Source organism: Petromyzon marinus, chromosome 77 (assembly GCF_048934315.1).
Source record: "Petromyzon marinus isolate PM22_M1 ecotype Great Lakes invasive population chromosome 77, UKy_Petmar_22M1.pri1.0, whole genome shotgun sequence".
Lineage (NCBI taxonomy): Eukaryota > Metazoa > Chordata > Hyperoartia > Petromyzontiformes > Petromyzontidae > Petromyzon > Petromyzon marinus.
This window is the reverse complement of record NC_133743.1, coordinates 4,833,732-4,905,820: the sequence shown is the minus strand read 5'-3', so window position 1 is coordinate 4,905,820 and position 72,089 is coordinate 4,833,732. Positions and strand designations below refer to the sequence as shown.

The 72,089-nt window shown below is 49.2% G+C and overlaps 1 protein-coding gene across 2 annotated transcripts; it reads left to right on the top strand.

Annotated features, from left to right (window-relative positions):
- Nucleotides 1–20,469: 20,469 nt before the first annotated feature.
- On the top strand, nt 20,470–35,708 carry LOC116957589 (E3 ubiquitin-protein ligase TRIM11-like). 2 transcript variants are annotated; one of them, XM_032979829.2, is made up of 6 exons: nt 20,470–21,085; nt 21,628–21,723; nt 23,599–23,832; nt 23,954–23,976; nt 24,316–24,416; nt 29,870–35,708. In XM_032979829.2, the coding sequence occupies exons 1-6, from the start codon at nt 20,528–20,530 to the stop codon at nt 30,418–30,420; spliced, it is 1,563 nt and encodes a 520-aa protein (XP_032835720.2). In that variant the 5' UTR covers nt 20,470–20,527; the 3' UTR covers nt 30,421–35,708. The 2 variants fall into 2 exon arrangements, with proteins under 2 accessions (XP_032835720.2, XP_032835719.2); XM_032979828.2 differs by having other exon boundaries at nt 20,471–21,085; nt 24,313–24,416.
- Nucleotides 35,709–72,089: the final 36,381 nt, after the last annotated feature.

The following is a 72,089-nucleotide window of genomic DNA, read 5'->3' as shown; positions in this document are numbered from 1 at the left end:
GAATGTCTCCCAAGCCGTAGTGGGGTTGGGGATATCACAGACCTTGTCAATATCCAAGTGAAGCACATCATTTGTAAATGCCTGAGTACTGAAGTGTCTCATAGAGTGCTTCTCAACCAATTTAGGAGGGGCTTTGGGTCTGGCTCATGATCTCACCCCAAAAATGAACGAGTGATCACTAAGGTTATTACCCAGAACACCAGTCAGTGTGAAATTGTGAGGGGCATTTGTCAATAGGACGTCAAGCAGAGATGACTGTCCCGGATTTTTTTAGGTTGGATCTTGTGGGGACATTTATTAACTGAAACAGATTAAATTCATCTGCAAAATTTGTGGCCACGGACGGCGGGTTTAGCCAATTTCAATTTAGATCACCCACTAAAACTATTTCACCTTTAGGGAGGCCCCCAAAAAGCCCTCTCAGTGCAGCTGCAGCTTCAACATCCTTCCCACTTGGGTGGTCGATAGCAGCACACTACCAATATTTGTTGATTATTTGGGAGAGTTATTCTGAGAGCGAGACCTTCAAAGCAACATTTTTTAAACAAGGAGTGAGCTAGTGAACATGCAATAGTAAAGTTAGCCCCAAAATAAAGATAAAATCCCATAGCCGAAAATGGCTCAACCTGGGGTGCATCACGCAGCCCCTGTGGGTGCAAGATGCCCGTTCTGGGGTTGCAAGACATGGGCAGATTATAAGTTACGTGAATTTACTAATTTAAATAAAATAAGATAAAAAGTCATTTTTAAAATAATTTAACTAAAGTAATTTTTTATGAATAATAAATTAATACAAAAAATAAGAATTTAAATAAACTTAATAATATACAAATATAAAATAATATGTATAAAATATGTAAAAAATAAAATAAAATGAAAAATGAACGAATAAAACATGAATAATGAAATTAATAACAAGCAGATAAAATAAATAATAAATGAACAGCTTCCCCCCTTGTGAAATGGTGGATGTTAGGGGCAGGCGAGTGTGAGTAGATTCGTCTTGTACAGAGCACGGAGTTGAGAGGCACTCGGCGCGTTTTAGACGTCCTGTGGGCAGGGCGTGCTCGAGACGGCTCGACCCGCCAGCGTGGGGTGAACAATCCCGGTGCGGTTTGGATGAACTTATTCACTCACACGAATTCCACCCACCCATTGTACATCACTTAAAGTACGGGGGAAATCACTGCTGCTGAGAATATATTTAATTTCAAATCATAGAAACCACGCGTGACAGAACACTCCGAGTGTAGGCACACGAGCTACAACATCAAAGTGAAGGAGTGTGCGTGCGTCAATGAGAATGGACGTGCGGGGTCGTGAGTGGCAACGCTGCCGAGTGGAGGAGGAGAGGCGAGATTTGTGGCGAGGCTTTTGCCTGGAAGCGAGAGGTCGTTGAGGAAGACGAAACAAAAACATCTCCTGACTGCTGTGGGTGGCCATGGGGGGGCGAGTGAGGCGCTGATCACGCGGCGGGGATTCCCCTCGGCGTGTCCCTGGCGCCTGTGGACGACTCCGTGTGGGGGGAACGGTGGCCACAGCGGTGAGCGCTGCGCTGGGCTACGAACCCAGGGGGCCAGCGGTGGGTCAGATAGCCTCCCCTAGGTCCCAGCCGGAGGACTCTGGAATAGGGTAGCGGTAGACGTGCAAGTCCCGCCAAGCTAGGAGGCTGTACCTCCTTAGGTATCGAGGAGATCTGTGTTTAGGTTACGCTGAGTCCGGAGGCTGTACGTCCTTAGGGTATCGGGTGAGGGGACCGGATACCCCTCTGTGTGTTAAGGACTGTATAAGAAAGGAATTACAATAAACAGAGTGTGCCTCCAAAGAAGTGTTTTCGTCTTCATAAACACTACAGTATTATAAAGGGTAGGTATGATTAGTATAACATTAATTATTGTTTTGATAATAATAGGAAATTTTGCATGTTGAAAGTACATATACGTAATTTCGAGAGTCACGCAATGGAGCCAAGGAGAACTAGGCAGGAGTGCTACCCGAAACTTTTATTTCATCATTTATAAATAACCGCCACCCCTCTGTGTCCTCGAAAACGGTCACGGCCAGGAAAGATCGAGGCACAGTGGGCACGGGTCACACGTGCCTGTCTCTCTCTCTCTCTCTTCCTGTGGTCGTGTGGATTTTTTACGGGTCTCTGCGTATCTCAATGTGCTCCTGTGTATCTCTAAGTGTCCCCAAATATGTCTCTATATGTCACTCTGGGTCTAATATCTCTATGTGTCTCTATATATCTACATGAGTCTCTATGTATATTGGCTGTTGCTATACATTTCCACACGGTGACTTCTTTGAGCTATTATTTGTGGTATCCAGGTCGTTTCAGTGGGGCCTAACATGGTAAAAAAAATGTTGTTCTGTACAGTTTGTGTCTTTGGCACGGCTGGGTAGCTGTTTGTGATATTAAAAGCTGTTGTTTAAAGGTGCAACTTTCACACCTCCATCACTTGACACTACACCACTCCAGTCGTCTTACGAAACCTGAAGATAAACACTGCAGGTGTGGTCCAGATGTATTGTGACCCCCCCTCTCCCCCATTTAATTCTTTAAAATTGTATATATATATTTAAGGTAATGTTTATTTAAAACAGAAAGTAAAATCCAAAGGAAAAAAATGTTCGGGGTCAATTAATTGGGGCGGGGGGGGGGGTGTCACCAGACATCTGGACCACTTCTGTGCAAAGCACGCTATGGAATGGCCCCCGCAATGTTGACAGCAGTGGCTCTTCACCTTTGTTGGCCACTGCTGTGCCCCCCTTGTTGAATTTAGTTTCAACCGAATACCGCCCTTGACTGACCCAACAAGGCTCTGAGAAATAAATGCATGAAGAATGAACGTCAATATTTGAACCAATTGTCCATTTTGTGAGGTATCCTAACTCGCCAGTATTAGTTTTGTTATTGTCTGGAATAGCCATTGCTAAATGGTCCACCTCGGAGGAAGGTTTTGGGGAGTCCTTTCGGAACGACATTGGAAGAAGAAGAAACTAAGATAACAAATAAATATATAAAGGACACAGCGTTGTTTGTTTTTAAAAACGCAGAAGTTTCGTCATGCGAGTGTCAAAATTAAACTCAAAACAAGAAGCTGAAATATTTTCTTCTGCTATATACTGTATTAGGAAATAGACAGGAAATAGACAGAGCCTGCAGGGTAGACGGGCAGGGATTGGCAGGGGAGGGGTAAAGGGTGATTTAGCCACTCAGCCACTCACTCACCTAATCACTCACCCACCCATTTACAAACTTACCTAGGCACACACCCACCTACCCAGTCACTCACCCACCTAATTACTCACTCACCAACTTACTCACCCACTCACTCACCCACTCAATCAGCGACTCACCCATCCACACACTTACCCACTCACCCACCTCACTCACCAACCAACCTCACTTACAAACTCATTCCCGCACTCACTCACCAACAGGGTAAACAGGGTAAGGGCCAAATTTTGATTTAAAGCTTTCGTGACTGCAGTAATTCATATTCTTATTTTTTTTTTCGGTAAAGTCACGTTGAAGAGAAACAACAAAATAACAAAATATATATAAAACAATAAAAAATTCTCACGACGTTTCGACCATTTCGAGTTATGGTCGAAACGTCGTGAGAATTTTTTTATTGTTTTATATATATTTTGTTATTTTGTTGTTTCTCTTCAACGTGACTTTACCGAAAAAAAAAATAAGAATATAGGGTAAGGGCCAGTTTAAAGAAGTGAGTTTTCAAAACGGAAAAAACCCAGCTCTAACGATTCAGATTGTCTGATACGTAAAGACAAAGCGTTGTTTCAGTCTTTGGAGCTGCACAGTGCAGGCAACAGCCCATTCACCCATTCACCCACTCATCCACCCATTCACCCACCCACTCAACCAATCACTCACAAACTCCCCCACCAACTCATTCACCCACTCAGGCACCCACTCACCCAGCCACGCACCCACTCACCTGCTCACTCACGCACCCACCCACCCACCCAATCACTCACCCACCCAATCACTCACACAACCACCCACTCACTCACCCACCCACCCACCGACTCACCCACCCACTCACACAACAACCCACTCACTCACCCACCCACCCACTCACGCACGCACCGACTCACTCACCCACTCACTCACTCACCCACCCACTCACACACCCACCTATTCTCTCACCCACTCACCCACCCACCTATTCTCTCACCCACTCACCCACCCACGCACCCACTCACCCACCTACTCACTCACCCACGCACCCACTCACCCACCTACCCACTTAACCACCCAGCCACTTACCCATCTCCACTCACCCACCCACTCACTCACCAACCTACGCACCCACCCACGCACCCACCTCTAATCACTTACCCAGGCACCCACTCACTTACTCACTCACCCACCCGATCACCCCACGAACAGAGCCTTGACCTCGGACTCCTTAGAAGGAGGCGACCCGTAGGCCTCAGGGGTCTCGTTGGTTTATGAGCGGAGATCGGTCCCTGTAGACAGTGGTTCTAAACCTGGCGTGCACGCACACCCTGGGGTGCGAAATGCCCATTCTGTATGGTGTGAGACGTGGCCAGACTTTTTTAGAAGGTAAATCATCGATACACAATTAAGCACGGGCACGTAAGTACAACTCCTTTGTATATAAAACCCCCAGGTATTTATTAACATCAATAAAAAATTACGATTGAGAACCAAAGGGGTGCAAGGCTGCAGTCAACGTTAAGAACCACTGCTGTCAAAATTGCGGGGACCATCCCATTGCGTGCCTTGTACAAGTCTGGTGCAGACCCGTGTTGAATATATTGTCATTTTAAAAGTATATTTAAAAGATATTGATAAAATAATATATTTCAAAAACAAAAATTACGTTAAATATGTTAATGCATGTAATTCATTGTGATTAACAAAAAAATATGTGTTAAGTGTAATTAAGAATCTCTGTGTTAAAAATTGTTAAGATTAATGTGTATGTGATTGTGTTGTCTAGGGGCAAGTGTGGTGCCGCAGCACCGAAGCAACTCTGCCGGCGCTGCTATCCCCTCGCAACCCCCCACACGAATACACACACGTACCCCCACGTAGGGCCTCGTGGGGGGGGGGGTCACCTGACACTCTCGGTTTTTACTCGAGGGCCCCCCTCGTGGGGATGTCCCACGGTTTCCCAGTGCCAAGAGATTGTCCGACCCCGCCCAGGCCGATTTGCATTGCGGACAGCTACGTTCAGACGGACGAGTCCATCCATGGTTGGAGCGGAGGAGGAAGGAGGGGAGAAACAGCTGCGAGGCGCTGTTATACTCCATGTTGTAAACCATACCATTAACCGTGGTGTGAGAGGTATTAAGAGTCAGTGCCAGCGAAAGCGCTGCGGTCTGAAGCTGGTTGGGAGAAGTGAGGCACCTTGACAAAGGGGTTTACATATCAAATAGCTGAGGGATTAGCTTGTGACTGGTCACGGAAATGGCTATGTTAAAGTCAAAACCTACACATCCACAGAAGCAACTAGTAATTTAGCATTGTAATAGCTAAAGGATTAGCTTGTCACTGGTCACAGAAAAATATGTTAAAGTCAAAGCCTACACATCCACAGAGGCACCTCGTACATGGACGCCAAAGGGGGAGGGAAGTTCATAAATAAAAAGGGACATGCGTAGTCGGAGGGTGCGGAGCAGCAGCTTCGTGCAATAGTGAGAGTGGAGATTTCATGTCTGCATGGTGCGTGTGCGTGAGGGTGGCTTGCAGATCCCTTACATCACCCCCCCCCCCCCCTTCCTTGAGACCAAGCCGTCCTCGGCTCAACAAATGTATGCCTTGGCCGTTCAAAGCCAATTGCGGCCGGGCGCATGTAATTTAAACGACAACAAAAAAAGTGCAATAAAGCAAAAGTAACACTGTCTCCTTGTTTACAAGAGCACCGCCTCTGTCGCCGACTTTCCCCACGATCCAATCCCTCGACCGAACACAACAGGGTTGCAGGGATGTTCATGTACACAGCTGTGACAAGGCAGGCATTAGCGGGTTAAGGCGCCCCGTCTTGTGGCCAAGTCCTCTGCTGCGGCTGCGTCTTCAGCCACGGACGGCGACGGGTCTGGTGCTGGCGTTCCGGTCACCTGTAGTCCTGCAGGATGGACAGTGGCTGCATTGTCAGTCGGTCGGGTAGTAGGCCCTGAGTGTGAAAACCTCTTCCCACCCGGCCGAACTTACGATAAAGGTGGTGAAGGTCACGATGCTCATAGGGGCAGCTCGGCTGCGACATAACGTTTTAGCCTCGAAGGGTGAACGTACCACCTACGCTTTCCCATCTGAATGTGAACACACTGAGGTCGCAATACCTGCAGCACTGTGACCGGGCCCTGCCAAGGTCAGTACAGCTTCGCTGACGTCTGCGGACAGTGCAGCCAAGCCAGGTCACCCACTGCAAAGGGATCCGCGACCGGCGACTTAGCCCACAAACGCTCGTTCGTAACTTGCGCAGACGCGGATGCTGCTGAGGCTGCCTTGAGAGCCTCGCACAAATACTTGAGCGAGTGGCGGAACGCGGCTGGCCAATTTCCCGCACGTGACGGGACAGGGCGCAACTGTGCCTCAATTGGAGGGCTCGGCTCACGTCCATATATCAAGAAAATTGGTGAATATCCCGTTGACGCATGCGGCGCCGAGCGATAAGCCGTCAAAACCCCAGAGATGTGCAAATCCCAGTCTGTCTGCTGGTCATTGACCAAGTGACAGCATCCCCAAGATGGTGACACTCAGCATATCACACACCTCCTGCAACAGTTTGGAGAAATTTCTGCCCTGGTCTGTCAGCAGCCGCTCCGGAGCCCCCTTGTCAGCGACATAGCCATTTACAAAGGCGTCCGCTTTGGACCCCGCCGTCCACTATGGACGCATTAACGACATGCCTCAGGTATTTAATGGAGGAGCGAACCAGATGGCATTTGGAGGGTTTTAAATTGAGCTTGGCGTCACGGATTTTCAAAAACACCTGTCGCAACTGGGTTAAGTGCTTCTCGAATGTGCGAGTGAACACGATCACATCGTCGAGATAGATGAGAAACGACTCCCACTGCAATCCAGTGAGCACCAGCTCCATCAATCCCTGGAACGTGGTGGGAGCCGTCTGTAAACCCATCAGCAAACAGTTGAAATGAAAGAGACCTTGGGGCGTTCTGAAAGCCGTTTTAGGTCTGGTTTCAGCATATAGTGGTAGCTGCCAGAATCCCACCAAAAGATCTAGTGTGGAGAAAATGTTTGCTCCTGCGAGGGCATCCAATGAGTCGTCTATGCGCGGGAGCGGGTAGGCATCCGCCAAGGTAACTTTGTTCAGCCGCCTGAAGTCTACGCAAAAACGAAAGGATCCATCCGAATTATTAACCAATACAACCAGCGCCCCCCACGGACTCGTCGATGGTGATATTATGTCTGACTCCATCATCTCCTGCACTGCTCGCTGCACATGCTCCTTCTCCCTCGGACCCATCCTATAGGAGTTCTGCTGAATGGGTGGCGAATCGCCCATTTCGATGTGGTGCTCCATCAGCGTCGTGCGACCAACATCGTAGGGACCCTGACTTAACACGTCTGCAAAGTCACTCAACAAAGTCCTGTGCTCCCCCGATTGCCTTGCCGACAGATTGGTGTTCTGTGCCAAGAGCGCGTCTATCCATGCCGTGTCCTCTGCGCCGACTGACGGGCCGTCCAATTGCACATTGTTGACAGTGTGCACCTCAGGGTTCGAATGCATGGGACTGACATTTGCGAACAAGGTCCCTTCCTGAATTGTTATGGGGATGTCGGCCATGTTGAGGACCTGCATGAACAGAGGCTGATTCCTGTGCACGAGTGTGTCAGCTGCTGCTAAGCAATGGCGACCCACCACTGACAATACTGCGAAGACAATGAGCGGAGCAGCACCAAGTCCTGCACACCAGGCGGGATCGAGACCGTAGTCCTGACCAGTGCCTGAACTCGTGGAAGCTGCTTTGGTTACCGTCTGGACGTAAGAGATACAAGCGACCCCCCTACGGGGTCTCGACGCAGGCTTCATCCGTCAGAATGCGCAGGGGCATGAGACCCAGAAGGTCCGTGCCCAGCAAGCAGGGAACCGTGAGCACACTGGAGACCAATAACAGAGCATGTACCTTCAGGTCCCCAATGCGGACCGGCACTACCACTTGGCCCACTATCCTCATACTTCCCCCATTTGTGGCTATGTACCTGGCCTGCACCGGCGCGAGACGAAGCTGTCCCTCCGGTAACAATTCAAAGATACGCAGGGATATGATGCTGGCCGTCGCACCCGTGTCGAACAACACGCAGACGCTAACCCCTGCCACCGAGCCTACCAACACGGACGTCCCCCCAGTGGCCGCCACCACCCTTCTGGCCAACCGACGCCACTTATTAACTGTGTCTGGCCACGGGTCCGGACCATCAGCGGGAATCCTAGCCGCTGCCTCCGAGCAATGAGATGCGTGATGGGGTGAAAATGGCATGTATGGTTCTGGCCGGGTGTCCGAGGTGTCAGCACTCGCCTGAGTCGGAACGGCCGCGGACCAAGGTTGACGATCCCGGCTGGTCACCCCCGGTGCACTCGTCCTTCTGTGGCATCTGCGGGTGATGCGTCTCTCCTGACCGCAGCGATAGCAGATGACGTCGTCTGTGAACCAAGGATGATCTCCTGCCTCGCGAGGTGCCCAGTGCCGGGGTCGGCGCTCCACTTCCCGCGGGATCCTCGGGTACTGCCGCAGGGCCGCCACCATCTCTCCCTCATCCTCCTCCTCCGCCGGCGGCGGCACGTGTCACCGCAATCCCACGTGACGTGTGCCACACCTCGCGCGGGTCCCGCCATCTCTTCGTAAGTGCAGAGATGGCGTGCGACCCATAGTGAGGTGCGGACTTCCTCCTCCACCACCGGCAGCATCACTCCCTCCTTCTGTACCATGGTAAGGAGCCGCTCCACCACTCTACACTTAGCAACACAGATCCTTTGCCTCTGCAAGCCCAAAGCTCCTCCTCCTATCATGCCCCTTGCATTGATCTGGTCAGCCTGGCTTTGTCTGACTGCCTGGACATCCTGACACCTGATGTCATAACCCCTATAAAACTCCCCTCCCTCCCTCAAGAGGTCACCCCAAGATTGTGAGTCCAGATGTTCTTAATTGCCCCCGGAGTGGTGTGTGTCTGTAGCCTTGTTTATTGTGAAACGGCCTTCCCCCTCTTCAGGTTCGACGCATGCTTAATATTAATTCCTGCTGCAGCATGCAATGACAGTCACTGGGAAGACAAAGGCGGTTGGGCAGGCTCTGGTTATACCCCTGGAATACATGTTATTTTGGTCATGGAGAATTGAAAAAATTCGTATTTTGCCTTTTTTATATATATGTAGTGGAGTAGACAATACACATGGGTAAGTTGGCCATATACAGTACATACAAACAGTGTGGGTCATGTAAGTTCGATCAGGTGATGAAGTCACGGGTGGCATAAACAAGCCAAAGTAATTAAGGGAGTCAAGGGATGAGGGCTGTGATTGGTCGAGAGGCTGTCAGCGTTAAGTGGCGGCGTCACGGAGTCTGGGCCGATGGACAGGTGCGGAGCTGGCGGGAAAATGCCAGCTAGGCACGTGGCAATTAATTAAGGCTGATTGGAAAGGGGATAAAACGCTAGGTGATTTGGACAAAGGAGAGTTGGCGAGAAGTGGAGACAGCAGCGGGTAGAGAGAGATGCGAAGAGTGGAAGCCCGGCAAGTGTTAGTGGGAAATAGATTAAGAGCCGAAACCAGAGAACAATAAATAGCGATAGCGAGAGTTAGCATTAGCAGAGTGGAGATTACGGTATAGGTAGGTACAGGGAGAGTTAGTGATAGACAAGTCACTGTGTGTGAAGAGATAGACAAGTCACTGTGTGTGAAGAGATAGACAAGTCACTGTGTGTGAGGAGATAGACAGGTCACTGTGTGTGAAGAGATAGACAGAGTCACTGCGTGTGAAGAGATAGACGAGTCACTGTGTGTGAGGAAATAGAGATAGAACCACTGTGTGTGCGGTGAGAGAAGAAAAGACTGTGTGTGGAGACAAGGAGTATGAGCAGACAGTGCTGAGGGGAATTCGAGTGTTCAAGTTGGCGGAGAGGAGAAATTATAAAGTGTGTGTGTGTGTGTGCGGAACGATGGAAATTAAAGTGACGTTGGAAGAAAGGCAATTGTCGTCCGAGTGAATCCAAGGCACTACATTTGGTGTCAGAAAAAGTACGGAACACGCCGCGATGTCAAAAAAGCGGCAAAGAAAACAAATGTGCAAGTGGATTCGGGTGGCAACAGCAACAACGACGATGTACAGCCCGGCCAGATGGCCGGCAGTACTCCTGACTGGGACAGCGGTTCGGGTGGTGCTGAGGGCCCCGGATCGCCAAAGGATTGGCGAGTCCTCATGATCCAGTGGGAGGCCAGGATGGAGAAGTTGTCGGAGGAGTTCCGGAAGTTTTTGATGGAGAACCGCATTCAACAACCAGTACCGGGTCTACCGCCGGAGGTTGCCGCTCAGCCGGAGCGGGTGGAGGACTCTGACGACGAAGACGACCGGTCGGCGGGACCGCCACGACGGCTACACGTACAACGATTTGAGGCCAAAGTGGGAGATTGGACGGCGTTCATACGAAGATTCCGTGCGGCTTACGAGTCCCTGAAATGGACGGAGAGTGCCGCGTTATGAGCACTGCCGACGGCATTGGATGATGACTCCTTGGCGACTTTTAACAGACTCCCTGCCGCTGTCAGAAAAACATTGGACGGTGCTAGAAAAGTCTACGAGCCGCGGTCGGTCGCCAAACGTCGATTTCAACAGAGGAACCGGGAGGCCACGGAGTCCCCCCTGGCATTCCGCAGCGCCTTGCTGGCCCTCGCCCAGGTTGCGTACCCGGCGATGGACGAGGAGGGCTGGGACTTCCTGCTGCAGGAGAAAATGCTACAGCTGGCGAAGGAGCTGAAAGTCGTCTTGTCACTCCCGGACAAGGACGATGACGACGACGTGTCGTCATTGCTGATCGCCAGGAACATCCAAGTCAACCTTGACATACGAGACGAACCAGCGGCGGCGGTGGCGCAGCCGTCGCTGACGACCCCTGCCGGGGCCGGGAGCACGGTGGTGGTGGTGGTGGTGGACGAGACGCCGCCGATGGCAGCGGCGGCCGGGGTGTCGACCGGAGAACGACGGTGTCATCCCGGGGTGTATGGAGATGGCGTGCATCGGACATGCTACGAGTGCGGGCGGAGGGGTCATCTCGCCCACGACTGCTGGAGATGGAGAGGTGGTCCTCCAAGGGCGCCGATCAACTACAGCGGGCGGTTCCCCCAAGACCAAGGATCCCGGGTGAGTCGAGATGCATTCAATACAGGGCCGCCCTATCCACATCACTCATCCGCGTCATCTCACCCGTATTCATCGAGTTCGGATAGTACGCATGGCCGGGATACGTGGGGCGCGTTGGTACATCGTGTGTTGGGGGCCGCGCCGGGATCGTCGGATGTGATGGCATGCATTCAAGGTGTTATGGTACGGGTTATTGTAGATACCGGGGCGTCGGCGACTCTCATTTCGTTGCAAACTTTTCGGTCGCTGCCGACGTCTCCTGGATTGTTGGGGCCGGTGGACGGGCCATGCGTAGTGACAAACGGGGGTAGTTTGGGCATTATGGGCTGTGTGGTTGCGCCAATTCAAATTGGGGAGGTGATTGTGACGGGAAGTGTTTTGGTTTCAAAGGCCTTTGCGGTACCATGTTTGTTGGGCATAGATTTTTTGCAGAAGATGCCGATTAAGATTTCAGTGGAAAAGGTTGTTTGGAATTACCGTCGGGGAGATGTATGAAATTTTTGGGAACGCCTTCAAAATTTGCGGTGGCGAACGCTGTGGTGCAGGCCGTGGTGAGCCGCACCGTGCGCATTCCACCTGCATCGCAAATATTGGTGCCGCTACGGTTAAAGAAGGAATTGCCTTGGGATGAGCTGCAGGAGGGAGTGCTGTTAACACCCTCAAATGCTGTATCGAGAATGCCCACCGTGGTAGGGGCTTTGACCATAATACCAACATATTGCGACCCTTTCATTTAAATTATAAACGCGGGGCACGAAGAGGTTGTTATTCAAGAGGGCACTTCGTTGGCGCACGCGACGGGTGCGCCGGGTCCAGAAACGGAAACATGTTTTGCTACGGGACAGGATGAAATGTTGTCAAGGGAGGAAGTCGATCCAGAATGGTTAAGGGATCTTTACAAACAAAACCCAGAGTTATCGCCTGTGCAACGGTCGAGTTTGCATGCGTTGCTAGTGGAATTCAAAGATGTGTTCAGTTCAGGGAAATACGACGTGGGTCGAACGACGTTGTTGCGGCATCATATTGACACAGGAAACGCACCCCCGATCAGGTTAAATTCGCATCGTGTAAGTCCGCTTGAGAAATAATGTATTCAGCGATCTGTTGATGAAATGCTAGAGCAAGATATTATTGCCCCATCGTCCAGTCTGTGGGAAGCCCCTATTGTCCTCGTTAAAAAAAACGTGATGGAACCATGCAATTGTGTGTTGACTACCGGAAATTGAATAAAGTTTCGGTGGCGGAAGCGTACCCGCTTCCACGAATTGATGATTCACTGGACGCCCTGTCCGGCGCCAGAATCTTTTCGAACATCGATCTCTTGTCGGGCTTTTGGCAATTGCCCCTGGATGAGGAGTCAAGACCTAAAACCGCATTTCGGACACCAAAAGGATTGTATCAATTTAACGTGCTCCCGATGGGACTCCACTCCGCGCTGGCGACCTTCCAGCGATTAATGGAACTCGTGTTGTCGGGCCTGCAGTGGGAGTCATGCTTGATATATCTAGAAGATGTGATTGTTTTCAGTAGGAATTTCGATTAACATTTGCAACAACTGCGCGCCGTTTTTGGCAGAGTGCGGCGCGCCGGATTGAAATTTAAACCACAGAAGTGCCAATTGTTAAGAACATCGGTGAAGTATTTGGGGCACGTTGTTAGCGCGTCAGGAGTGGCCACTGATCCGAAAAAGACGAGTTGTGTGCGAACATGGCCAGTGCCAAGAACAGCAGGGGAAGTGCGTAGCTTTGTGGGCTTTGCTTCGTATTATCGGCGGTTCGTTAAGGATTTTGCCACGATTGCTCGACCATTGCATACGCTGACCGGGAAAGGTGTGAAGTTTCAATGGGGGATTGCAGAACAAAAATTGTTCGAAGCGTTGCGGGCCGCACTGGCGGACGCACCGCCGTTGGGATACCCGGATTTTACGAAGCGATTTATACTTGACACGGATGCCAGTGATACGAGCATAGGCGCAGTTTTGTCACAGATGGTTGAGGGCATCGAGAGAGTGCTGGCATATGGCAGCCGAGTGTTATCACCGGCAGAGCAAAAATACTGTATGACGCGTAGAGAATTGTTGGCGATTGTCCATTTTGGAATAGGTTTTACCCTTTTAACTTGCACAAAAACTGACACCTTTATTCAAGGCATCATGTTTGCAATAACCACAACACAAGCAGTCAAAATGCAAACAAAAAAGACAACTCTGATAATAATATGCACAGTCCTTGAATTTGATTGGTCCACACCCGAGACAGCTTTTCTTAGAGCCTAGTCTCCATTGGTGTTGGACCAGAAGACGCCAAAAGGCGTACAACTCAAAAACAGCGCACTATCAGAGTATTGAGGGCTCGGGGTGAACATTTACATTATGAGACCTCCTTTGCCAGTAACAAGATATAGGAATAGGTTTTACCTTTTTAACTGGCACAAAAACTGACACCTTTATTCAAGGCATCATGTTTGCAAGGAGGTCTCATAATGTAAATGCTCACCCCGAGCCCTCAATACTCTGATAGTGCGCTGCTTTTGAGTTGTACGCCTTTTGGCGTCTTCTGGTCCAACACCAATGGAGACTAGGCTCTAAGAAAATCTGTCTCGGGTGTGGACCAATCAAATTCAAGGACAGTGCATATCATTATCAGAGTTGTCTTTTTTGTTTGCATTTTGACTGCTTGTGTTGTGGTTATTGCAATCATGATGCCTTGAATAAAGGTGTCAGTTTTTGTGCCAGTTAAAAGGGTAAAACCTATTCCTATATCTTGTTACTGACAAAGGAGGTCTCATAATGATTGTCCATTTTGTTCGGCAGTACCGACCGTATCTGTACGGCAGGGAATTTTTGATCCGCACTGATCACGCGGCACTACACTACTTGCTGCGCGTGGATCAGCCATCGGGACAGATAGCTCGCTGGCTTGAGACCCTCCAGGAGTACTCTTTCACGATCCAACATAGGAAAAGAATGCACCATGTAAACGCGGATGCTTTGTCGAGGTTGCCGCGACTGGCTGAGACGTGTCGGTGCAAAGAGGGCTCGCTGCGTTGTGGCCCGCCGCTGCAGGAGGTTCCGCAAACGGTCGCTGCAGCGGGTTCGGGAGTGCCAGGGATAATCCCTGGAGCAGAAATTGGATTGTTGGGGTTGTCATTCAAACAGTGGAAGCAACTGCAGGTAGAGGATTCCTCGCTGACCAGGATGAGGCTGCGTGCCTCTCGTTCAAGGGGATCGGAGGATCGCCCATTTTTGATGTTGACGGAGGGGTTGCTTGTTCGCTGTGATGTGGAAGCACAAAAATGTTGTATTGTTGTCCCGAGGGTGTTGCCGGGGAAACTCATTAACGAGATACATGAGAAATTGATGCATTTGGGGGAGAAGAAGACTGCGTTGACAGTGGGGAAAGAATTTTACTGGCCGGGAATGTTTAATGATGTGAAACAGCATGTAAAAGCGTGCCAGGAATGTGCGCGGAGGAAAGCGCTGGCACGGCCATATCGTGTCCCATTGTAATCGATTCAAGTTTCGAGAGTGAACGAAATTGTGGCACTAGATATTTTGGGTCCGTTCCCCGTCACCCCCCGAGGGCACAAATATTTGCTCGTCGGGGTGGAATACTTAACTCGTTGGCCGATGGCATGGCCCCTGGTAGACCAGTCAGCGACGTCAATCGCTGAGGCTTTTGTAAAAGGGTACGTCTTAGATAAGAGGGCCCCGGAACAATTTCTTACTGACCACGGCAGAAATTTTTCATCGAAATTGATTAAAGACGTGTGTGACTCGCTGGGGACCAAAACGATCCGGACGTCCCCGTACCACCCGCAGACTGACGGGATGGCCGAGCGGCTGCATAGGACGCTGACGTCTATGCTTTGTCACAAAGTAAACACCGCTCAAGATGATTGGGACCTGCATGTTGCAGCGACGCTGGCCGCGTATAGATTGTCCCCGCATGCCTCAACGGGGTACTCACCATTTTGTCTAATGTATGGACGGGAACCAGAAGCGCCGGCTATTGTTAAATTGGGAATTCGAAAGCGAGAGAAAGCTACGACGGTGCCTGCTCCGATGCAGGTGGCTTTAGACCATTTGAGGGAAGCCCGGGAGGCTGCATTGAAAAATACGGCACGGCGACAAGCCGCTAACGAAAGATTGTATGGCGGGCAGCGGCCACGAGAGCCATGGAGTGTTGGAGATAAAGCCTGGTTGCACTGCCCCATGGTGCCGGTGGAAACGTCCCCAAAGTTTCATAGCCCCTGGCAGGGGCCCGTTCATATTGTGGAGGTTTTACGGGATCAGAGTGTGCGAATAAAATTCGGTCGTCAGACATGGTTTGTTCACCCGTCGCGCCTGAAGAAATTTGTGTTACCATACGATGCGTCATCCCCCATCCGAGAGCGGCCTGTATTGGATGTGTCCGACGAACCTGTGGGGAGGTCACAAGTGCGCGTGTCCCAGAGATCTGCCCCCCCGTGTGCCTGCAGGATCGCCCCTTTTGGGCAGAGTTGCCGACCGGACGCCGACTGAACGGCCACAGATCCGGACCAATGTCCATCCCGACCGGGAACGACGGACAGTCCCGCCAGCAGAGTGTCGCTGGGACAGGGATGGGCGCAGGGTGGAGCCCAGGAGTGCCCCTCTTTGGCGAGACGAGCGAGGCCCTCCCTTACCGCAGGGTGTCCCGTGCAGGGGAGATGGGCCGGCAGCGGGAACCCGTTCCAGGAGAAGTACACTACGTTGACTTTCGGGGGTTTGGGGACTCTGTATAAAGGTGTTGTGTGAGTGTGGTTGTGTGGTGCGTGTCGGGTGGTTGTACAAAATGCTTATGTGTTGCGAGTGCGTTCTGTATATATGTTATCGTTGTTCCGTCCGCTTCACTCCACTACTCCAATTCGAGTATAGCGTAGCCGGGGACGGCTAGGTTCTTTCATCACGGGGGGGGGGGGGGGGGGTGATGTAGTGGAGTAGACAATACACATGGGTAAGTTGGCCATATATAGTACATACAAACAGTGTGGGTCATGTAAGTTCGATCAGGTGATGAAGTCACGGGTGGCGTAAACAAGCCAAAATAATTAAGGGAGTCAAGGGACGAGGGCTGTAATTGGTTGAAAGGCTGTTAGCGTTAAGTGGTGGCGTCACGGAGTCTGGGCCGTTGGACAGGTGCGGAGCTGGCGGGATAATGCCAGCGAGGCACGTGGCAAATAATTAAGGCTGATTGGAAAGGGGATAAAAACGCTAGGTGATTTGGACGAGGGAGAGTTGGCGAGAAGTGGAGACAGCAGCGGGTAGAGAAAGATGCGAAGAGTGGAAGCCCAGCAAGTGTTAGTGGGAAATAGATTGAGAGCCGAACCAAGAGGACAATAAATAGCGATAGCGAGAGTTAGCGTTAGCAGAGTGGAGATTACGGTATAGGTAGGTACAGGGAGAGTTAGCGATAGACAAGTCACTGTGTGTGAAGAGATAGGTCACTGTGTGTGAATAGATAGACAGAGTCACTGTGTGTGAAGAGATAGACAGGTCACTGTGTGTGAAGAGATAGACAGAGCCACTGTGTGTGAAGAGATAGACGAATCACTGTGTGTGAGGAGATAGAGATAGGAACACTGTGTGTGCGGTGAGAGAAGAAGAGACTGTGTGTGGAGACAAGGAGTATGAGCGGACGGTGCTGAGGGGAATTCGAGTGTTCGAGTTGGCGGAGCGCGGAGAGGAGAAATTATAGTATGTGCGGAACGATGGAAATAAATGTGACGGTGGAAGAAAGGCAATTGTCGTCCGAGTGAATCCAAGGCACTACAAATATAACGCTCTGAATCCAGACAGATGTAGAGAAAAAAAACCTGTTACGTTAAAAATAGGCAATATTACTCTTAATATATATTTTTGGAAAAGGCACATATACAACACAGACGGGACACAAAGGACTTTTAATAGAGACACACAAACAAGAGACACAGATTCATGCATGGGAGTATACAGACGGGACGTGGCTTTATACAAGTGGTAAGTGAGAAAGAGAGAGACAGACCGTAGGCCCGTGTGTGAGTGTGTGAGTGTGTCAGTAAGTGTGTGAGTGTGTAAGTGAGTGTGTGAGTGGGTATGTGAGTAAGTGTGAGTGAGTGTGTGAGTGAATATGTGAGTGTGTGAGTGCCTTTGATACCATCAGTAGGCCTGAGCTCTGGGTTGTTCTTCGTGCTTTCGGAGTCCCTGACCCTCTGCTCACGATCATTGAGGACCTTCATGATGGTGAGCGGGCCCGGGTAAAACTACGTGGCCGGGAGTCAGAGCCATTCCCTGTACACCTGGGGTGCGACAGGGATGTCCTCTGGCTCCCACATGATTTAACATCTATTTTGACCACGTAATTTGTAAAGCCTTCAATAGCTGTACCGGGGGAATTTCCATTTGGTACAGATATAATTGGAGGCTTATCGATGCCCGGGTGTGGTCAAGGGATGGCTCCCTATTGGTCAACCACGTTATTATGCCGATGATTTGGTAATTGCTGCTCATTCAGAGTAGGATTTGCATACGCTGCTGCTGAAACTGGAGCATGCCACTAAGAGGTGGGGCCTTACCATCAGCCCCACCAAAACTAAGCACCTGCCTGAGTATTTTGTACCATCGGACACTCCACAACTCCCAATCGGTGTTGGGGCAGTTGTGGAGAGAGAGTTTCCCATACTTGGGCAGTGTGCTTATGACCGGCTTCGGTTTAACAGCAGAGGTCTCACTCCAAATCAGTTGAGCAGCAATATCTTTTCATCGGTTGCGTAACGCTGTGTGGAAGCTACCTGGTTTGTCGCTCCGCACGAAGCTTCAGGTCTTCTTGGCCACAGTCATTCCCTCCCTTCTCTACGCTTGCGAAACGTGGACCCCCCTAATGGAGCATCTTCGCTGGTTAGAAACAATAATGCTGGCGTGCCTACGATCCATCCTGGGTTGAACCAGGCTGGATTGTGTGAGGAGCTCACAAATCCTTGAAAGATCTGGGCAAAGTCCCATCAGTGAGCTCCTCTGGCAGGCGAGGCTGCGTTGGCTGGGTCATGTAGCCCGCATTCCCAGCCACCGCATGCCTAAACAGCTTATGTTCGGCCGGATAGAGGGGACGAAACGGACGCGGCATGGGATAGAGAAGAGATGGAGTGATGTGGTACCGGAGGACGTGGAGCTGAGTGGACTTGCTGATGACTGATACTAGTGGTGTCAAGATCGGCCTCAGTGGAGGAGGCTCGTGAAGGATGCTACTGGGCAGCTGGAGGCAGTCGCCCTCCAACAACAACGGAAGGCGGAGGAGCGACTCTCACAACAACGAGCGGAGCCCCAGGTGGCTAAAGCACAGCAAGTTGGCACAGTAGGGGGCGCAGGTGGTGCATCAGCTAGTCATCTCGGTCATCTCAGTCAGTCGACCCGTGGCACCTGGATCTGTCCCGTGACCTCCTGCCAGCGGGCGTTCGACACTTCACGTGGCCTCAAGGTTCACATGGCCTGGCACAAGCGTCGTGGTGACGTCACCGCCACTTAGTGGCGAATGGCGGTTGTTGTTGTAAGTGAGTGTGTGTGAGTGTAACTTGATGCGTAGCCGCGTGTGGGCTGCGTGGCACCCAAGGGGTGCTGAGCTGTCACCAACTCTGTCGGGACGCTGTGAGGATTTGTTGGCTACAAAACCCGCGACCGATCGCGCTGCCTGCCTGGCCTGGAGCCACTGCGCCTCACTGAGCACTAAACCGTCGCTGCTACTGCACCAAGGAATGAGCCGTGGACATCGTGGGAAGCCTCCTTGCTCGCGTTGGTGACCTTGTAGAAGGAATCTTTCAAACGCAGTGCCACGGTTTTGTTTTTTCTGTTAGTAAGTAAAGTGGACGAGTCCAGGCCGTGTTCAGTCTAATCCAGGTCGGGTTTTCCCACGAGTCCGACTGGGGTGTCGAGTCCAATGCATTCGTTATCTGCTGTGAACAACCCGCAGAGCCCAAGAGAGCGTCTCCGGGTTCAAGCAGCGCTTAGAGTGCAGTTTTAAGAGTATTTGGCTGCTATGAATTTCCAACATGATGAGCCACTTTGTTGAGCTATAATTTGTGATGGGCAGGCCGTTTTGGAAAAATAAGCGAATAAGTTCAGTGGGGCAGTACACCTGGTGAAATAAAAATAGTTTAGTTTTATTCGTATTCTCTTTTTAACAATAAGGATGAACGCCGATGGGCATCTTTGTTGCTGATTGTGCATGCGTGTTGAGTAGCCGTGCGTGTGAATGTGAAACAACAACGCAGCTGAAGTAAGCGGTGGGTGCGGCTGTGAATGATTGGGACGGGGATCTGCAGTCTCGGACAAGGTGAGAGTGAGAGACGGTGACATCGCCAGCAGTTGGTGATGGAGGCAGGTAGAGTTGGTGATAGACTCACACTGCTAGCAAATGAGTAAAGATTCCAGGATGGGTCACGGGGAGGCTACACGCAAAAATGTATTCTGATTCCACGATGACATTCATGAAACTTGTCACGTTGTGGTAATTACACGGAGATGGAGTTACAGGACATCATGAGATATCTACAACTGTGCCAACTATTTATTTTAATTTTAGCAGGTAAGGCTCACTGAGCTGCGTAGCTATTTTTCAGAAACGACCTGGCCACAAAAGATGGCTTATCATGTGGAAATGTATTGCATGCAACGACTCTGAACGCGTGATGTAAATTGTAAATGTGGAGGGGAAAACCTGGAGAACTCCTAGAAAAATTCACGCGACCACGGAGAGAGAGAAATGCTAATTTTAAATATGAAGCAGGCATCAGGTCAGGATCAAACCCACGACCTCCTGTATACCGGGCGAGAGAGATAACATCTTGCACCAAATTGCTATTCACACTCGACCCACGAATGAGATGAGCAAACGCAGCTGAGCCTGGCCGATTTACATTAACAAAATTATTTTTTTTAATGCCAAGGTTTGTACAGTTGCCGTGTTCGCCCTGAAGCTGCTGTTTGCGCACCAAGAACATGGGTTCACATGCCAGCCAGCGACTCATGATGTCAGTGACGACAATGCAAATATTTTAAGTATTTTACTTCCCTTTTCACTGTCGCTATAAGAGAGAGGTCCTGGTCCAGCGTCTCTCTGAGTCACACAGCGAGCGATCCCAGCGAAGCCCATGAGTCATGGCGACCGCGACTCCCAGTGAGAGTGTGGATAGTGAGCTGCGCTGCTCCATCTGTCTGGACACGTTCGTCTGCCCCTCCACGCTGAGCTGCGGCCACTCGTTCTGCCTGCGGTGCCTGGAGGCCGCCTGGGAGACGGGGAGCAGCTTCAGCTGCCCGCAATGCCGAGCGACCTTCCCTGTGCGACCCCAGCTGAGGAGAAACGTGGCCCTGGCCAACCTGGCGGAGCAGCTCAGAGTTAGATTTGGGATGGCCACGGCCGTCTTTTGTGACAACTGCGGTGATGGCCACACTCCTGCAGTGAAGACCTGCCTGAGATGCGAGATGTCCTACTGTTTTTCTCACTTTAGGCCTCACCTGAAGAATCCCAGGTTGAGAGACCACGCTGTGGTGGATCCCAATGCGATATTGGATGAGAGAAGATGCCCCAATCACAAAAGGGAGCTGGAATTCTACTGCACAATTGACAACAGCCTGGTCTGCTCTACCTGCATTATCGCAGATGAACACACAGGACACAAGATCCTGACGGTGAAGGACGAGCACGAGGCAAGGAAGGTGAGTCCCTCAGAGTGAGAAACCGTAACACGATCTGACCAATTCTGTCACTCAGCTACACATCTGATAAAAAAAAAACTGTCGTGTGTTCATGCTCTCCCTTTTAAAACTCACTCTGCCTGTGCAGCTAATCTCCTGGTTTGCATTTCAGGAAAGCGCCTCAGAATGTATTGAATCCTAGGGTTTCATTAAACATAATTGCCGTATGAAGTAATTAAGTGGACAGAACTTTGAGACTGATATCACAGCCACCTGAGAAACAATTCTAGTAGATTTATCTTCCAAACTAGACAGCTGTGGTCACATGGGCCCATAGGTCCGAGTCGGTAGGGACACCAAGCCAGCACGGCTCCCGCTGGCTGCTGTTACAGCGAAGCATCAGCTTGCCCACTCCCCGTGCCCACCGTCTCAGTCGCCGTACAGAGGCAGCATGGAGATGAGGGCTTTCACTGTGGAGGGGTCGTTGCGGATGGAAGGGTTGTGTGAGGGGTGGCTCAGGGGGCTGGAGTCTCCCCCTGGTGATGTCTCGTCTCTCACTACAGACGCGCGCAGGGAAGGAGATGCGAACGGTGGAGGAGAAGAGGAAGAAGGCGGAGGAGTCCGTGAAGCGGATGGAGGCCGCTCGCAAGGAGGCGCAGGTACCGTGTTCGGGTCTAGCTCTTTGGCCCCTATGACCTCCACCCAGCACAGAAGTGGTGAAGGTCAACATTTATTCAAGCGAACTTTGTGCAGCGTCGTAACTTTGATGCCTCCTAACTATATAATTTACTTTCGAACTCAACATTAACTACAAGGGGGTTGCACGTTCATGATAAACGCATTGGCGAGTCTGCCACGACGTCGGGTTACTCGGCATTGCGTCTTCCACTCCTGTAGCAAAAATAAATGTAGAGAGTGCCACGGATTTTCCGGGTGGAGCTGTGGTGCAGCTGTAGCGCTGCACGGGAGGTCGCACCGTCACAGACGCAGAGGCACGAAAACCGCACAGCTGCACCTCACACCATCCATAATTGCGTCACCGGAGTTTATTTAAACTACAACTATTTTTATTTCACAAGGTAAGGCCCCACTGAACCATGCAGCTCTTTTACAGAAGGAACCTGAATATCACAAATCATAGCTCAATCAAATGGCTTATCAGATGTAAATTGATAGCAGCCAAATATTCTAAATACTGCACTCTAAACTCTTGCTTGAACCAAGAGACGCTTTTGGGCTCTGCAGGTTGTTCACAGCAGATAACGAATGCCTTGGACTCTAAACCCGAGTTGGACGCGTCGGAAAGCCCGACCTGGATTACGGCAATTCTAAATGTGGTGGGAAAACCCGGAGGACTCAGAGAAAAATCCATGGGACCATAGGGAGAGAGATGCAGACTCCAAATTTACAGCAGGAATCAGGGTCGTGATCGAACCCACGACCCCCTGTACACCAGGCGAGGTAGTTAACAACTCGCCACATCCCGTCGTACCCACGAGAGGGCCCCCATCGGACTCCGCGTGCCCGAGTCTCAACAACCACGACCCCAGCGCCCTCTAGGGGAGAAACAAGAAGAGAGCGGCACCCCTCTTGCCTCCTTGGCATGGATCGACTCAGTCCCATGGGCGCCTCGTCACTGAAAGCGACCTGGCTATCACAAATGATAGATCAACCAAATGGCTGACATCTTCATCATCATCATCACGTGGAAATGTATAGCAGCAGCCAAATAATCTAAACGCCTTAAGATAAATATGGAAACATAAAAACCTATAGAGATACATAGGGACACAGAGAGATACAAAGAGACCCATATTGATACAGAGAGACCCTTAGAGACCGATGGAGACCCATATATATAGGGACACAGAAATAGATAAAGACACAAACACTGTATTATATATTTTTTATTATACCAGGTAATGCCCACTGAGCTGGTAAGCTCTTAATTGGATGCGATTTAGCTAGCACAAATGGTAGATTAACCAAGTGGCTGATATCATCATTTTCACTTGGAAATTTATAGCAGAAAAATATACGTAGGGACACATATCGATACATAGACACCCATATACATACCAGACACATCGAAATACCTAGAACCCCATAGAGACTCATTGAGATACAGAGACCCCGAGAGACACATAGAGACCCATAGACTAAACTATTTTCTATTTTACCAGGAACGGTTCCATTGAGCTATGTAGTTATTTTTCAGAAGCGACCTGGCTATTACATAATGATAGCTCAACAAAATGTATGATTGTAATGTTGAAATTGATAGCTGCAAAATACTCCGAATGCGCGACATTGAGTCTAAATATGGAGTGAAAAACGAGGGGACGGCAAGAAAAATCCACACAACCACAGAGCGAACACAATAACTCCAAATATGAAGCAGGCGTCGGGGTCAGGATCGAACCCCGACCTGCTGTATACCAGGCGGAGGAGTCAATATCTCTAAGCCACTGCGGCGCCCCCACTCACACACGGAGTGGCTCAGGGAGCCAACCGCGGTCCCCGTGTCTCCGCAGGAATCAGTGGCCGAGATCAGGGATCGCATCACGGGCAAGTTCGCCCACCTAAGGAAGGCTCTGGACGAGGACGAGAGGGAGGCTCTATGTCGCGTAGCCGTGAAGGAGCGCGAGCTGCTGTCCCGGATCGAGGAGGACATCGCTCGTCACAAGCGGGAGATTGGCGAGCTCAAAGCGGCGGCCGCTCACCTGCGCGCTCTGCAGCACGAGATGAACTCGCTCGCCTTCCTGCAGGTGGGGAGCGCCTCTGTGGAGGCGCCGTTTGGGTGTCCAGAACAACAGAGCGGGCAGTGGCAGGGGGACTCGTGGTCCAAGGCTAGAGACGTCATTCATGCTCTCTCTCTCTCTTCCACAGGGGCACTTGGAGGTGACACGAAGGTACAGATCCTTAACGTCTCACGGTTGAACACTCAACACGGGGCTGTGTGTATTAGACACAGGCTGTGTATGTGTGTGTGTTAGACACATGGGCTGTATATGTCTTTGTTAGACACGGGTTGCTGCCTATGTTTGTCTGTTAGACACATGGGCTGTGTATGTGTGTTAGAAACATGGTGTGTATGTGTGTGTCTTAGACACACTGGTTGTCTGTGAGACATGCACTATATGTGAGACGCAGGCTGTGTATGAAACACGGCATGTGCGATGGAACCCATTTGTTCTGATGCTGTGGTGAAACGAGACTGTGTGTGATGCTGTTGGTGGTTGTCCCAGAAGAGAGATCCCAAAGGAATCTGCACCCCCACCTCCCACTTCACTGGACGTCACCACGATCCGTTGCCTTGAAAGGGTTATGCGCAGACTCCTGCCTCTCGTCTGTAAGTTCCTCAGTCTTGCACCCGCATGTTTCGCTGTGTTGCACTGCACTTCTGTGCTCCCCATCTTCATCAAATTTCAGTTAATTTTACCAGGTAAGGAACCCGCTGAACCATGTCGCTCTTTTCAATAAGCGACCCGACAATCACAAATGATAGATCAACGGCGTGGCTTATCACGTGGATATTTATAGCAGCAGCCAAATCGTCTTAATGCACATTTATTTGTGTGGGTGGAAAAACGCGATGAACCAGAAAAAAATCGACGTGACCACAGGGAGAGAGAGGCAGACTCTGAAAGAGAGCGACATGGATCAGTGGGCTCTACCTCGTGAAATGAAATTAGTTTAACAGTTTTAATATTCTACTAAACCCTACTGCTGGGTACTGGGACACGTGCTGTTAGCGAGCAGCACCTATGAAGGCCGCACGACACACGAGGGGGTGTGTGGCCAGCACCACGCCCGGCCACCTTTGTCTCCCTAGTGCCAAATGTATACACATCACACCAACAGAGGGCAGTGCAGCGTGAACCATTGTTGTACTGCACCTCTACGCTTCTACGTTCACGATCCCCACCATCGCAAACGCGCACCGACGAAAGCGGTGAAGTATGGTCAAATAAACTCCCCCCCCCCCCAGGACGCGCACGGTGCGGGGAGGCGCACATCCAGCAGCGGAGTGACACAGTGTCTCTGCGTGGATGTGAGTGTGCGAGGCTCTGGTGGCTATTGTACAGGCGTCGTGTTTGTAGAGAGACGCTGTGAGAGTGGCGTTAACATCGTAGTGCTGGCATCGTCACCACTGTTCACTGCGACTGCACACACACCCATGGTCATGTTAGTGCAGTGCAATAAGTATAAATGATTTATTATTCATTAATTAGTAATGAATTTTTATTTGAAGCTTTCGTGACTGCAGGAATTCGTACTCTTTGGTTCTTTGCCTCGATGTAGCGGTAGCTCTCGCTGTTTAATAGGCTGTACGATATGTCTCACTGGCACGGCCACCGTTACGGTGGTTCTCTTGCGTTGACACGCTGGCCTCTCGCAGTGCAGCAGCCAACGCCGCAGCTTGTGTTCCACACAGGATTGGCGTTATGCCCGGTCCTCTGACACAGACATGCTATCGTCCCATTAAACTCGTTTACATTGACATGCTATACTCTCCCATTAACGCCCCATTAAACTCGTTTACATTGACATGCTAATCTCTCCCATTAACGCCCCATTAAACTCGTTTACATTGACGTGCTAATCTTCCCATTAATGCCCCATTAAACTCGTTTACATTGACATGCTAATCTCTCCCATTAACGCCCCATTAAACTCGTTTACATTGACATGCTAATCTCTCCCATTAAACTCGTTAATTTTGACATGCTAATCTCTCCCATTAACGCCACATTAAACTCGTTTACATTGACATGCTAATCTCACCCGTTAAACTCGTTTACATTGACATGCTAATCTCTCCCATTCAACTCGTTTACATTGACATGCTAATCTCTCCCATTAATGCCCCATTAAACTTGTTTACATTGACATGCTAATCTCTCCCATTAACACAGCCGCTGTGCATGCGTGCGGCGACGGGACTCCTTTCCCTCTCTGACCCTGCCTACTAACCATTGGGTTGCACCCACCTCAAACCTAAATAACCTCTTGTTGCAGCAGCTCTCCCGCTATATTCTTTCTGGTTCAGCAGTTGTACTGCTATATTATTTTTTCACCTGAGGACGATTGCTTGTGTTGCGATCATAACGTCGTGATTTTTTTTTACCTACGTGACTTTACCGAAAGAACCAAATAGTATAGTAATGCATTATTATTCACGAATGAGTATTAGTATGCGTACACAAACACTAATGAATATTTGTATGTGTAGACATATACTGACGAATATTTGTATGTGTAGACATATACTAACGAATATAAATATGTGTACACAAATACTAATGAATATTGGTATGCGCAAATACTTTTGAATAGCATGCCTACACTAATACTAATTAATATCAGCATGTGTGCACTAGTATTAGTAGGTGTACACAAATACTAACGAATATTAGTACGTGTCAAAAGATGCTGACGAATACCAGTACTGTATGCATTTGTGATACAAGCGCTAATGTATCCCATGACCACAACAACACAACAGACAACACAACACGAGCGCGTGTGTGTGTGTACATGCCACGTGTCTGTGTGTACACGCCACGTGTCTGTGTGTGTGTACACGCCACGTGTCTGTGTGTGTGTGTGTGTACACACCACGTGTCTGTGTGTGTGTACACGCCACGTATCTGTGTGTGTGTGTGTACACACCACGTGTCTGTGCGTGTGTACACACCACGTGTCTGTGTGTGTGTACACACCACGTATCTGTGTGTGTGTGTGTGTACACGCCACGTGTCTGTGTGTGTGTGTGCACACACCACGTGTCTGTGTGTGTGTACACACCACGTGTCTGTGTGTGTACACACCACGTGTCTGTGTGTGTGTACACGCCACGTGTCTGTGTGTGTGTGTGTGTACACACCACGTGTCTGTGTGTGTGTGTGTACACACCACGTGTCTGTGTGTGTGTGCACGCCACTTGTCTGTGTGTGTGTGCACGCCACTTGTCTGTGTGTGTGTGTACACGCCACGTGTCTGTGTGTGTGTACACACCACGTGTCTGTGTGTGTACACGCCACGTGTCTGTGTGTGTGTACACGCCACGTGTCTGTGTGTGTGTACAGGCCACGTGGCTGTGTGTGTGTACACACCACGTGTCTGTGTGTGTGTACACACCACGTGTCTGTGTGTGTGTGTACACGCCACGTGTCTGTGTGTGTGTACACGCCACGTGTCTGTGTGTGTGTGTACACGCCACGTGTCTGTGTGTGTGTGTACACGCCACGTGTCTGTGTGTGTGTACACACCACGTGTCTGTGCGTGTGAACACATCACGTGTCTGTGCGTGTGTACACGCCACGTGTCTGTGCGTGTGTACACGCCACGTGTCTGTGCGTGTGTACACGCCACGTGTCTGTGCGTCTGTACACGCCACGTGTCTCTGTGTGTGTACACACCACGTGTCTGTGTGTGTGTACACGCCACGTGTCTCTGTGTGTGTACACGCCACGTGTCTGTGTGTGTGTACACGCCACGTGTCTGTGTGTTTGTACACGCCACGTGTCTGTGTGTGTGTACACGCCACGTGTCTGTGTGTTTGTACACGCCACGTGTCTGTGTGTGTGTACACGCCACGTGTCTGTGTGTGTGTACACGCCACGTGTCTGTGTGTGTGTACACGCCACGTGTCTGTGTGTGTGTACACGCCACGTGTCTGTGTGTGTGTACACGCCACGTGTCTGTGTGTGTGTACACGCCACGTGTCTGTGTGTGTGTACACGCCACGTGTCTGTGTGTGTGTACACGCCACGTGTCTGTGTGTGTGTACACGCCACGTGTCTGTGTGTGTGTAGACGCCACGTGTCTGTGTGTGTGTACACACCACGTGTCTGTGTGTGTGTGTACACACCACGTGTCTGTGTGTGTGTACACGCCACGTGTCTGTGTGTGTGTACACGCCACCTGCACTGTGTGTGTGTACACACCACGTATCTGTGTGTGTGTACACGCCACGTGTCTGCTGTGTGTGTGTACACGCCACGTGTCTGTGTGTGTGTACACGCCACGTGTCTGCTGTGTGTGTGTACACTCCACGTGTCTGTGTGTGTGTACACACCACGTGTCTGTGTGTGTGTACACTCCACGTGTCTGTGTGTGTGTACACACCACGTGTCTGTGTGTGTGTACACGCCACGTGTCTGTGTGTGTGTGTACACGCCACGTGTCTGTGTGTGTGTACACACCACGTGTCTGTGTGTGTGTTTACACACCACGTGTCTGTGTGTGTGTACACGCCACGTGCCTGTGTGTGTGTTTACACACCACGTGTCTGTGTGTGTGTACACGCCACGTGCCTGTGTGTGTGTGTACACGCCACGTGTCTGTGTGTGTGTACACGCCACGTGCCTGTGTGTGTGTACACGCCACGTGTCTGTGTGTGTACACACCACGTGTCTGTGTGTGTGTACACACCACGTGTCTGTGTGTGTGTACACACCACGTGTCTGTGTGTGTGTACACACCACGTGTCTGTGTGTGTGTACACACCACGTGCCTGTGTGTGTGTACACGCCACGTGTCTGTGTGTGTGTACACGTTACGTGTCTGTGTGTGTACACACCACGTGTCTGTGTGTGTGTACACGCCACGTGTCTGTGTGTGTGTACACACCACGTGTCTGTGTGTGTGTACACGCCACGTGTCTGTGTGTGTGTACACACCACGTGTCTGTGTGTGTGTACACACCACGTGTCTGTGTGTGTGTACACGCCACGTGTCTGTGTGTGTGTACACGCCACCTGCACTGTGTGTGTGTACACACCACGTATCTGTGTGTGTGTACACGCCACGTGTCTGCTGTGTGTGTGTACACGCCACGTGTCTGTGTGTGTGTACACGCCACGTGTCTGCTGTGTGTGTGTACACTCCACGTGTCTGTGTGTGTGTACACGCCACGTGTCTGCTGTGTGTGTGTACACTCCACGTGTCTGTGTGTGTGTACACACCACGTGTCTGTGTGTGTGTACACTCCACGTGTCTGTGTGTGTGTACACACCACGTGTCTGTGTGTGTGTACACGCCACGTGTCTGTGTGTGTGTGTACACGCCACGTGTCTGTGTGTGTGTACACACCACGTGTCTGTGTGTGTGTTTACACACCACGTGTCTGTGTGTGTGTACACGCCACGTGCCTGTGTGTGTGTTTACACACCACGTGTCTGTGTGTGTGTACACGCCACGTGCCTGTGTGTGTGTGTACACGCCACGTGTCTGTGTGTGTGTACACGCCACGTGCCTGTGTGTGTGTACACGCCACGTGTCTGTGTGTGTACACACCACGTGTCTGTGTGTGTGTACACACCACGTGTCTGTGTGTGTGTACACACCACGTGTCTGTGTGTGTGTACACACCACGTGTCTGTGTGTGTGTACACACCACGTGCCTGTGTGTGTGTACACGCCACGTGTCTGTGTGTGTGTACACGCTACGTGTCTGTGTGTGTACACGCCACGTGTCTGTGTGTGTGTACACGCCACGTGTCTGTGTGTGTGTACACACCACGTGTCTGTGTGTGTGTACACGCCACGTGTCTGTGTGTGTGTACACGCCACGTGTCTGTGTGTGTGTACACGCCACGTGTCTGTGTGTGTGTACACGCCACGTGTCTGTGTATGTGTACACACCACGTGTCTGTGTGTGTGTACACACCACGTGTCTGTGTGTGTGTACACGCCACGTGTCTGTGTGTGTGTACACGCCACCTGCACTGCTCGTGCCGCTACTGCGCCCACGTGGCCGTGACCGCTGTGCGAGCGTCGTCGCTGTCCTCACCACAGGTGGACGCTCACCGACTCTGGACACAAACTCAGCCCACAACCGCCTCCAGATTTCCTCGGATCTCAGGACGGTGATGGTGAGCGGTGTCCCCCAGAGTCGCCCCCATCACCCACACCGCTTTGATGTCTGGGGACAAGCCCTGTGCTCTGAGAGCTTCTCGTCGGGTCAGCACTACTGGGAGGTGGACGTGGGGAGCGTGGAGTTGTGTCGGGTTGGAGTCGCGTACGGCACGATCCCACGGAGAGGGAGTGGTGATGAGTGCCTCCTGGGAGGGAATGACGTCTCCTGGTGTCTACAGAAACTTGGCGACAGCTTCTCAGTGCATCATGGCGGGGTAGTGACGTCACTGTCAGTGCCGGAGCCTCAAGGGAGAGTCGGGGTCCATCTCGACTGGGACGCGGGGCTGCTGTCGTTTTACAGCGCCGACTCCATGGCGCCGTTGCACTCGTTTCACCAAACCTTTGCTCAGCCCCTACATCCTGGGCTTTTGGTTGGGTGGGGTAAATTTGGTGACTCAGTGAGGATTGTGGATCTGAGTGGTGCGTCCTGAGAGCGGTGAACGTGAACAGCATGGAGGGCAGACACCACGACGCACGGTGCTCGTCAGCCTCATCACCATCACGCACAGTGCCACGCCTGTGACTGGCTGGTGGCTGTCGGTGGCGAGGGGCTGTGTGGCTTTCCATCACAATGGGGGGCTGAGCGTAAACAATCCTCGCAACTTTTCTAAGGGGGTGATAAAATAAGTACTGCTCTGTGTTTGAAGCCAAAGTGGATATATTCACCCTGTCAGAGGAGTGTAGCTGTAGTGTAGGGGTATCAGTGATTAGCAATGGTGAACTGGGATGTTGTGGGGGCTACCGTCCCCCGCCATCACCGAATTGTCGGGGCCGCTGTCCCCCGACTCCCCCGTTACATTCATACTACTACCCCCTGGCAGTTCTGTGGGATTCAGGTTACCGACCCCCGACTCCTCGCCCCCCTGTACCCCTGACTGTGTTGTCGACCGCGTAGGCATGGCTCAATTAGTGGGCTTGGACGCTTTACGCTTGCGGCGCGCTATGCGGGTTCAATGGCGGCGTACTGCGATGAGCGTGTTCGTGAAGCAGGACTCCGTCCTGCGCGTGAACAAATGGGCACGGCGTACCGATGCGTGACTCCCGTACGCAAACAAATGGGTATGGTGCGCCGATGCGTGATTCCCTCACACACACGCTCTACGCACCCAGGCAATAGCAAACCCGACGCCGCTACCTGCCCAGCCCCGTACACCAATCACACTCGAGAGAGTTGGGGTCGGGGGTGAGAGGGCAGGGGCGTTTGTCGTGCGCGCGCCGCTGATTGGAGGGAGCCACTCCGCTCCAATTTAAAGGGCCGTTTAAACAGCCGTGCATATACGCGCACACCAGGCGCTTAGCTCTCTGCTTCGCTGCAAACAACCGCGCGTGCACGCGACCGCAAGACCCTCCCGTAAACAGTCGCACGGATACGCAAACGCCAAGCACTCCCGTAAACAGCCGCGTAGGCATGCGCACACTAAGTACTCCGCCTCGTTGTAAACAACCGTGCGTGCACGCGATCACCAGACGCTACACTCCCTTATTCGCCGCAAACAGCCGCGTATGCGCGCGAGCACAAAACACTCCGCCTCCCTCTTCATACTCACAGCGACCATGACACAGTTTTATCCTCTATTAGCGGTTTTATTCCCCCCGAATATCCCGCATAACTGCGTGTGTCTGTGTGAGTCAGCAGGCCCTCCTAGCTTATCCTTCGGGAATCCTAGGCTCAATTTATCCTGCCTATCGCTCCGCTTTCTACCCTCGATTAAATAACCCCACACTCACCTCTCTCTCTTAATCACGCTTACTTCCACTCTGATGCGCTGGAAGTTGTAGAAGGGCGATGCTGTGGGTCGTCTCCGTAGAAGGTCGTGCCTGGCTGCGCTGAAACTTGTCACATGGACGATCCGAACGGCCGGCTCCGATTCTCTGTGGACTTCGATGACTGGGAGAACTCAGTCTTTACCGTCTCAATCATGCACTTGCTCGCCTGTGCCCTTTTGACCAATCGGAGGTTGAGATATTTCTGTCCCTTTGACATTTGGGATCCGTAATCTCATCTATAACAAAAGTCATTCAGTTGCTTCCGCACTCATGCCACCCTGTCTATTCAGATATCGGAATGTTCCTGTCCCGTTGTTATTTGGATCCGTAATCTCACCTATAACAAAAGGCATTCAGTTCCTAATGCTATCTATAACAGCAGGCATTGATTTCCGTACGCCCCTTGGCCTCCTGCCCAATCGGAGGCCCGGATTTTCCCGCCTTCTCCGGTACTTTGATCATGCTCTGGTGACGTCACCGTTGTGGTTTCTCGGACGTCCGCTCTCCGTTCTTCCCGCTATCGGCCCACTGACTCGTGTTTGTGCGTGTGCGGTTTTCACTCGCGGTGGCTCAACAGCCTCCGCTGTGACCACGTAACTTTAATGTCAGGTCACGGTGCCGCGGTGTATGTCAACCTCGGGGGTAGATCGCCCAATTTCCCAGCCGCAGGAAACCATGAAGCTTGATCCCATTAGGGGCTTCTGGATAAAAACCTGTCGGCCAGGTGACCTTCCCTCCCGGTTCTACGTGGGGTGTGCGTGCATTCATGTGGGGGGGGGGGGGGGGGGGGGGTGTTGTATATGAGCCTTTTCAAAAATTGATATTAACAATATTTGCGTTTTTAACATTATGAGACCTCCTTTGCCAGAAACAAGATATAGGAATAGGTTTTACCTTTTTAACTGGCACAAAAAAACTGACACCTTTATTCAAGGCATCATGTTTGCAATGACCACAACACAAGCAGTCAAAATGCAAACAAAAAAGACAACTCTGATAATAATATGCACTGTCCTTGAATTTGATTGGTCCACACCCGAGACACTAAGAAAAGCTGTCTCGGGTGTGGACCAATCAAATTCAAGGACAGTGCATATTATTATCAGAGTTGTCTTTTTTGTTTGCATTTTGACTGCTTGTGTTGTGGTCATTGCAAACATGATACCTTGAATAAAGGTGTCAGTTTTTGTGCCAGTTAAAAGGGTAAAACCTATTCCTATTTCCAATATTTGCGTTATATATAATATTTTTTTAACAAACAAAAAAAATAATCAATAAAACCCGTAAGCCAGGCACACGAAAAACCAGATGTCGATCATAAACAGACCATTAAAAAATAAAGAAATAATAAAACTCTCGAGGCGGAGATGTTAGCAGCTATCTGCGAAGATCTCCAGATGAACAAGAGTTTGATGTGCCCTAAGGGAGGTCACGCAGAGGGAAGCCCTCCGCAAGCCAGAAACGAGGACGCCCACGGGTTAAACCATATATATATCCTTTGTCATTAAAACAACGGTTCAAATTTAAAATGCAATGACAAGAATAAGCTAAAGTTAGCGGTCCTCGCGCTCACTCCAATCAAGACCAGGCCACCAGATACATCAGTGAATTATTATCCAATAATTAATTCGCTATCAAATGATTTTCACCTTTAATACTTTTACTGTTAAAACAAAGCTTGGAGACAAAATACCGAGTCACATCAAAGGTTATCGAGAAGGAATGAGGCGAACGGGCAAACTTACGAAAGAGTTTAAACAATATCCCAAGCAACCCCGACCACCTTTGTCTCTCTCACAGCGCGGAGAAGCAGGAATTACACCTTATCACAAGGGGCCATCTGGAAAAGCCAGCCGGGTTTGATGAGGAGACACACCCCACCCCACACACGGCAACCAGGCAAACAAAGTTTTAAAGAAAATTGCAATATACTATTAATAATAACAACGTGTTAACCTTAAACGATATTCCATTATAGAACCTTACAGAACCAAGGGATATGGATTCCAACAATCTGGAAACGGACCTCTTAAACTCAGGATGAAAATTATTTTTCTTTCTAATAACTCCATCATATCAATGCGAACCTCGGTAACCCCAGAGGGGTGTCGGGAGAACGTAGTTACAAACACGAGTCTTGGCGAACATGGGACCAAATTGTATTTGAGAAATATAAAGTCGAAAGTATAAAAAGATAATTACTCCCGACCACCTTTGTCTCTCCCGAAGAGCGCGAGAAAGGAATTTCACGCCAGGGCAAACAGATCGTTATCGCAGGAGCCATCTGTACACACACACACGAACTCACACACACAGACCCCCCCCCCCCTTTTCCACTGCGCAGAGAGAATTGTCTTTGAATATAACGGTCAGCCGCATTTTCAAAAGTCAGTGAAGTTAAGTCAAGAGTCAAGACAGATCAGCGAGTCAAGACGTCCACAGGACGAGCAGTCGCATGGAGCGGCTGGCTCCGAGCCTCGCTGAGTAGCGAGGATCGCTGAGTCGCGATGTATCAACAAAAGTGAGCCATACAGAAGTGGAGGAAACCTGCTGTCAGCGAACCAGCACGGGCGCGTTCGCGCACTTCAACAGAGAGAGCACGTGCGACTCAACTCACTCAACTGAAGAAAAAGCTTGGCCAGCCGCCAACAAAGTATCAGCGAATCAGCGCTGAGAGCGCTCGAACATCTCCACAAAGAAAGCACGTGCAACGTGGCTCAACCAGCAGCGGAAAAGCACGAGCAGCCGCCAACAACTTCAGCAAACCAGTGACCAAGCGCGTGCGACTTGAGTCATACAGCAGTGGAGGAAACCTGCTGTCAGAGAGCCGCCAACAACCTCAACAAAGAGAGCGCGTGCGACTCGGCTCACTCAGCAGAAGAAAAACTTGACCTGTCGCCTGCGAGCGCAGCGTCAGATACTACAGCAGCGGAAAGAGCGCGCACCGGCGCAGCTCATACAGCAGTGGAGGAAACTGCTGTCAGCGAATCAGCACGGGCGCGTTCGCGCATCTTCAAGGAGAAAGAGCGCGGCCAGCAACGCCAAGCAAGAGCGTGCAGCAGCTCAGCCAGCAGTGGAGAGAAACTGCTGTCAGCGAACCAGCACGGGCGCGTTCGCGCGTCTTCAAGGAGAGGGAGCGCGCGCCACCAGCGTGCCATCAGCACCAGCATCAGCACCAGCGCGTGCCAACAGCGCGCCACCAGCGTGCCACCAGCACCAGCACCAGCGCGTGCCAACAGCGTGCCACCAGCGTGCTACAGCGCGCAACTTCGCGTCACCAGGGCTGAGGGAAGCGGCCCCGCACTCAACACCCATCGGCGCGACGACGGCGAGCGTCGTGCTGACTCATCCAGCCAGCGGTGGACAGAAACTGGCAGCCGTTCGTATGCCCAAACCCCTCACCCACACTCTTTCCCTCACTCCCCCACCGCGCCGCAACACACAGGAAACACATTTTGTACACACGAGATGCTAACCTCAGCGTCTGCTTTACGTAAAGAATTGAACCAGTGATAACGAAGACACACGATACGCATATCGGGATAATCAAGAAGGGTTGCCACTCCAAGGTGGTGCATTAAAAATCAATTCATAACGAAAAATACTGCTGTCATTGAGTTGCATAATAACCAATCGCCCTACTGTTAAAAACGTGATAAGAATTGACTTGAAGGTCTATGAATGGATGTGGTACTGTGTGGGCAATGTTTAAATACGAATTTACATTATAAGGTTAAGGTTTTGATAGAATAGTATGCATGTTTAATCTCTCTCTCAACAACCGATTGATTGTGTTACGCGTCGGGAATTAACCACAGGTGCCGCTATCGAGGTGAAACAACGCAATCGTGATGGTATCATGTTAACGCTGTGTTGAAATTCCAAGGTCGAGAATTTTCATATTATCCAAAAATTAAAGTTAGCTAGAGAATAAAATTGATTAAAGCATAAAGGTTGTGTGTGATTCTTCCTGAAATTCTGCATAATATTGTTCTGCGTATGAGATCTGAATCCTGGGGACCTATCATAAGCACACTATCACCACACATAATCCATAACACACATAATTCATAATGTTCAATCGAGAGTAATCGTATCCTTATCGATAATACGGAATTAAAGAGCAGAGTCGAATCGACTCTCTCTCATTCACGCTCACAACGCCTGCGTCACTGCATACGATTAATTGCGTTATTCCAATTCATAACACAATCCTCGTCACCGAGGCTCGACCTTATAATCCTTAACGACCTGCATTATCATAACCACGCCCACTCGCATAAATTAATACGATTATCTCTCGAATCAGCATAATTTATGCGCATAATTACACTGATTAACATAATTTAGGATAAATTATGCAAATCTCAAATTTCATTTAATTTTCATAAATTTTCATAACACCTATATATACAACGGGGGGGGGGGGCGGCGAGGGCGCGCAGCGTCGTCACTGTGGTGGGTGCGGCCCCGATGGAGCGGCACCACAAGCGGCGGCGGCACCACAAGCGGATGTCTCAGAGAGCACCGGCCTCGGGAGAGTGGCGGGGAATCCGAGGCACCGGTGGCGGCGTCGCGGCGGTGGGTACAGCCCCGATGGAGCGGCTCCGCTGCGGCGGCACCACAATGTGTTTCTACAACAACAATAATGTTAATTTTAAAAAATATATATAAATGTACGCGTACGACAGTGGCGTTGTAACGCTTGGATCGTCGATTCTACAATAAAATATAGAGCACAAACAACAACAATGTAGTTGTCTACAGCGTCATTTGTGCTCATTGGATCCTACAACACTGTTTATTAATTAAAGACGAGGACCAAATCCTCTACACAGCCACTGCCAAGCAAATTAAATCTACAAATTAATAAACAAACAAAGAGATGATGCCAACACACAAAAGGCCCCAACAATGTCCCAGTTGTTTTAGTCATCTGCTGCTGCTGCGTCATGGACGTGGTGACGTCACCACTCACTCTCCCCCAACGCGGTGACGTCACCGCTCCCCATCTCCCCCCCCTCCCCCCATGCGCTCCCTCCACGCCCGCCCCTCACCACTGCACCATCTGTGACAAAGAGCTTCACAGCTCATCGGATTCCTCTTGCACTACAAACACAGATTCTGACATTCTGGATTCCCGCCACTGGGGGAGTCCCTCGTTGGCGACAACAAAACAGAGACACTGAGGGGCAACCTGCAGCCTCGCTGTGACCCAGCACTGTGGGGTGGGGGGGGGTTGGTGGATCACGCACTGACGATGCTGTGAACTCCCCACGAGGGCGAGTCAATGAGGCACCACGTGGCCCTGGTGCTCGCCAGGAGAAGGCGGTAGAGCAGCAGCAACAAACATCACCACCACGACTACCACCACCACAACAACCACCACGCGTGAACTTCTTCCAGTGACAGAGCTATGGGCAATAATTATATATATACACATGTAAATATATGAATATTTGTATACATACTAAATGCTATATATGTATACGTAAATATATGCATATGTAATGACGACTTCGATGCACTTGTCCTGGGAAGGTTTTCTTTATTAAGGAGCCAGTGCTCACACTCGGACAGGCGGAGACCCCAGTGCAAATGCCCCGAGTCTCCCTCGCATCTCTCTTATATACGGTCCAAAGCCAATCCCCCATTCCCAAACCTTCTTGCTGGTTTAAGACTAGATTTCACTGTCCTCTTACGTTATCTGGCCACGCTCCAATTGTCGATCGTTCCTGTAGCCACCATTCACACTGCAGGCTGACTCCCCTGTCATTACCTCCCGTGGCCACTAGTCCACTGGTACTGCAGGCTGACTCCCCTGTCATTACCTCCCGTGGCCACCAGTCCACTCCCACTGCAGGCTGACTCCCCTGTCATTACCTCCCGTGGCCACTAGTCCACTCACACTGCAGACTGACTACCCTGTCACTACCTCCCGTGGCCACTAGCCCACTCACACTGCAGGCTGACTCCTCTGTCATTACCTCCCGTGGCCACTAGTCCACTCACACTGCAGACTGACTACCCTGTCACTACCTCCCGCTCCCGTGGCCACTAGCCCACTCACACTGCAGGCTGACTCCTCTGTCATTACCTCCCGTGGCCACTAGTCCACTCACACCGCAGGTTGACCCGACTGTCATTGCACGTCATGGGACCTCATTTGCCAGTATCAAAATATGAGAATAGGATCTTTCCCCTTTGTTCTGGCAACAAAACAACCTTTCACAAGGAATCATGTCTGCATTAACCACAATACTTACGGTCAACTATGCTTTTTTGGCATCCTCTGGTATAACACCGTTTGAGACGAGGCTCAAAAGAAAGCTGTATATGGTGTGGACTAATCAGATTCAAAGACAATGCATATATAATCAGAGTATGTTTTTTTTGCATTCTGTCCACAAGTATTGTCACGATGTTTCGATCGCAACACAAGCAATCATCATCACAGCAAGAAAAAATGCTGAAGTGGGCGAGAGGGTTAATGTGGCAAAAGGTTATATGGGTAAGAAAGGAGGGAGGAGCAAGGGAGGAGAGAGAGGGGGGGGTAGGGGAAGGAGGTGGGCTGCGTGAGCGCTAGGGGAAGAGTAAGTGAGGCTGGGAGGGGGGGGGGGAAGTAGGCAGGGCTAGAAGTGTAAAGCTGGTGGAGGAGGCCGTGTTTGTCGCACTGTGCGATGGCCTCATTAACGCACCTCCCCTTGGGTACCCCGATTTTTCTTTACCATTTGTGCTGGACACCGACGCCAGTGACACCGCAATCGGCATTGTGATATCACAGGTGGTGAACAGGGTAGAGAGGGTTGTAGCTCATGGGAGCCGTGTACTGTCCCCGGCAGAGCAGCGTTATTGTGTGATGCACCACGAATGATTGTCTATTGTAAATTTCGTACAACATTACCGTCCGTACCTTTTCGGTAGACAGTTTATCGTACGCACGGATCACGCAGCTCTTCCATATGTGCTGCGGTTTGACCAGCCGTCTAGCCAGCTCTCCCACTGGTTGGAAATTTTACAAGATTATTGCTTCACGATCACCTACAGAAAAATTACACGTCATTGTAATGTGGACTCTTTGTCCCTATTGCCATGGAGGAGTCAATGAGCATGTTTGTTGAGTGCCAGCCGATGTAAACCTGTGGTTGCAGGATTGCAGTGCACTGTCATAGCGTCGGTCGACGTTTTACCACCCGCAGCAAATGTTCCCTGCTACAACACGATTGGTCTCCCGCACGCGGAATGGGGACACCTCCAGGCGGAGGACGCCTCCCTGTTAAAATTGTGGCATCGCGTCGCAACGAAGGGTGGTAGAAAGGGGCCAGTGGGAATGTCCCTTATGGTCCTTCGTGATGGGCTACTGATGAGGTGGGATGAGGAGGTACAGCGTTACTGCTTAGTCGTGCTAACTGCTCAGTGAGGTAGAGTTACGCGGGCTGTCCATGTGAGGATCGTGCACCTTGGGGTGCGGAAAACCTTATTCACCTTGAAGTGCGACTTCTGTCACAGGATGTACACAACATGCTTGAGGATTGTGTTGAGTGCGCTCGCCAAAAGCCTCCGCTGAGGCAGGCCCAGCCACCATTGCAATCCATCGAGGTATCCCGTATGAACGAGCTCGTTGAACTCGACATTCTCGTTACATTTCCCACCATTCCGAGGGGTAACAAAGTTTTGCTCGTCGGGGTGGAGTACCTGTCCTGGTGACATGGCCTTAGCCAGATCAGTCGGCCGTATCCATTACGGGCGTATTCCTACAAGGCTATGTTTTAGATAAGGGAGGTCCGGAATGTCTCCTTACAGACCTGGGTCGAAATGTTTTCACTGTTACACTCACCTCTCTACCACACTCACCTAGGTCTGTCTTACTTTGACACCTCATTCCACAGACACTCACATTGGTTTGTCGAAATGTCACACTCACCTATACCCACACACACTCACCTGGGTCTGTTTCACTGTCTCACTCACTTGTCTTCCAACACTCACTCACCTGGGTCTGTCTTTCTGTCACACTCACCTCTCTACCCACACTAACCTGGGTCTCACTGTCTCACCTCCCTTCAAAAACACTGAATTCCTGCTGAACAACACGCGGTTCAACCCACAAGCACTTGGGAGAGCTAGAGGGCTCACATGCCATGTCCTTCACAGTCCTGTAATGCGTTTTATTTTTATTGCCCTAATTGAGTTTGGCAAAAGCCTGTGCGAGACTTTGAACAATGTACACACAGGACCGTCCGTAGGGGTGCTAGGCCAGGGGAAAATCCCAGAATGTGGGCCCCCGACGCCTTCAAATTCCACCGCAAGTATTACATCTGACACCCCCGTGACATTGAAGCACAGGGCCCCCCCAATGCCCGCGGCCCTGGGCGGTCGCTCCGATTCTCCGTATCCAAGGGGCGATTCTGTGTGCACAATGCAGACCTTGTAAAAAATGGTTTTATGAGGGCCTCCTCATGCAAATTAAGTACAGAACCACATTACTGCCATGTGATGGTTTATTTTTCGCAGTCATTGACGACCAGGCTGAGATAAGGAACTCGCTAGACTTGAGAACGCACTTTGATCACAGGCGGGTGCCTGGATACAAACCCAGTTACTCCGCGGTCCCACTTCAGTGCTCTGACCTCTCGGTCACTGGGCCGCCTCTAAACACCCCCCATGTTAAATACATAAGTAGCAACCTGTATCGTGAGCAGCAGCATTCTTTGAATACTCTGCCAAAACAATTTGAATTGTGGAGTGTTGGCACAATTTCGCAATTGCTTTATCATACCTCTGGTTGCAGGAATAATTTCTACAAGACCGATTTCTAGAGCGCCCCTTTACAGGATGTTTTGTTCTACTCTTCCACACTGGGCAGATATTTTAGAAGATGGAGTACCCACACTTTAACACACCACATGCACCTTGCTGCTCGATTGTGGCATACCCATTTCTACTGATTGGTGGACAGAGGCAGGGGGGTTTAAGAAACTCAAACATTTGTTTCAACTGCTGTGGCAGGAGGGGAACAGATGGGCAGTGGTGCAGGGAGGTAGAGGGGCAGAGGAGCAGAGGTTCAGTGGAGCAGAAGGGCAGTGGAGCATTGGAGCTGGGGAGCAGTGGAGCAGTAGAGCAATTGAGCAGATGGGCAGTGGGGCAGTGGGACAGCGCAGCAGAAGAGCAGTGGGCCAAATGGGTAGTAGGGCAGTGGGGTAGTGGAGCAAAGGGACAGTTGGGCAGGGGGCAATGGATCAATTGAGCAGTGGGGCAGTGGGGCAGTGGAGCAGTGGAGCAGTGGATCAGTGGGGCAGTGGAGTAGAGTGGCAGTGTTATGAAGGAGGCGAATCACCTGAATATCTTTTCCCACCGACATTGTATGTGCTCTAAAGAAGGACCATCTCTCAAAACGGCTCTCATTATATATTTGTCCTTGTACCTCCACACAGCTGGAAAACCGCACACCTGAGCCAAGGCACATTTAACCAACGCAGGTAGCGCTTGCAAGCAATTCAGCGAGATTTTGTCATTATGGGTTTATTTTACAGAGTTTATAGTTCAAACAACAATGGTATTTAACCGTATTATTTACAGGGTGGCCCTGGGGCTTGCCATGTGGCAGGTGTCGTCCATTGTCCGATCCAGACCCCTCCAGCTCTCTCACCCTGGGTCAGCTGCCCCTTCCCTGTCCTGGAAACCATGGCAAGGTCATCCCATGAGGACTGCCTGGATAAAAACCAGCATGGAAGGGGCCCAGGGTGGGGCCAGCTATGCTTTTGGGCTAGTCCCGTGTGTGTGTGTGTGGTTTGTGCGGTGTCTTGGTAGCAATAGTTCCAGTGACAACGTCTCTCTGGGGAACCGTGTGGTAAGTGTGTGGCATGTATCACGGGGTGGGTGAGTGTGGCATGTATCACGGGGTGGGTGGGTAGTTTGGTGATAGTGGTCATGGTTGGCACCAATCCACGACGACCACCATCACCCCTACTGAGTGGTGGAAATGCCACCACAAAGCAGCACGCGGCGGAGGAGTGAGGTGATCGCTCTTGCCACGTGAGCGAGGCCCCCTCGCTTCCTCTTCTTTCCCTGCATCACCACCTCCACCACCTGCACCTCCTCCATCTCCTCCTCCTTTGACTCGTCCTCCATTTCCTCTTCATCCTCCACCACCATCTTCTCCGCCTTCTCTGTTTTCTCCGTTCTCTCCTCCTCATCCTCCTCAACCTCCTCATCCTCGGAGGTGGCAGAGGTGGTGGCGGTGGTGTCGGTGGTGGCGGAGGTGGCAGTGTCGGTGGTGTCGGTGGTGGTGGTGGTGGTTGTGGTGGCGGTGGTGGTTGTGGTGGCGGTAGTGGTGGTGTTGGTCGCGTTGGTGGCGGCAGAAGTGGTGGTTGCCATGGTGGTGGCGGTGGTGGAGGTGGCGGCGGTTGTGGTGGCGTTAGTGGCAGGGGCGTCGGTGGTGATGGTGGCGGTCGAGGTGGTGGCGGTGGTGGCGGTAGCGTCAAGGGTGTCGGTGGTGTCGGTGGCAGCAGTGGTGGTGGTGGTGGCGGTGGTGGTGGAGGTGACAGCGGTGGTGGTGGCGTTGTCGGTGGAGCAAGTTGTGGTGGTTGTGGCATAGGTGGTGGTTGCCGCGACGTTGGCGGTGACGGTGGCGGTGGTGGCGGTGGCAGCCGCGGTGGTGGAAGTTGTGGCGGTGGTGGTGGCGGCAGCGGTGGTGGCAGCGGTGGAGACGGTGGCAGCGTTGGTGGCAGTGGTGGGCATGGTAGCAGTCCTGACGGGGCACTGCTCTTTCTCAAGGTTCTCCTCCATGAGGTGCTTTTCCTGCTCCTCCTCCTCCAGACGGTTCTCCTCAAGACACTTCATCTCACGAAGTCGCTTCTCATCCGTGAAACACTTCACTTTAACGAGTCCCTTCTTGAGGAGATAGTCTCTGAAGCACGTCTCCTCTGTGCGGCACTTCACCCTGGCCAGGCGCTGCACCTCAAAGAGGCGCTCCTCTACCATGAGGCGTTTCTCCGTCCCAAGGTCCTTCTCCTCCTGGAGACGCTTCATCCCGCTGAAATCCTTCAACTCCCCAATTGTCCTCTGTTCAAGCAAAGATCACCACATGAATATTCAGACATGCACATGCAAACAAAAATTAATACCTACATGCACGCAAACATAAACGTGCACAAAAACCCAACACAAATGCATACTCGCACATCTATGTACAGATGCAGACATCCACGTTCACTCATTCAAACTTGCTTTTAACACTCACATGAATATACACAGTCAAGAAAGCTTCAAATCAAGACTGAATATATACAATCACCTGATAATCATATTCTTGGTTCTTTTGGTAAAATCACGTAGAAGGGAAACAATAAAATAATAAAAAATATAAAACGTGACTTTACCGAAAGAACCAAGAATATGAATCCCTGCAGCCACGAACGCTATGAATCAAAATCACCTGATGCTAACATAACACCTTATCCATCATTGTACGTGTAGCCATAACCTTTAATTATCCCAACCCCCACATAATCAAAATACATGTTGCATCCTCATATATCCTCACACACCCCATACATGCACTTAAGGCTGTGATCGACTGGGAATATTTCATAGCAATTGTTGGCAACAATCATCACTGGCAATAGTTTCTACAGAATGTTCTATTATAAAGATCTGGTAGCCCATAATCTCGACAAATGTCACTGCAGTGCTCATAGTGGGCAACTGGAATGACTACTTCCAATCAACTTAACTAACAGATGTAATTAATGTGACTGATTTATATCATTCTGTCCTCATTGGTAATAAATTACCAATACATGAGTGGGATGGTGGAGAGATTGGCTGATGGTGTCTGGAGCTGGTGTTGATATACAGAGAGGTGAAGCAGAGGAATGTTCTAGAGAGATGGTGTCTTGTGATGTTATAGAGACATGATGAGTCGCTATGATGGTCTATTTAATTGGTGGTGGTGCGGTGTGGTGAGAAAGGTGATGTGGAGAGATGGTGTAGTGATATTTTGGTGTGATGGGGTGGTGAAACGGTGTGCTAGTTTTGGAGATAATGTGTATTTGACCCCCACAGACCCCATACACACCTTTGGGGAGCGATGCTTGTAACCACGGCCTGGGAAAGGGTCCACTTTATCCATAATGTCCCCCCAGGTGGTCGACTGGCGCGATGACTCCCGGCCTGCGAAGAGCAGACAAGTAATTCAAAGGACGAGTAATGAATTAGAGAACGACGAACATGGAGTTTCACAGAACGAATTTTAAGATCCCAGTAATAAGCTCTTACCACACAACAGGAGCTGCTATTGAGAAATATTCATCACATGGCAGTAAAACTTTACAAGTCATGTTTTTGTGGGCATGCTGAGACCATTAATTCCATAAGCATGAGACCCCAGTTTAAACAAAAATGGCTAAAATTCAGATTTAAACCCATCGTCTCTGCCACACTCGATCATTACGCCTTTCCATCACCACCAAGCCATGTCTTCTCAAAGTAATTGATCAAGGAGCCTCTTTCTCTGTATATAAACCACGTGATGCATTTATCTGGGACTTACCCTCATAGTCATCCAAGATCTCAGCCCACTTGATTTGTCTGGCCATGTTGTTGGGAAAGAGTAGATTCTGCGTGAAGTTGGATGGCCTGTGGAGTTTTGAACAACGCTAAGATTTAGCAACAATTTGAATCACTCATCCTCTCAAATATTACATATTTGGCCATTCACTGCACCAATCCCATCACTTCCATGCCTGTTGCTTTCAAGCCAACGCCCGCACTTGTTTGCCACTCATACGTGCTTCTGATCACTCACTCATCAATCCACACAAACATGTTTATTCCACCAGCCTATTACATTCAACATAATCGCCAAACTTAATGATATTTAATCCACACATGCATGTTAATGTACAGCCCATTTGCATTAATCGAATTCTTGATAAAAACCCCCTTATGCCTTGTAGGTCATGAGGGTCATATGACCTCACTTAAATTATTTGTTATAACCCGAGCATGAAGTCGTGGGTCACGTGATGTCAGAGACACCACCCATGTGGCTGTGACATCACAGATTAGAGACAACTATGGCAGCAGCTGGGGTCTGAACATGAAGGCAGACTCCTCCCCAATGTTGAATAACATTCAATGCATAAAATGTAGGGCACAATTGTGCCAGCAATCAGAAAACAATAATTGTAGACATGTTATTCATACTCTGAGATTTAAACAAGTTAGTTATTAATTTTAAAATGCTGACTCGCTTATATCTAAACAGTGACAGTAAAAGCAACATATCAGGGCATGCCAAGTAACCTATCTAGCAGTCCTAATTTGATTGCAGAAAATAAAAATACCAACATATCAACAATAATGAGGCTTTAGTTTGCGGTCAAAATGTAAAATAAAGATAAACAACACTCATCGTCAACAGGGACGCTCACCTCGTTGAGGATTCGCTCTCCAACGTCGTCTGCAGCTGCTCCCTCGTGCACATTCCTCTCGACTGGCGGTGGAGGCGTGGCTATGACGTACCAGAAATGACGTCACTTCCGCTTAGGCTCCGCCCCCACGCGCACAGCTGCCGCACCACGTGGTGCAGTGCGGGTGGTGGCCGTGGGTGGTGGTGATGATTAGTGATGATGATGGGTGCTGGTGGTTGATGATGGTGGGTGGTGATGATGGTTATAGATGGGTGGTGATTATGATGGGTGCTGATGGCTGTTGATGATGATGGTTGATGGGTGATGATGTGTGTTGATGATGGTCGGTGGTGGTGGTGTTGATAGGTGGTTGATGATGATCGGTGGTGATGATTGTGATAGATGGTGATAATGATGGTTGGTGATGATGGTGAGTGTTCATGCTGATAATTGGTGTTAATGATGTAAGGTGGTGATCACGATGGGTGGGGATTATGATGGGTGATGATGCTGATTTGTAGTGAGGATAATGATGGGTGATGGTGATGTTGGGTGGTTGGTGGCAATGATGATGATGGTGGTCCGTGATAATGGGTGGTGGTGATGATTAGTCATGGTGATGATCATGGTTGATGGGTGGTGGTTATGATAGGTAAAAGTGATGATGGGTGGTGCTGATGATTGGTCATGGTGATAATGATGGTTGATTGGTGGTGGTTTTGATAGTTGGAAGTGATGAAGGGTGGTAGTGATGAAGGGTGGTGATCATGATGGGTGGTGATTGGTGGTGATTGGAGATTGGTGGTGATTGGAGATTGGTGGTGATTAGTGGTGATTGGTGATTGATGGTGATTGGTGGTGATTGGTGGTGATTGGTGGTGATTTGTGATTGGTGGTGATTGGTGATTGGTGGTGAAAGGTGATTGGAGATTGGTGGTTATGGATGGTGTTTGGTGGTGATTGATGGTGATTGGTGATTCATGGTGATTGGTGGTGATTGGTGATTGTTGGTGATTGGTGATTCGTGGTGAATGGTTGTTATTAGTGTTTGGAGATTGGTGTTGTTTGGTGGTGATTGGTGATTAACAGTGAATGGTGGTGATTGGTGTTTGGCAGTTGGTGGTTATTGGTTGTGATTGGTGATTAACGGTGATTGGTAATTTGTGGTATTTGGCGATTAGTGGTGATTGGTGGTTCTTGGGTGGCGGTTGTGGTTGCTTGGGGGTGGTGGTGGGTGGTGGTGGTTGGAGGGTGGTGGTGGGTGGGTGGGTGGGTGGTTGTGGGTGGTGGTGGTGGTTGGTGGATGGTGGTGGTTGGTGATATTGGGTGATTGATCATGATGGGTGGTGGTGATGATGGGTCTGTGGTGGTGGTGATGATAGGTGATGGGTGGTTGTGATGAAGGATGGTGGTCATGATGGGTGGTGATGTGTGACGGTGATGTTGGGTGGCGATGATGATGGATGATGATGGATGATGATTATGTGATGATGAGGGGAGGTGGTGGTTGTGGTTGGTGGTGGTTGTAGTTGCTGGTGGTTGTGGTTGGATGAGTTGGTCGTTGGTTGTGGATGGTGGTGGTTGGTGGTGATTGGTTGTGGGTGGTGGGTGGGTGGTGGTGGGGATGGGTGGTGGTGGGTGGTGGTTGGTGGGTGGGGATGGGTGGTGGTGGGTGGTGGTGGTTGGTGGGTGGTGGTAGTGTTTGGTGGGTGGTGGTGGTTGGTGGTAGGTGGTAGTTGGTGGGTGTTTGTGGGTAGTAGTGGTTATGGTGGTTGGTGGTTTGTGGGTGGTGGTTGGTGGATGGTAGTGGTTGGTGGGTGGTGGTGGTGGTTGGAGGGTGGTGGTGGTGGTTTGTGGGTGGTGGTTGGTGGATGGTAGTGGTTGGTGGGTGGTTGTGGTGGTTGGTGGGTGGTGGAGGTGGTAGTGGGTGGTGGTGGATGGTTCGTGGATGTGGGTGGTAGGTGGTTTGGTGGTGGTGGGTGGTTGGTGGAGATGGGTGGTGGGTGATGGTGGGTGGTGGGTGATGGTGGGTGGTGGTGGTGGGTGGTGCGTGGTGCTAGGTGGTGGTTGATGGTGGTGGGTAGTGGTGGGTGGTGGGTGGTTGGTGGTGGGTGGTCGTGGGTGGTGGTTGGTGGTGGTGGGTGGCGGGTGGCGGTGGAGGTGCGTGGTTGGTAGTGGGTTGTCGTGGCTCGTGGTTGGTGGTGGGTGGTGGATGGTGGAGGTGAATGGTGGTGGGTGGTGGTGGGTGGTGGTGGGTGGTGGTGGGTGGTGGTGGGTGGTTGGTGATGATGATTTATAATTGGTGCTGTTGATGATAATGATGATTGGTGCTGGTGATGATGATGATTGCTGCTGGTGATGATGATGATTGGTGCTGGTGATGATGATTGGTGCTGGTGATGACGACTGATGATTGGTGATGACAATGATGATTATTGCTGATGCTGGTGATGATGATTGGTGCTGGTGATGATGATTGGTGATGATGATGAGCATGATGATGAGTGCTGGTGCTGGTTCTGATGATGATTCGTGCTGGTGAAGATGATCATGATTGGTGCTGGTGATGATTATTTCACTCACACACCCATCTACTCATTCACCATCACATCTACTCATTAACTCATCCACCCACCCATTCACTTACCCAACCACTCATCCACTCACTCATTCACCCACCCACTCATTCACTTACCTAACTACTCATTCACCCACCCACTCACTCACTCATTCAGCCATCCACTCATTCACTCACCCACCCACTCATTCACTCACCCACCCAAAGACAAAGGTTCCCACGGGACAGCCTGCACAGACTGTCGGGGAAAGTGCTGTCAGTAGCGAGCAGCGCTTACTATGAAGGCCGCCACTGTGGGCACACGAGGGGGGTGAGGGTGGTCGTCACCACCACCGCGCCACGGCCGCCTTTGTCTCTCTCCCCTTAGCGACGACGTCCACCGCTACGCATCACGGCAACGGGTGGCTCATTTGAGGCCGACCTAGGGAAGGAGGCCACCAACAGCGGCACTGGCACCTAGCCTGGCACAGCAGCAGCAGTCAACCCATGGCACCTGCTGTGTCTGTCCCGTGACCTCCTCCTCATGCACCTAGCCTGGCACAGCAGCAGTCAACCCATGACACCTGCTGGGCCTGTCCCGTGACCTCCTCCTCATGCACCTAGGCTGGCACAGCAGCAGTCAGCCAATGGCACCTGCTGGGTCTGTCCTGTGACCTCCTCGTGCACCTAGCCTGGCACAGCAGCAGTCAACCCATGGCACCTGCTGGGTCTGTCCCGTGACCTCCTCCTCCTGCACCTAGCCTGGCACAGCAGCAGTCAACCCATGTCACCTGCTGGGTCTGTCCCGTGACCTCCTCCTTATGCACCTAGCCTGCAACAGCAGTAGCAGTCAACCCATGGCACCTGCTGGGTCTGTCACGTGACCTGCTGCACCTCGCCCGGCACAGCACGCGCCGTGGTGACGTCACCGTCGCTTCGTGACGAGTGGAGGTGGTGAGGGGGGGGCAAGGGGGTGACGTCACGCGTCTTCAAAAGCGCGGGAAACCCCCCACCCCCGTCTCGCCCCAGCAATGGCGGCTGTCCCTGAGTCGTCCTCGCGGCCTCCTCCGCACGCGATGGCGCCTCGGGCACCGCGGGGGAAACGCGGATCGACATCGGTGAGGGGGATCTGCGCGTCTCGCTGCTCCTCACCACCTCGTCAACCTCCACCTCACCTCGTCTCCCACCTCACCCATCACCTCGTCTCTCCTCACGCAGCACCTCACCTCTTCTCTCACACATCACCTCACCTCGTCTCTCCTCACCCATCACCTCACCTCGTCTCTCCTCACCCATCACCTCACCGAGTCTCACCTCACCCATCACCTCACCTCGTCTCTCCTCACCCATCACCTCACCTCGTCTCTCCTCACGCATCACCTCAACTCATCTCTCCTCACCCATCACCCCACCTCGTCTCTCCTCACCCATCACCTCACCTCGTCTCACCTCACCCATCAACCCACCTCGTCTCTCCTCACCCATCACCTCGTCTCTCCTCACCCATCACCCCACCTCGTCTCTCCTCACCCATCACCCCACCTCGTCTATCCTCACCCATCACCCCACCTCGTCTCTCCTCACCCATCACCTCGTCTGTCTCCTCACCCATCACCGCAACTCGTCTCTCCTAACGCATCACCTCACCTCGTCTCTCCTCACCCATCACCCCACCTCGTCTCTCCTCACCCATCACCTCACCTCGTCTCACATCACCCATCACCTCACCTCGTCTCTCCTCACCCATCACCTCACCTCGTCTCTCCTGACCCATCACCTCAACTCGTCTCTCCTCACCCATCACCTCACCTCGTCTCACCTCACCCATCACCTCACCTCGTCTCTCCTCACCCATCACCTCAACTCGTCTCTCCTCACCCATCACCTCACCTCGTCTCACCTCACCCATCACCTCACCTCGTCTCTCCTCACCCATCACCTCAACTCGTCTCTCCTCACCCATCACCTCACCTCGTCTCTCCTCACCCATCACCTCGTCTGTCTCCTCAGCCATCACCTCGTCTCACCTCACCCATCGCCTCACCTCGTCTCTCCTCACCCATCACCTCACCTCGTCTCTCTCCTTACCCATCGCCTCGTCTCCCACCTCACGCATCACCTCGCCTCGTCTCTCCTCACCCATCACCTCACCTCGTCTCCCACCTCACCCATCACCTCACCCATCACCTCACCTCGTCTCCCACCTCACCCATCACCTCACCTCGTCTCTCCTCACCCATCACCTCACCTCGTCTATGAGATGTTAACTACCTCGCCTGGTATCCAGGAGGTCGTAGGCGCGATGCCGACCCTGACGCCTGCTGCTGTATATTTGGAGTCTGCGTCTCTCATCAGGGTTACGGATCTGGGGCACCTCCTCACCCTTCCGTAGCCCGGGGGACTGTCTCTACACACAACTTACATCTTTACTTGAAGCTTTCGTGACTGCAGGAATTAATATTCTTGGGGCTTTTGGTAAAGTCACGTAGATAGGTGAAGAAAAATAACAAACAAACTACGACGTTTCGATCGAAACACAAGCAATCGTCATCAGGAGGAAACAAGGAGGGGGAAAGCTGCTGATGCAGGCCGTTTTAAAAGTCTTTGACGACCGCTTTTGTTGCGATCGAAACGTCGTAGTTTTTTGTTTTTTTGCTACTTTCTTTGAACCTATCTACGTGGTGACTTTACCGAAAGACCCAAGAATACAAATACAACTTATTGGGTAGTCAGAATTCATCAGCACCAACCTGTATGTTGAACCTCTTTAGCGCCGTACGTAGCCAACCGTGCAAATCTGTAGGTCTCTCTGGGTGTCTATAATGTGACCCATTGTTACTTAAAAAAATTGTGGCAACGAAGTGACACATGGTAATAAAAGCAACAGTTAAAATGTGTTGGATTTAGTAATAGCAAGCCAAATGATGAGTTATATAGCCTGAAAAATAGGGTAAATACAAATAGATTTTACAAGGAAAAGTGATTTATATTTACTAAATATCTGAGCAATGGTAATTTAGATTTACTAAATATTTGGTGGAATCTGATTAATATTTATTAATGATCTGGGTGAAATTGATTTACATGTACTAATTGTCTGGGTGAAATTGATATAAGCTTACTAAATATCTGGATCAATGATTTGGATTTACTAAATAAAATACTTGTATTGAATGTCTGTTGCCATAACATTTATATTTCTAATCCACACAATAGCATGCCTTCATGGTGCCACAATTCACTTACGTTAAGTCAACCGAGCACCATGAAAAAGATAAGAACTATGAAAAGGAACAGCAGATTGACATGTATTTGTGCAATTTTGTCTCAACATGTTTATCCAACATATTACAAGTACAAAATAAAGAGGGGCTATGAAAAAACAAAGACACAAACCATGTATGTGTACAATAGGGATACAATACCTGAAGTCTATTTATAATTTGTGAACATTACAGGCACAGATTACTTTTTGGGATGTGATTCAAGGTTTAGTCTCGTTAGTGTATTTAAATTACGACAATGTTTAAAAAATCTGTAAAAATACTTCAATATTATTTCTTTTTTATATGCGCAAATTGAAATCCTAAGGGTCAATATGTTTTTGCCTTGAATAAAGGTGTCAGTTTTTTGTGCCAGTTAAAAGGGTAAAACCTATTACTATATCTTGTTACTGGCAAAGGAGGTCTCATAATGTAAATGCTCACCCCGAGCCCTCAATACTCTGATAGTGCGCTATTTTTGAGTTGTACGCCTTTTGGCGTCTTCTGGTCCAACACCAATGGAGACTAGGCTCTAAAGAAAGCCGTCTTGGGTGTGGACCAATCAAATTCAAGGACAGTGCATATAATTATCAGAGTTGTCTTTTTGTTTGCATTTTGACTGCTAGTGTTGCGGTTATTGCAAACATGATGCCTTGAATGAAGGTGTCAGTTTTTTTTCTGCCAGTTAAAAGGGTAAAACCTATTTTTTTCGGTAAAGTTACATATAAATAAGAAATAATAAAATAACATAATAGCATACGACGTTTCGGTTGCAACACAAGCAGCCATCATCAGGTACAGAAGAGCTAAATTATGAGAGAGGGGAGACACATAACCTCAGATGTATATACAGACACCCAAGTAGGGGGAACTGACACAAATACAACAGGGGACACAGAGGGAGAAGCATACCAGACAAACAGGGTTTAGCAAAATTTTTGGAAACCATGTAAAGCAACACAGACGGTCGGTCAAAACACAATTAACGCATAGTCCGGTTGATCACGCTATTTCAAAAGTTTGCTAAATTGCAAGTATGAACCTCAAAATGCAGACTGCACACACACAGACGACCAAGTAGAGCGAGCCAGCACAGAGATAAGCACACAGTAAAGTTGCCTTAAATAGGCAGAGAAGGTAAGGCTGAGTGACAATGGGACAAAATTAGCATGAGGTATGCATGGAGCAAAGTGGGGCTCGGCAGCACCCACTGCCGCGCCCCACTTTGCTCCATGCATACCTCATGCTAACTTTGTCCCATTGTCACTCAGCCTTACCTTCTCTGCCTATTTAAGGCAACTTTACTGTGTTTCAAGTTTCATTTATTTAGGTATAGCCCTGTGAGCCATGCGGCTCTTAAGTCGGGTGCAACCGCAACAAACAAAATATGAACACAGAACATCCCAAAGCGACGACGTGCAACAGAAACATCCTGGAATGAACCAGGAAATATTCCACACACAAAAAAAACGTATTAAAACGCTGTGTGCAAAAATCACAATGTGGTGCAAGCCAACAACAACTATAAGACAAATTTTGATTTAAAGCTTTCGTGACTGCAGTAATTCATATTCTTAGTTTTTTCGGTAAAGTCACGTTGAAGAGAAACAACAAAATAACAAAATATATATATATTGTTTTATATATTTTGTTATTTTGTTGTTTCTCTTCAACGTGACTTTACCGAAAAAACTAAGAATAACTATAAGACAATTTAGATTAACCATATGTTTTTGAATCACCAAAATAAAGCTATAAAAAAACAATGTAACAACAGTAATCATAGGAACTGTCATTTTAAATTTAACAATAAACGATATATATAACACTTACGAGAAAAACCTGCAGCCATAGCTGGCAGCACGACACTCCCAGTGTATGATGTGTGAGTGAGTCAGCAGCAGCGTGAGTGAGTGTATGATGTGCGAGTCACTGTATGATGATTGAGTGCGTATTAGGTTGAGTGAGTGTATGATATGTGAGTCAGTGTATGATGAGTGAGTCAGTGTATGATGTGTGAGTGAGTCAGCAGCAGCGTGAGTGTATGATGTGTGAGTCAGCGCACGATGTGTTAGTCAGCGCATGATGAGTGAGTCAGTGTATGATGTGTGAGTGAGTCAGCGGCAGTGTGAGTGAGTGTATGATGTGCGAGTGAGCCAGCACACAATGAGTGAACCTGTGTATGATGAGTGAATGGGTCAGTGGTTGTGCGAGTGTATGATGTGTGAGTGAGTAAGTGCATGATGAGCGAGTCAGTGCATGATGTGTGAGTGAGTCAGTGTATGATGTGTGAGAAAGTCAGTGTTGGCTCCCTCTGCTCACGCGTCGCCCCCTCCCCCTCCCCTCCGGCTCCGTCGCCCCCCTCCCTCAGCTCCGTCGGCCCCCCCGGCTCTGTCGCCCCCCCCCCCGGCTCCGTCGCCCCCCCCCCCGGCTCCGTCGCCCCCCCCCCCGGCTCTGTTGCCCCCCCCCCGGCTCCGTCGCCCCCCCCCCCCGGCTCTGTCGGCCCGCCCCGCCCCCGTCGGCCCCCGCCGGCCCCCTCGGCTCCATCGGCTCCTTCTGTCGGCTCCCTCGGCCCCCTCACAAACGGCCCCCGCCAGCCGCTGCTCGGAGCGCGGCCCGGGGAACGCCCCGGGAGCGCACGCGCGACTCAGGCGGCCATCTTGGATTCGTCTTTCTTGGTCTTTGTCGATCACGCAGAACGAGTCGAGGAAGGGGAAGTTGGCCGCGACTTGCTCGAAGTCCTGCTGCGAGATGTAGCCATCACGGTCGTGGTCGTAGTTCTTGAAGAAGGACTCCACGACGCGCTGCACGTGCTTGTTGATGGTGGCCGCGTTGGGCTTGGGCGACACGCCGGAGGCCCAACTCGGCCATCACCACCGGCTTCGAGGGCGTCAGCGGTGTTGATTTTGGATTCCGCGGTTCCCTCATCAAGGAGAGCTCGTAGATCTCATCCTGGGTGCCGCCATCTTGGCGATGGTCTCCACGGCGTGTGCTGTGCCGGGCGAGGTGCAGGGGGAGGAGGTCACGTGACAGACCCAGCAGATGCCATTGGCTGACTGCTGCTGTGCCAGGCTAGGTGCAGGAGGAGGAGGTCACGGGACAGGCCCAGCAGGTGTCATGGGTTGACTGCTGCTGTGCCAGGCTAGGTGCATGAGGAGGAAGTCACGTGACAGACCCAGCAGATGCCATTGGCTGACTGCTGCTGTGCCAGGCTAGGTGCAGGAGGAGGAGGTCACGGGACAGGCCCAGCAGGTGTCATGGGTTGACTGCTGCTGTGCCAGGCTAGGTGCATGAGGAGGAAGTCACGGGACAGACCCAGCAGGTGACATGGGTTGTCTGCTGCTGTGCCAGGCTAGGTGCCGGTGCCGCTGGTGGTGGCCTCCTTCCCTAGGTCGACTCGGCCTCAAATGAGCCACCCGGTGCCGTGATGCGTAGCGGTGGACGTCGTCGCTAAGGGGAGAGAGACAAAGGCGGCCGGGGCGCGGTGGTGGTGACAACCACCCTCACCCCCCTCGTGTGCCCACAGTGGCGGCATTCATAGGAAGCGCTGCTCGCTACTGACAGCACTTTCCCCGACAGTCTGTGCAGGCTGTCCTGTGGGAACCTTTGTCTTTGGGTGGGTGAGTGAGTGAGTGGGTGGCTGAATGAGTGAGTGGGTGGGTGAATGAGTAGTTATGTAAGTGAATGAGTGGGTGGGTGAATGAGTGAGTGGGTGGGTGAGTGAATGGGTGGGTGGGTGAGTTAATGAGTAGATGTGATGGTGAATGAGTAGATGGGTGTGTGAGTGAATGGGTGGGTGAGTGAATGAGTGGATTGGGTGGGTTAGTGAACAGAAGGGTAGTTGTGTGAATGAGTGGATGGGTAGGTGAATAAGTGAGTGGGTGGGTGAGTGAATGAGTGGGTGGGTGAGTGGTTGAGTTAGTGAATGAGTGGGTGGGTGAGTTAATGATTAATGGGTGAGTGAACGAGTCGGTGGGTGAGTGGATGAGTTGTGGGTGAGTGAAATAGTAGGTGGGTAAGTTGATGAGTGTATGGGTGAGTGAATGAGTGGGTGGGTGAGTGAATGAGTGGGTGGGAGAGGTAATGAGTGGGTGAGTGAGAGAATGAGTAGGTGGATGAATGAATTAGTGGGTCTGTAAGTTGATGAGTGTATGGGTGAGTGAATGAGTGGGTGGGTATGTTGATGAGTGCATGGGCGAGTGAATGAGTGCGTGGGTGAGTGAATGAGGGGGTGGGTGAGTAAATGAGTGGGTGCGTGAGTGAATGAGTGCGTGGGCGAGTGAATGAGTCTAATTGCGGTTTGGTGAAGGCGCCTGAAATCAAGGCGGGGGTTGGTGGATCACCACACACAAGATTAGTGGATGAGTTGGTGAGTGACCCCACCATACCTGGCCATTATATACTCATTCTACCGGGCAATTATGAACCCAACCTTTCATTATCACCAGCACCAATAATAATAATCATCACCAGCACCAATAATCAGCACGAACCATTATCATCATAACCAGCACCAATAATCATCATCATGGCCAGCAACAGCACCAATCATCATCATCACCATGACCAGCACGAACCATCATCATCATGACCAGCACCAATAATCATCACCAGCACCAATCATGATCATCTTCACCAGCACGAATCATCATCATCATCATAACCAGCACCAGCACTCATCATCATGATCATCAGCAATTATCATCACAAGCACCAATCATCATCACCAGCACCAATCCTCATCTTCATTACCAATCATCATCACCAGCATCAGCAATAATCATTGTCATCACCAATCATCAGTCATCACCAGCACCAATCATCATTTTCACCAGCACGAATCATCAGCGTTATGACCAGCACCAGCACCAATCATCATCATCACCAGCACCAATCATCATTATCATCAACAGCACCAATTATAAATCATCATCACCAACCACCCACCACCACCCACCACCACTCACCTCCACCATCCACCACTCACCACCACCCACTACCCACAAGCACCAACCACTAGCCACCACCACCCACCAACACCCACGAGCCACGACAACCCACTACCAACCACCCACCACCCGCCACCCACCACCACCAACCACCACCCACCACGCACCACCCATCACCCACCCATCACCACCCACCATCACCCACCACCCACAATCACCCACCACCCACACCCACCAACCACCCACCACCCACCACAACCACCCACCAACCACTACCATCCACCAACCACCACCCACAAACCACCACCACCCACCAACCACCATAACCACCACCACCACCCTCCAACCACCTCCATCACCCACCAACCACCATCCACCAACCACCACCCACAAACCACCATAACCACCACTACCCACAAACTACCACCACCCACCAACTACCACCTACCACCAACCACCACCACCCACCAAACACTACCACCACCCACCAAACACTACCACCACCACCCACCCCCACCCACCACCCACAACCAATCACCACCAACCACCACCATCCACAACCAACGACCAACTCATCCAACCACAACAAATAATTTAAGTAAGGTCATATGACCCTCATGACCTACAAGGCATAGGGGGGGGTTATCAAGAATTCGATTAATGCAAATGGGCTGTACATTAACATGCATGTGTGGATTAAATATCATTAAGTTTGGCGATTATGTTTAATGTAATAGGCTGGTGGAATAAACATGTTTGTGTGGATCGATGAGTGAGTGATCAGAAGTACGTATGAGTGGCAAACAAGTGCGGGCGTTGGCTTGAAAGCAACAGGCATGGAAGTGATGGGATTGGTGCAGTGAGTGGCCAAATATGTAATATTTGAGAGGATGAGTGATTCAAATTGTTGCTAAATCTTAGCGTTGTTCCTAACTCCACAGGCCATCCAACTTCACGCAGAATCTACTCTTTCCCAACAACATGGATAGCCAAATCAAGTGGGCTGAGATCGTGGATGACTATGAGGGTAAGTCCCAGATACCTGCATCACGTGGCTTATATACAGAGGCTCGTTTATCAATTACTTTGAGAAGACATGGCTTGGTGGTGATGGGAAGACGTAATGATCGAGTGTTCCAGAAACGATGGGTTTATATCTGAATTTCAGCCATTTTTGTTTAAACTGGGGTCTCAAGCTTATGGAATTAATGGTCTCAGCATGCCCACAAAAACGTGACTTGGAAAGTCTTACTGCCATGTGATGAATATTTCTCAATAGCAGCTCCTGTTGTGTAGAAAGAGCTAATTACAGGGATCTTAAAATTCGTTCTGTGAAACTCCATGTTCTTCGTTCTCTAATTCATTACTCGTCCTTTGAATTACCTGTCTGCTCTTCGCAGGCCGGGAATCGTCGCGCCAGTCGACCACCTGGGGTGACATTATGGATAAAGTGGACCCTTTCCCAGGCCAAGGTTACAAGCATCGCTCCCCAAAGGTGTGTATGGGGTCTGTGGGGGTCAAATACACAACATTCTCTACAAAACTAGCACACCATCTCTCCACATCACCTTTCTCACCACACCACCACCAATTAAATAGACCATCATAGAGCCTCATCATGTATCTATACCATCACAAGACACCATCTCTCTAGAACATTCCACGACCTCACCTCTCCATATATCAACACCAGCTCCAGACACCATCAGCCAATCTCTCCACCATCCCACTCATGCATTGGTCATTTATTACCAATGAGGACAGAATGATATAAATCAGTCACATTAATTACGTCTGCTAGTTCAGTTGATTGGAAGTAGCCATTCCAGTTGCCCACTATGGGCACTGCGTGAAATTTGTCGAGATTATGGGCTACCAGATCTTTATAATGTAACATTCTGTGGAAACTATTGCCAGTGATGATTGTTGCCAACAATTGCTATGAAATATTCCCAGTCGATCACAGACTTAAGTGCATGTATGGGGTGTGTGAGGATATATGAGGATGTAACATGTATTTTGATTATGTAGGGGTTGGGATAATTAAGGGTTAGGGCTACACGTACAATGTGATAAAAGTATTGATGGATAAGGTGTTATGTTATCAGGTGATTTTATATATTCAATCTTGATTTGAAATTTTCTTGACTGTGTATATTCATGCGAGTGTTAAAAGCGAGTTTGAATGAGTGAACGTGGATGTCTGCATCTGTACAAAGATGTGTGAGTATGCATTTGTGTTGGGTTTATGTGCACGTTTATGTTTGCGTGCATGTGGGTATTAATTTTTGATTGCATGTGCATGTCTGAATGTTAATGTGGTGATCTTTGCTTGAACAGAGGATAATTGGGGAGTTGAAAGACTTCAGCGGGGTGAAGCGTCTCCAGGAGAAGGACCTTGGGATGGTGAAACGCCTCATGGTAGAGGAGCGCCTCTTTGAGGTGCAGCGCCTGGCAAGGGTGAAGTGCCGCACAGAGGAGACGTGCTTCAGAGACGATCTACTCAAGAAGGGACTCGTTAAAGTGAAGTGTTTCACGGATGAGAAGCGACTTCGTGAAATGAAGCTTTTTGATGAGAACTGTCTGGAGGAGGATGAGGAGAAGCACCTCATGGAGGAGAAGTACCTTGAGGAGGAGCAGTGCCCCGTCAGGACTTATACCATCACCACCACTGCCAGCAACGCTGCCACCACCAACACCGCCGCCGCCACTGCCACCCCCGCCACGACCGCCACCACCGCCGCCGGCACCGCCACCGTCACCGCCACCACCGCGGCAACCACCACCTCTGCCACCACCACCACAACTTACTCCACCGACAACGCCACCACCACCGCTGTCACCTCAGCCACCGCCAGCACCACCACCACTGCTGCCACCGACACCACCGACACCCTTGACGCTACCGCCACCACCTCCACCACCGCCATGGCAACCACCACCAACGCAACCAACACCACCACTACCGCCACCACCGACACCACCGCCACCACCTCTGCCACCTCCGAGGACGAGGAGGTTGCGGAGGATGAGGATGAGAGAACGGAGAAAACAGAGAAGGGGGAGAAGATGGTGGTGGAGGATGAAGATGAAATGGAGGAGGACGAGACAAAGGAGCAGGAGATGGAGGAGGTGCAGGTGGTGGAGGAGGTGATGCAGGGAAAGAAGAGGAAGCGAGGGGGCCTCGCTCACGTGGCAAGAGCGATCACCTCACTCCTCCGCCGCGTGCTGCTTTGTGGTGGCATGTCCACCACTCAGTAGGAGTGATGGTGGTGGTCGTGGATTGGTGCCAACCATGACCACTATCACCATACTACCCACCCACCCCGTGATACATGCCACACACTTACCACACGGTTCCCCAAAGAGACGTTGCCACTGGGACCACAGCTGTTGAAGTGGAGAACGATTGCTACCAAGACACCACACACACACGGGACTAGCCCAAAAGCATAGCTGGCCCCACCCTGGGCCCCTTCCATGCTGGTTTTTATCCAGGCAGTCCTCATGGGATGACCTTGCCATGGTTTCCAGGACATGGAAGGGGCAGCTGACCCAGGGTGAGAGAGCTGGAGGGGTCTGGATCGGACAATGGACGACACCTGCCACATGGCAAGCCCCAGGGCACCCTGTAAATAATACGGTTAAATACCATCGTTGTTGTTTGAACTAGAAACTCTGTAAAATAAACCCATGATGACAAAATCTCGTTGAATTGCTTGCAAGCGCTGCCTGCGTTGGTTAAATGTGCCTTGGCTCGGGTGTGCGGTTTTCCAGCTGTGTGGAGGTACAACGACAAATATATAATGAGAGCCGTTTTGAGAGATGGTCCTTCTTTAGAGCACATACAAATGTCGGTGGGAAAAGATATTCAGGTGATTCGCCTCCTTCATAACACTGCCACTCTACTCCACTGCCCCACTGATCCACTGCTCCACTGCCCCACTGCCCCACTGCTCAATTGATCCATTGCCCCTCTGCCCAACTGTCCCAATGCTCCACTACCCCACTGCCCTACTACCCATTTGGCCCACTGCTCTTCTGCTCCGCTGTCCCACTGCCCCACTGCCCATCTGCTCAATTGCCCTACTGCTCCACTGCTCCCCAGCTCCAATGCTCCACTGCCCTTCTGCTCCACTGCACCTCTGCTCCTCTGCCCCTCTACCTCCCTGCCCCACTGCCCATCCGTTCCCCTCCTGCCACAGCAGTTGAAACAAATGTTTGAGTTTCTTAAACCCCCTGCCTCTGTCCACCAATCAGTAGAAATGGGTATGCCACAATCAAGCAGCAAGGTGCGTGTGGTGTGTTAAAGTGTGGGTACTCCATCTTCTAAAATATCTGCCCAATGTGGAAGAGTAAAACAAAACATCCTATAAAGGGGCTCTCTAGAACTCGGTCTTGTAGAAATTATTCCTGCAACCAGAGGTATGATAAAGCAATTGCGAAATTGTGCCAACACTCCACAATTCAAATTGTTTTGGCAGAGTATTCAAAGAATGCTGCTGCTCACGATACAGGTTGCTACTTATGTATTTAACATGGGGGGTGTTTAGAGGCGGCCCAGTGACCGAGAGGTCAGAGCACTGAAGTGGGACCACGGAGTAACTGGGTTTGTATTCAGGCACCCGCCTGTGATCAAAGTGGGTTCTCAAGTCTAGCGAGTTCATGATCTCAGCCTGGTCGTCAATGACTGCGAAAAATAAACCATCACATGGCAGTAATGTGGTTCTGTACTTAAATTGCATGAGGCCATCATAAAACCATGTTTTTACAAGGTCTGCATTGTGCACACAGAATCGCCCCTTGGATACGGAGAATCGGAGCGACCGCCCAGGGCCGCGAGCATTGGGAGGCCCTGCACTTCAATGTCACGGGGGTGTCAGATGTAATACTTGCGGTGGAATTTGAAGGCGTCGGAGGCCCACATGCTGGGATTTTCCCCTGGCATAGCACCCCTATGGACGGTCCTGTGTGTACATTGTTCAAAGTCTCGCACAGGCTTTTGCCAAACTCAATTAGGGCAATAATAATAAAACGCATTACAGGACTGTGAAGGACATGGCATGTGAGCCCTGTAGCTCTCCCAAGTGCTTGTGGGTTGAACCGCGTGTTGTTCAGCAGGAATTCAGTGTTTTTGAAGGGAGGTGAGACAGTGAGACCCAGGTTAGTGTGGGTAGAGCGGTGAGTGTGACAGTAAGACAGACCCAAGTGAGTGAGTGTAGGAAGACAAATGAGTGAGAGTGAAACAGACTCAGGTGAGTGTGTGTGGGTAGAGATGAGTGTGACATTGAGACAGACCAATGTAAGTGTCTGTGGAATGTGGTGTTAAAGTAAGACAGACCCAGGTGAGTGTGGTAGAGAGGTGAGTGTAACAGTGAGACAGACCCAGGTGGGTGAGTGTGACTAGTGATGTGAGTGTGACAGTGAGACAGACCCAAGTGAGTGAGTGTAGGAAGACAAATGAGTGAGAGTGAAACAGACTCAGGTGAGTGTGTGTGGGTAGAGATGAGTGTGACATTGAGACAGACCAATGTAAGTGTCTGTGGAATGTGGTGTTAAAGTAAGACAGACCCAGGTGAGTGTGGTAGAGAGGTGAGTGTAACAGTGAGACAGACCCAGGTGGGTGAGTGTGACTAGTGATGTGAGTGTGACAGTGAGACAGACCTAGGTCAGTGCGTGTGGATGAGGTGAGTGTGACAGTGAGACAGACCCAGATGAGTGAGTGTACGAATAGAGGTGAGTGTGACAGTGAGACAGACCCAGGTGAGCCCGGTCGTCCTTGACAACACAAAGAAGTAAGAACATTGTTACGACCAACGTTACAGGAGGGAGGATCCTGCTCTTTATTACGTGGATGAGAGGGCACTTGAATGGTACTCAGAAGTAGCTCCGTGATTACAGCTTCAGTGGGCCATTCTCTAACACAAGGCTTGCAATCTTCTGCTCGAGACACGAATGAGTAATTGTTTCCACGGCAGGATGGCAACATCCAACCCAGGTTAAAATTTGGGCAAAATTAGAAAATGCGGGTTTATTAATAAAAGACGTTGCAGTTTGGTTAGCAAAGCAGTGGTTTTTCGGCATGTAGCATGGAGGAAGGGTAGATGTGAAGTTTAACGTCATTGTGTAAAAATTCAGAATGAGCGTACATCCACTGTCATTACGATCCACGTGTAGTGATACACTCAGAGACACTAGGAGCAGGAGGCACTCTATTTATTATAGCCTTCAGAGGGTACAAGGGTTCATCTTCTTTGGTTCTTTCAGTAAAGTCACGTAGAATGAGAATAAAATAATAAATTAATCAAATAAAATAACACGATAAAATTCTCACGACGTTTCGGCCACAACACAAGTAGCCTTCTTCAGGTGAAAGGAACAGACCTGTCGGGACGACAGAGCTTCAATGAACGTTGTTAAGATTTCTAGCATCTTTTAAGCTGGTTTAGAGAAGTGAGGCATCTTGACAAAGGGGTTTACATATCAAACAGGAGAATTTAGCATTGAAATAGCTGAGTGATTAGCTTGTGACTGGTCTTAGAAATAGCTATGTTAAAGTCAAAGCTTACACATCCACAGATACACCTAGTACAAATCAAACAGGATAATTTAGCATTGAAATAGCTGAGTGATTAGCTTGTGACTGGTCACAGAAATGGCTATGTTAAAGTCAAAGCCTACACATCTACAGAGGCACCTAGTACATGGACGCCAAAGGGGCTGCAACAACTCGACTATCATATAGTTAACCGATGTGAAAAACCTAAGTTTAAATTACATCAATATAATAAATGTACTCAATATATTCTTCAATAAGCTGAGCTATTAACACTAACTGGGTATACACTGCACTATATAATGAATACCACATAGTAAACCAATAAAACAAATTAAATAAAAAACTACCTCAATGTTATCAATTTACTCTATATATTCTCCAATCAGCTAAGCTACCAACAATAAGTCGTTATATATGAATGCTATATGGGGTAAAAATGGGTGGATTCTTACCTTCAACTTCCGCACCACAGATAGCTACGAGCCCCGTTCAGACGGACGAGTTCATCCATGGTCGGAATGGAGGAGGGGGAGAGAGACAGCTGCGAGGCGCTGTTATACTCCATGTTGTAAACCATACCATTATCCGTGGTGTGAGAGGTGTTGAGAGTCAATGCCAGCGAAAGAGCTGAGGTCTGATGGTCATCGTAAAATACAATTAATTAAGAACAGAAATGGTTTAAAACATCTTTCCAATGGTTACCAAGCCAGAATCCATCTTCTCGGTGGAAATTGTCTCTGTGCTTGTATATGTGAATGGCCTCATGAACGAATCTCTCATGGTAGCCGGTTGATTTGCAAAAAACCTCCGTCTTGGAGAAGTCAATGTCATGTGAGCCCACTGAATTATAACAGTGATCTGCTATGGCAGAGGAGTTAGTTCTACCGTATTTCAAGTCTGCTTTATGTTCGCGGATGCGGTCCGAGATATGTCGTTTGGTTTCTCCAATGTAGCTACTACCACAGAGGCACTTTAGTTTGTAAACGCTCGGGTCCTGTATGTCTGGAACAGCATCTTTTACAGATGGAACCAGATCACGGATTTTATGTACTGTGTTGAATCGGACCTGGATCTTGTGTTTATTCAGGATTTTGGATATCTTTTTAGTGACCCCTGCAATGTAGGGTAAGGTGATGGTTTTGAGTGGCTCCACAAGAGGATCCTTCTTCATGACTTGAGTGATGGCTTTGCAGATTGTGTAGTCAGAGTAACCATTAGTCCTGAGAGCCTGGTGTACGTGCTTGAGTTCACTGGTAATTTGTTCCTGGTCGGAAATGCATTGGGCATTATGGTATAGAGTCTTGATGAGGGAGTTCTTCTGGGATGGATGGTGGTGGAAATCCGGTTTCAAGTAAGCAACTGTATGGGTAGCTTTCCTGTAGACAGAGTGGCTCATTGAACCATCATGTCTCCTTTTAATTAAGACATCCAAAAAGGGTAGTTTGCCATCTTTTTTGACCTCCATGGTAAATCTGATGGCTGGGTGTATGGAATTGATGTGGTCGCGGAATTGGTCTAGAGCAGGCTGGCCATGTGGCCAGATGACAAAAGTGTCATACACGTACCTCTTCCACAAGGTCGGGCGTAGAGTGGCAGTCTGGATGGGGTCAGTTTCAAATTGTTCCATGAATACGTTGGCTACCACCGAGATAGGGGGGAGCCCATTGGGGTGCCCTCAGTTTGTTTGTAGAAAGTTCCAATCCAGGTGAAGTATGTGTTCGTTAAGCAATGTCTCACCAGGGGGGGTACATCAGTATGCAGTTCCTGATGAACCAGGTCTTTGGTGAACAAGGACACCACATCAAAGCTGACAAGCAGGTCGTCTGGGGACAGGGAAATTCCCTTGATTGTCGATACCAGGTGAGTAGAATTTAGTACCACAGAGGTGTTTTTTTCCAGTGAAAGGTCGCAGTATATCAGCAAGAAAACATGCCAGTTTATAGGTGGGGGAGTTGATAGTAGAGACGATGGGACAAAGGGGTGTATCTTCTTTGCGTATCTTTGGAAGGCCATATAATCTTGGTGGTCTGGCAGCAGAGGGTTTCAACGAGAACTGTTTGGTCTGATCAATTAATGCTGTTGAATCAGAGATTATTTCGTACGTTTTGGTAACCAGCCTGTTGGTGGGATCTATTTTTATTTTTGTAAAGCTGCCATCGTTGAGTAGTTCTTGAATTTTGTTGTTATATTCTGTTTTGTCCATGATGACAGTGGCATTGCCCTTGTCAGCTGAGAGGACGACAATATCATCTCTCTTTTTTAATTGAGATAATTCAAAGCGTTGATCTTTGCTGATGTTGCTAGGTGGCAACTTAGCGTTTTTGAGGGTTGCAGCGATTTCATATCTTGCTACATATGCAGAGATGTGACTCAAGCCCTTGAGTGCAACGTCAACATGGGCAATGATATCATTAACCGGTATGTGTCTCGGTGTGACAGCAAAGTTTAGACCTTTAGCTAAAACGGATTTCAGACCATCAGAAATGGAACTGTTACTGCGATTAATTATGACTTTGTTGACGTCTATCTTTTCGGTATGTGGATCCAATTTTTTGTTGGAGAGGTGATTGACTTTGGAAATCAAATTGTCCCTACATTTGGTCGACATAGTTGCAGCCGAAGAGGTAGTCATATTGTCTACATGTTTACATGTTCCCAATCCGACGTAGACATTGTTGCTGTTAATGTTAAGTGTGATTTGTAGAGTGTCGTGTCTAACTGATCGAGTTCGGTGCGTGTAAGTCTGATTTTTTCCGAGATTAGAGCGAAACTAGTTCTAGCTAGAATTCGTTTTGCAATGAGAGAAGTTGCAGCAGCAGAGGTTAGTGTAAATGCGGTTGGTATTACCTTAGAGTCGCGACATCTCTTCAGAAAGGTAAGAGACTCGATTAGTTGAGACTTCTTATCCCGGAGTCTGTTGAATGATCTTAAGGTTGTGTGGAATCCCTCCCCGTAGAGGCGGTTAAATTTCGATTTAAAGCTTTCATGACTGCAAGGATTCATCTTCTTTGGTTCTTTCGGTAAAGTCACGTAGAATGAGAATAAAATAATAAATTAATAAAATAAAATAACCCAATAAAATACTCACGACGTTTAACATAGCTATTTCTATGACCAGTCACAAGCTAATCCCTCAGTTATTTCGATGCTAATGTCTCCTGTTTGATTTGTACTAGGTGCCTCTGTGGATGTGTAGACTTTGACTTTAATATAGCCATTTCTGTGACCAGTCACAAGCTAATCACTCAGCTATTTCAATGCTAAATTATCCTGTTTATTTGTGCTAGGTGCCTCTGTGGATGTGTAGGCTTTGACTTTAACATAGCTATTTCTATGACCAGTCACAAGCCAATCACTAGTCATTTCAATGGTAAATTCTCCTGTTTGATTTGGACTAGGTGCCTCTGTGGATGTGTAGGCTTTGACTTTAACATAGCCATTTCTGTGACCAGTCACAAGCTAATCACTCAGCTATTTAAATGCTAAATTATCCTTTTTTTATTTGTACTAGGTGCCTCTGTGGATGTGTAAGCTTTGACTTTAACATAGCTATTTCTAAGACCAGTCACAAGCTAATCACTCAGCTATTTCAATGCTAAATTCTCCTGTTTGGTATGTAAACCCCTTTGACAAGGTGCCTCACTTCTCTAAACCAGCTTAAAAGATGCTACAAATCTTAACAACATTCATTGAAGCTCTGTCGTCCCGACAGATCTGTTCCTTTCACCTGAAGAAGGCCACTTGCGTTGTGGCCGAAACGTCGTGAGAATTTTAGTGTTATTTTATTAATTTATTGTTTTATTCTCATTCTACGTGACTTTACCGAAAGAACCAAAGAAGATGAATCCTTGCAGTCACGAAAGCTTTAAATCGAAATTTAACCGCCTCTACGGGGAGGGATTCCACACAACCTTAAGATCATTCAACAGACTCCGGGATAAGAAGGCTCAACTAATTGAGTCTCTCACCTTTCTGAAGAGATGCCGCGACTCTAAGGTAATACCAACCGCATTTACACTAAGCTCTGCTGCTGTAACTTCTCTCAATGCAAAACGAATTCTAGCTAGAACTAGCTTCGCTCTTATCTCGGAAAAAATCAGACTTACACGCACCGAACTCGATCAGTTAGACAAGACACTCTACAAATTACACTTAACATTGACAGCAACAATGTCTACATCGGATTGGGAACATGTATACAATATGACTACCTCTTCGGCTGCCAATATGTCGACCAAATGTAGGGACAATTTGATTTCCAAATTCAATCACCTCTCCAACAAAAAATCGGATCCACACACAGAAAAGATAGATGTCAACAAAGTCGTAATTAATCGCAGTAACAGTTCCATTTCTCATGGTCTGAAATCCGTTTTAGCTAAAGATCTAAACTTTGCTGTCACACCAAGACACATACCGGTTAATGATATCATTGCCCATGTCGACGTTGCACTCAAGGGCTTGAGTCACATCTCTGCAGACGTAGCAAGATCTGAAATCGCTGCAACCCTCAAAAACGCTATGTTGCCACCTAGCAACATCAGCAAAGATGAATGCTTTGAATGATCTCAATTAAAAAAGAGAGATGATATTGTCGTCCTCTCAGCCGACAAGGGCAATGCCACTGTCATCATGGACAAAACAGAATATAACAACAAAATTCAAGAACTACTCAATGATGGCAGCTATACAAAAATAAAAGGAGATCCCACCAACAGCCTGATTACCAAAACGAACAAAATCATCTCTAATTCAACAGCATTAATTGATCAGACCAAACAGTTTTCGTTGAAACCCTCTGCTGCCAGACCAGCAAGATTATATGTCCTTCCAAAGATACAAAAAGAAGATATGCTCCTTCATCCCATCGTCTCTACTATCAACTCCCCCACCTATTAACTGGCATGTTTTCTTGCTGATATACTGCGACCTTTCACTGGAAAAACCATCTCTGCGGTACTAAATTCTACTCACCTGGTATTGACAATCAAGGGTATTTCCAGGTCCCCAGACGACCTGCTTGTCAGTTTTGATGTGGTGTCCTTGTTCACCAAAGTCCCGGTACCTGACACCATCGCTATCATTGAAGACCTGGTTCATCAGGGACTGCATACTGATGTACCCCGCCTGGTGAGACATTGCTTAACCAACACATACTTCCCCTGGAATGGAACTTTCCACAAACAAACTGAGGGCACCCCAATGGGCTCCCCCCTATCTCCGGTTGTAGCCAACGTATTCATGGAAAAATTTGAAACTGACGCCATCCAGACTGCCACTCTACGCCAGACCTTGTGGAAGAGGTTCGTGGATGACACTTTTGTCATCTGGCCACATGGCCAGCCTGCTCTAGACCAATTCCGTGACCACATCAATTCCATACACCCAGCCATCAGATTTACCATGGAGGTCAAAAAAGATGGCAAACTACCCTTTTTGGATGTCTTAATTAAAAGGAGACATGACGGTTCAATGAGCCACTCTGTCTACAGGAAAGCTACCCATACAGTTGCTTACTTGAAACCGGATTTCCACCACCATCCATCCAGAAGAACTCCCTCATCAAGACTCTATACCATAATGCCCAATGCATTTACGACCAGGAACACATTACCAGTGAACTCAAGCACGTACACCAGGTTCTCAGGGCTAATGGTTACTCCGACTTCACAATCCGCAAAGCCATCACTCCACTCATGAAGAAGGATCCTCTTGTGGAGCCACTCAAAACCATCACCTTACCCTACATTGCAGGGGTCACTAAAAAGATCTCCAAAATCTTGAATAAACACAAGATCCAGGTCCGTTTCAACACATTACATAAAATCCGTGATCTGGTTCCGTCTGTAAAAGATGTGATTCCGGACATACAATACCCTGGTGTCTACAAACTAAGTTGCCTCTGTGGTAGTAGTTACATTGGAGAAACCAAACGCCATGTCTCGGACCGCATTCGTGAACACAAAGCAGACCATAAACGCGGTAGGACCAACATCTCGGCCGTGGCAGATCATTGTTCTAATTCAGTAGGCTCACATGCCATTGACTTTTCCAAGACAGAGGTTCTTTGTAAGCCATCTGGCTTCCATGAGAGATTCGTTCATGAGGCTATCCACATATACAAGCACAGAGACAATTTCAACCGAGAAGATGGATTCTATCTTAGCAATCATTGGAAAGATTTGATAAACCATTTCAGGTCTTAATTGATTGTTCACGCTTACAGTGGCTTTCAGACAGCATACATTATTAAAAAAAAAAAAATTCGTCTCCCCCCCTCCTCTTTTCAGAATATATATGGACTAGTCCTGGGTAAACTGCCAAATCGCTGCGCGTGGCGCTAACGTTTTTTTAATAAATAAATAAATGCGCCGTTTAAAAATAAATTTATGCGAACCAACACACCTGAAGACGATCGTTTGAGTTATGGTCGAAACCTCGTGAGAATTTTTTATTGTTTTATATATATTTTATTATTTTGTTGTTTCTCTTCAACGTGACTTTACCGAAAAAACTAAGAATATCTCCAAAATCCTGAATAAACACAAGATCCAGGTCCGATTCAACACAGTACATAAAATCCGTGATCTGGTTCCATCTGTAAAAGATGCTGTTCCAGACATACAGTACCCGGGCGTTTACAAACTAAAGTGCCTCTGTGGTAGTAGCTACATTGGAGAAACCAAACGACATATCTCGGACCGCATCCGCGAACATAAAGCAGACTTGAAACACGTTAGAACGAACTCCTCTGCCGTGGCAGATCATTGTTACAATTCAGTGGGCTCACATGACATTGACTTCTCCAAGACGGAGGTTCTTTGCAAACCAACCGGCTACCATGAGAGATTCGTTGATGAGACCATTCACATATACAAGCACAGAGAAAATTTCAACCGAGAAGATGGATTCTGGCTTAGTAGCCATTGGAAAGATGTTTTAAACCATTTCCGTTCTTAATTAATTGTATTTTACGATGACCTGCATACCGCAGCTCTTTCGCTGGCATTGACTCTTAATACCTCTCACACCACGGTTAATGGTATGCTTTACAACATGGAGTATAACAGCGCCTCGCAGGTGTCTCTCTCCCCCTCCTCTGTTCCGACCATGGATGAACTCGTCCGTCTGAACGTGGCCCGTAGCTATCCGTGTTGCTAAAGTTGAGGGTAATAATCCACCCATTTTTTTTCCGCCATATAGCATTGTGATATTTAACGACTTATTGTTGGTAGCTTAGCTGATTGGAGAATATATAGAGTTTATTGATAAAATTGAGGTAATTTATATTTTAGTTTTTTATTGGTTCACTATGTAGTATTCATTATATATTGTAGTGTATACCCAGTTACTGTGAATAGCTCAGATGTGTAGGCCTTGACTTTCAACATAGCCATTTCTGTGACCAGTCACAAGCTAGTCACTCAGTTATTTCAATGCTAAATTCGCCTAGTTATTTAAATGCTAAATTATCCTGTTTGATTTGTACTAGGTGCCTCTGTGAATGTGTATGCTCTGACTTTAACATAGCTATTTCTGCGACCAGTTACAAGCTAATCAGTCAGCTATTTCAATGCTAAATTCTATGCTAATTCCTTTGTCAAGGGATGACTCTGCGGATGTGTATGCTTTAACTTAGCTATGTCAATGCTCAATTCTATGCTAATTCCTTTGTCAAGGGGTGCCTCTGCGGATGTGTATGCTTTTACTTTAACATAGCCATTTCTGTGACCAGTCACAAGCTAATCACTCAGCCATTTCAATACTAAATTCTCTGCTAATTTCTTTGTCAAGGCACTTTGTTTCTTCTCACACAGCTTAAGGGTCGCGATCTGAGCGTGGCTTTGTTCGCTCCAGCGCTGTCCTCCAGACAGTCTCGTCCCTTCACCTGATGAAGGCCGCTTGTGTTGTGGCCGAAACGTCGTGACAATTTTATTGTGTTATTTTATTTTATCAATTTATTATTTTATTCTCATTCTACGTGACTTTACCGAAAGAACCAAAGAAGATCTGCAAAGAGTGTAAAAAAGCCTAGAAAGGCAGAAGTAAACTACCTCCCCCCCTCACCTGGCAGGAGAGGATGAAGAGAGTCAAGAACAAGAGAGGATTCAGTTGCTTACTGAAGTAAAGAAAAGGGACAACCAAGTGATAAAATAAATGTCCAAAACATTTGCACACAGAAGAAATTAAATCGTCAATCGAACGCCCAGCATAGATGACATCAAAGCCAGATGGCCAGCTCTATTTGAAGCATCTCACGTGAGTTACAAGTGCATGCTAATTAGAAAAATATTTCTAGTTCATATTTAAGACTTAATAGCTGATTTCCTTATTTGTTTTCAGATCCAGGATGAGTTTCAGAGAAGCACAATAGTACACCTTGAATAAAAAAGGTATGAAATAATTGCATACCTTTTTTGTGCTGTCTCAGGTACCAGTCTAATGAAACACTTCCTGTCATTAATGAGACAGGAAGAATCAGCTGCGACTCCAGGAAGTCATTGGTCCCAGCCAAGCTATAGTGCATAGCACAAACTCCAATAACACCACAACATTTTACAGCTTGCTTTTTGTATGGATTAAACAAACATAGACGTAACATGTTAATCAGTGAGCCTTATATGTGCTGGTAATCAAATCATCTTTCCTTTGGAGCAGACTAGCTATTTTTTTCCGTTTACAGTTTCATTATAAGCTGTGTTGCTAATTTTAGCTTCATATTCATAGTTTATTTTTGTCATTTCAAGCTCCAAGCAATCTTAGCATCAACATGACCAGATATGTTGTCATTCGGTGTTTGATGGTGTACCTTGGGGAATCTACAGATCAACTCTTAAAAGAGTATGTTGTAAGTGGAAGTGCATGTTAATATCCCACTCTTCTTTCTCCCATGTCTTGGGAAGGTCAAATCACAAAATGAAGTAGTAACTATTTCTCCCAGGAAATGTAATTATTGGGAAGCTAGAGTTTTATAGTCTTGTGAAGTCATGTAAGTATCATGGTCCTCTGTAAGTATGTGAAGTTTTTTTTTTCATTCGCGAATTTAAATACAATGGCAAAAATACGTATTACTAAATGCTCACCATCTCAATCTGATTTCACCAACGGGTAGGGGCTGTGGGGTGTTCTACGATCCCACAGAGCCCCGGCCCTCGGCTGAGAAGCGTATATAAGGCGGACCTCTGGAGAGGTTCGTGGCAGTTGAAGACCGAAGCCTGAAGACCTGCTAGAGTAGGACCTTGGACCCCTAACCCCGCTGTCTTTGTAAGGGCCAGGTCTGAGAAGCCAGTGGCTGGACCTGTACCTTGGCTGGGTCAGGTCAGACAGCCTCCCGTAGGATATCATAGCCGGAGGACCTGGAGCGCAGCCGGGGTAGGCACGCTACGTCGGCGGCGTATGATAGGCAGTGTGGAAGAAATACGTGAGATAGGCTGTACGAGTAGTTAGTGTACAGTAGTTAGTGGGGTGTGTGTAATAAATACGTGGCCTCTACAAGTGTCTCCGGAACTCACTACACAAGTACATTATCTCAGATTTTTCAAAAACACTGATGTGAATGGGGTGCAATATGTGCAATAGCTATGATAGCC

Bases quoted from the DNA above. Each gene is read 5' to 3' on its own strand.
- LOC116957589 (XM_032979828.2), top strand. From the start codon at position 20,528: ATGGCGACCGCGACTCCCAGTGAGAGTGTGGATAGTGAGCTGCGCTGC. The intron at 21,724-23,598 runs GTACCGTGTTCG...GTGTCTCCGCAG, and splicing joins CCGCTCGCAAGGAGGCGCAG to GAATCAGTGGCCGAGATCAG. The intron at 23,833-23,953 runs GTGGGGAGCGCC...TCTCTTCCACAG, and splicing joins ACTCGCTCGCCTTCCTGCAG to GGGCACTTGGAGGTGACACG.